Genomic DNA, 71,541 nt, shown 5'->3' with positions numbered 1-71,541 from the left:
CTGATTTGGAAGGCTTCCAAGGAGAAAAAAGTTGTAAAATTACTGTTCCTGAGCGGTACATGTGAATGTAGAGATTTCATATCCTTTTGATAGGTTAAGTGATAACAGAAAATCACACCTCTTTGAAAACCAAGCTTAGGCAAGAACCCAGGCTTGCTTGGGTATCTGGCTTGCAAGAACTGAATGAGTGTGTTATCACTTGCAAATACAGCACAGGGAACGCTTTGCCGAGTGTCAAACCAGAGACTGCATATACAGGTTTATTTTGAGCATGAAAGAACACAGCAGTAAGCCAAGAAAACAAAAATATGCAACCCAATCACCCACATTTTAATCTCCTTTTAAAAGTGTGCCATTTCCTCTATTTATTGCTAAAACCTGGAACGGTGGCTTATGCATAAAACAGTACAGATTATTATTAGAGGAGAAGAGACTATTACATCTTTTAAGAAAAATCTTTGCAGGCAAAATTACAAAATGGAAAGACCTCCTTGTAGTTCCAAGCACTTGTCTCTAACAGCTAGTAAATCATGCTTATGATTTGTCCTGCACTGCTCTGTTAGCCTAAATTCCAAGGAAATCCCAAGAACACTTGCAAATCCCTGACGACCAAGAAGAAAAAGCTATGGAGAGAAACCCCAAATAAGACATGGTTGTTAGCAGTTTGTCAGTAAGAGGTGACTGAAGTATAGGGGAAACGCATTATTTTCTATGGGCGCTATATGGCTACAAATAGCTGTATGTATATGTGTCTCACTCAATGTCAACCATATTTTTTTATGATTTTTCCTAATGTCAGCAAACTAGAGGAGCCTTTGGCCAGGGAAAGGCACCCTGTTGAAAGAAAGGTGAACCAAATGACAAATCATTCTGCTCCCTATCGTAACCGTGTCTGTTATTCACCTCCCTCCCCAACCATATCTCTAAAATGCCCTGCAAATAATTCTAGGCAATATAGGAAAAGATATTTCCCAGAGCCAGTGCCTTATTGTATTTTAGTTTTTTCCAGAAATCATTTGCTGTTCTTGAGCACCAGCCAAGTGAACAAAGTAACCCTCAGCTGTGCAACATGTGAATATTCATTGGCTTAAAATTATGCCTCCACATAGTGCTAAAATCTCAAATAGAGATACACTCCTGAGAACTATTTGTAAGCAGGACAAGGCTTCTTTATACATGAAAAATTTAGACCACTGGCCCACAAAAGAGCTTTTCATAAACAATTTTGTTTTTCTTGGGTTTTTGTTTCCTCAAAAGGCAACAGTCCCTGGTGATAAGCAGATTGAAAACCAGCAGTTTAAGTAAACAAACAAATACACAAACAAATACGGTCAGTTCCTTCTCTACCAGCTTATCAGACTTCCCACCACCTGGAAAACAGATCTTTTTACTACAGTTATCAAAAAGCATAGTGTTACAAATAATAAACCACAAGAAATTTCAGTTTATTCTGGAAACAGAGGCATTTTAACCAGGATGGCATATCATACCTTACGAAAATGTTTAACAGGTCTAACTCAGGCAGTCTGGCCCATGGCCCTGGCCCTAGAGTAAGACCCTACACCCACCAGCCTGGGGGGACATACCTAACCTGGGTGCTTGTGCCCTTACACGGAGAACAAAGATCCTTGCAATGCATCAATCCATGCTGCTGGTTAGTGGGCATAAAAATTACACCCATGTGTGAATTCAGTGGATGAGGAGAGGTGCTGCTTCTTGGCAAGAGGAACCATTCCTTCTGCCCATACAGCCTATGAAAAACACCCGTGTCCCAGTAATATGATTTTGGTGACATTAGTATAGCAGGAGAACCTGAGAGCCAAGGCTTCCCCACCATTGCTCTTCATCTTAACAGTTGTGCTACACTGAATCTACATTCCTAATACCCCTTTTTATGTTCCTTTAACAAGTAAGCTAGATTAAACACAATGAAGTTTAGAGTGGTATTTGAAAATAGATAAAAATCTTACTAAATTTTTTAATGACTACTCAGATCAGATTTTGCCCAGTTACTGTTCCGGTAATAGAAACAGTTTCTAATCCTGGCAATCTCTAGCATGTTAAGCATAGATAATGGAATAATTATTTTTAAACCCCACACATTTATGGATTTGTAAATGACACCATTTATTTGGGGTGACATTTTCTTCAGCATCTGAGTGTATTAAATCCAATGATAATTATCAAACTGTGTTAAAACCCTATCAATAAAAACCATCTATCTTTCCCTTTAGAAATTCAGCCAGGTGAAAGTGTGGTAGGTACATGACACCAATGGGTTACCAAACCCATTTTCTCATGCTGGGCAGAGTAGACCCCAAAACATAGTGCTTGCAGCAGGGTGATGTCTTATAACAGATCCAAGACTTTTAAAAAATTTTGTAATTGTAACCAGCACTGTGAGCACTGTGACTTTCATTTTAATGTGACAGGCAGATAGTTCAAAAAATGTGGACAGGACTGTTGAACACTCTTAATGTCACGTCTCACGTAAGAAATGGACCACCTGGTGCCTTCTGGTTGCTTTTCAAATGTAGTATCAAATCAAATTACATTTGGTAATCTGATTTGGGACTTCACAGGTGTGAACTGTTACAGCAAGAGCCACATGAGAAAACGACTATCACAACTCTGGGGCTAATAATAAATGTGAAACAAAATGGAAAAAAAAGCATTACATCCTGTCTGCATGTTGTCAGTGTCATCCATGATGCTGTTGTGTCTGTCTCCTGTGATCTAAGGCCTGCAACAGAGCTCACCCACCGCACAGGCAGACGGCCATGCTTTCAAAGGTGTGCACCAGCAAGAACTGCAAGAGCATGGCTCTGGCCTGCTCTTCTGAAGATTTTTTCCTAAATTTAAAATCCATTGTATTTAATAAAGAGGTAATGGCATATCTGGATGTTGTTGGCAGTGGTCACATGCAGACAGGGACACCCAGATCTGCGGTCACTGCCAGCCTGCAATTTGTTTTCCTAAAGCCTTCATCAGCTGCAGGCCAACCTGAACCTCACCAGTGGCCACATGCCGTACAGGCAGTGCCACCAGTTGCTCACATGTGCTGGGTTTGCCAGTCTCAGGGTTTGTTTTGCATTGGTCCTGTCTGCATTCAACTGTGCTGATAGTTCAGACTGCCTGGCCATCTGACTCATCAGTGTAAAGTCTCCTGTGCTAGAGTTGAGATACATTGGCAAGCCCAGGCATTCATTTTACTAAACACATTTAATTCTGAACATCTGACTAAGAAGGCTTCAGATCCTAACAACATTACTCTTGTAACTTTTGCCAGCCTTCAGGGAATTGAGAGGAGGTAATGGATTGGGGATGTCACGCTTACACATGGCTGCTGGCTGGACGAGGCTGGAATCTAGCTAGCCTGTGCTCTCTGCACGCTCATGGAAACTGAATCTGGCTCATGTGGCTCAAAATATTTCTCAATCAGGCATTCCTTTCCCATGTCCTAGTGTTCAAAAAGCTTCAAAGTGCATATTCTTTGCAAAACGCTCTGAAATAATTGCTGCACTGCTTTTTGTTTCTGGCTGCTTGGTCTCAAAAAAGACCAAAGGAGACACCTGGTGCTTTTCTCACATCCTTCTGCTGGTGCCAGGAAAAGGATCAATCTCATCTGCCACATCTCCTCACAAATCTTAGGAGGTACCCAGCCTCACCAACTCATACCCACTACTAAAAATACCATATGTTTTTAATCTATATACATTCAACTTATTTCAGTCAGCATATTTTTTTTCCTTACCACAGTTGTATCGCAGGGAGAAACTATGTCAAGTATGAACTTCTACAGCTATAATAAAGATATGGCAAAGCTCTTCTTGTTCCTTTTATAGAACAAGACAATGACTTTAGATGGAGTAGATTCAACTTCTGATGTTTCTGCTGTGTCATATCTAGTGAACCAATTCTCACTCTCCCTTAAAAACATAGCAGGGCACTCCTGTATGGTCAGGCTACATGTTTAAACTGGAAGTGTTGACAAAACAAACTAGAGAAAAAGCTTCTTGAGACATGTGGGGGATATGATTCAGAAAATAAAAAGTCACTTCCATGTAAGCTTTTTAAAAAAGGAGGTTTCCCATCTGGAGGCAAAAAGTTTATGAAAGATCATTCAGCTCTGCAGCATTTAGCTGTAAAAACAGAAAAGTCAGTATAAACAACGGATTGCTTCTCTGAGGACCAAGTAATCAGGTAGAACCGGGCACGACTCTTCTGCTGAAGTGAGACAGACAGCACAAAAAGCCAAGAGCTAGGTAGGCCCCATCCCGGCTCAGCAGACAGCATTCACGTGAGATCAACAAGGTTCATGGCCCTGCTCCAGCATGTTGGTCTTCACCCTAGAGCACTCCCCAAGGATATGGAGGTTGAATGGGATCATTTGGACCCCATGAATTCTCTACCAAACTTTCTTCTTAGGTGTTAAAATTTTCTGTTGGGCTTTAATGTCGCAAGAGAGTCCTACACATATGACTGACGAGGTTTTTTTTGTAGGTGGGTCTTGCCCTCTCTCTATTTCTAAGATCTTTTAGAGGGGTTTTGGTTTTATTCCAGTGTGGAACAGCAACACATTTTTAATATCAAAAAACTTTTGGGACAAGGAAACCATTTCCTGCCCAGCTCTACAATTAATCACAGCACATCCCTCTTATAGTGTGCTACAGATAAATAATTCATTACAGCTGCCTCTTCCCTCTATGCAGGGTAGGCAGTTGTGATAATTTCTACAGGAAGAAGAAGAAAGTTAATTCTTTCTATGCCGGCCTCCAGAGAAGGATTTAGACCCTCTCACAAGGAGCTTTGATGAATTAATAAACCTCCTCAGTATTTACCACACTTGTCCAGAAACTGTGTTCAATTGCAGCTCCTTAATTTTCCAGATAACATCTTTAGAGTTTGAGAAGACTTGCCTAACCAGTGCCTACAGTCAAACTGTGAACAATTATTCTTACTTTCATTAACAAGATGGATCAGGATTTTGCTGCAGTATGAGCTACACAAATACCAGGATGAACCTTTACAGCCATTGCTACTGCAAGCTGGAGTCATGATTGCTGCTTTGACATTCATGCCATTTTGACAATGAAGCCCTGATACATGCTTTAAAAAAAGATTTGTTGGTGTCTGGTCAATTAAGGATTAACAAAAGATAGACAAGTATGGAAGCTGTCTGTTAACACAGGCTGGAGCCAAGGGAGCCAAAGGTAGAGTCAGTTTGGCAGGGAGGGTAGAGGAAGGCAGTGAGGACCTGTGTGATAGCATGAGCAGGGAAAGCAGGGCAAAGTCCCATTGAAGTTGTTGTCTCCCTTCTGGGAGCTCCTGCCTGCAGGCCCCTCTGATATGAGATTTTGTTTAAAAGCCAAATCCTGGTCCCATATAGCATAAGCTATGTGAAACCTATTGCTCTAAATCCACCACTTGCATGGGGAAACGTGCTCCATGTGCAGCTGAGACACTGCCAGGGTCCTGGGGGCATTGATAGGCCTGACCAGCCCCACCTGGGACCCCCATCACACCCTGCCCATTGTGTCAGGGGATCTATTTAAAGCTCAGCCCAGGGCAACTTCCTCTTTGCCTGGCTATGGTTCCTGCTCAGTTGGACTCTGACCAACCAATGAGTTGATGTCCCTGTCCCCATGGAGGTGCTTGAGCAGTGGGATGGGCTGTGGCTGTAGAGGCTCTGCCATGCCAATGTATGAATACTCCATATGAAAGTTTAGGTAAAGCTGAGAAGATCAAGGTCTGACTGCAAGATCTTAGCTATTTCAGAGCATGAGGAAAGCTTCTTCAGCAGCTGCTGTGAATGACAGGGGTATGCAAGAGCCTGGGGCTGGTAATGCCTCCAGTGAGTAAAACAGTGAAGTTGGGATTTCTGCACAACTGCTTTGATGCCTGCTCAGTGCAACTGCAAGGATGACAGATGTGCTAAAATAGACTTGGCCCCCCTGAAAATCTGGCACTGCTGAATAAAAGGCAAGAAAGGAGGTAAGTGAGAAAGGGAAAAGAATATGATTCAACTAATGGCTTTTATATCCAGTTTGAGATCCCCTGTTTGCTTTCAGAAATGTTCTTCTTGTGCCTCTTAAAACTCTACAAAAACTCTTTCTATTCTCATGTGGGTTGTTGGAAATGCATCAGCATTAACTGATTTGTCAATTAAGTATGCAGTATCTTCCATAAGTGCAAAGTGGTTAGTGTTAATACTCTGAGTACTGCATTTTTATAGAAGCATGTTCCTAGAAATCATACCTTGTTTACACAACTATTAGACCAAAATTTGTACCTGCCTGAATATGAAAATAAGATAATACTGTCAGCAACATGCAATTAATATTATCATAGTGTGAAAATCTATTGTAGGATACACCTGAACCTGTAATAAACACCTTAATTTCTTACTCGGTCATGGATGCTACCACAAGACATGCATGCCAGCTTCTCAGGGAAGTGCAGAGGAGCCGTGGAGGTGAAAGCTGGGCCTCAATGTTGAGTTCAGGTTCTCATATAAAATGTTACCTCCTTAGTAAACTCACAGGACTGTGTGTGTGACTGAAAAACTTGCAGCTTGGCTCATACTTGTGCAATTTTGGCAGCTCTCCTCATACTAAAGAACAGTGGATTGCAGGAAATGGTTGATAGGCAAACACTTGCCTTAAAAATATACCCAATGCCCTGTGAGATCCATTTGATCACCTTAGTCCAGATCCATCCGTTTCTCTCGCTCTGTGTACTTTGCGAGACTGTTTAGTGTACAGAGAACCTCTGGCATGAAGTCATGCTAAAAATACCCTCCTGCTACTGCCTGGCACTGGATGTGTTGGCAGGGAAGGACTTATTCAAGTCTTCCTTCATTGCAGAGATTCCCAGCAGCCATAATAGGTCTTTAAAGACACTGAAAGGCACCATAATGCAGAGCAGCCCCCAGGATGCCCTAAGCTACACCAGAGGGGCAGCCTGGCTGCAGGCCAGGTGAGAAGAAGGTGTTTCAGTGCTGGGTTGTTCACTGTCTCTCACTACCGCTTACCCTATTTTCAAATACTAGCCGTACCACACAAGCAATCTTCAGAGGTTTTACTCATCAGTGAAATTTCTGCACAGCTCTTTCAGAGAGAACCATTCCTAATTGAATCTATGACTGTCGGCACTCCTGTGTCTTGGAATGGCCTGACTTGTTAGAGACCTGCTCCATGGAAATGGAGAGCAGCGGTTTGGGCAGAGCTCCCCAGTCGTGTGCAGAGAAAGTTCTCTCTCTGTTGAGCAGCATGTGGCCCCAGCTGGTCGTCTTGGGCTGAAGAAAGGTCATACAGAAACAGAGAACAACCCAGCAGTGTTCTCTACCACCTCTACACTGCTCCGAAGAGGAACGTTTGCTATCAGTGTTTGGCACACAATACCATTTTATCCATCTTAAATTGGGCTTAGCCTACAATGTGCTTCATGAACTTGAGAACTGCATGTGACGCCTAGCAGACTAAAATTTGGAGAAACTCATTCAAATGCCTCTGCTTTCTGCTGATTTGCTTAATCTTATGTCCTGTTGTACACTTGGCCAGCTAGACTGTAATTTGAATGGCTAGCAAGAGTGGATGTGTTAAAAAGCAAACAGCTTAAAAAAAATGCAGGAGATCAAAAGTCTTTCATTGCCATCTCCCAATTCCTCTTGTAAAAATATTCCTAACAATTCTATCTGCAAAGGACTTATACTGCAGGTATAGGTATGCACCAGCGAACGGTTTAACCCTAGCAATTAATACCTTACCTGGTAAAGGCAGCCTATGTGGATACATGGGCTATAAGAAAACTGTACTCTGTCTTTTAGGCATGTCTGTGTAAGGTGAGACCCTTATTAAGGGCTAATGGTTCTGCTAGATCTGCTCTGGTTGGCTTTCTGAAATGCAAAGCCCAAAGGACAGCCTAATTCTGCCTTTTGGTTTCCTTTGAAATCCTATCTGAAAGTGCATCCTTCTCTCTGCACTGAAATCAGAGGGACTAGCACCTTGGGATCTGCTGTTATGCCTTTAAAATCTGTGCAAGCTGGCGACCTTTCCATGGTGTGGAGCAAGAATTACCAGAAAGAAGTTTGTTAATGGTGTGGCCAGCTGAAGAAATGATTCACATGCAGGCCCTGCAGGAAGCCAGGCTCACAAGAGCGATGCCTTTCCTCAAAGAGCTGGAGGAGGACAGAGGCGTATAGAGTAAAGGTGATGGTGATGATGGAGTCAGTTTCATTGCCACTCTCTATCATGACTGGAGATCTCCCTGGAGGATTTCCTACAAGATACTCTGCTAAAACAGCCCTTTTGGTGGGAGCAGGACTGGGAATACAGAAGTAAAAAACACTAGCCATATCTACTGTCCCAGAGAATGGAGCCTGAGCATCTGTCCTGCCATGTATTGGAGGCATGGGCTGTGCTCCACTCAGTTTTCCTCCTGTTTTGGCCAGTTGTTTGGATTTGTTGATATGTATTTGTTGATACCTGGTGGATTATTTCCTGAATTCTGTTCCTGACTTAGTTTGCATCATCCCCTTCCTTTTCTGGAGATGAGCTCTTTGTATCAAACTAAGCTCTACAAAGAAACCTGCCTTTTTAGTTGGGTGCTAACGTGGATTTAGCCTAGCTCATACCTAGTTCATGCTCAGCCTTATCAGGGCAACTTTTGCACTATGTCATATGCTTTTAGCCTTCAGTACTGATGGTGATGAAAGGACTCAAAAATTAGGACACACGAGCTTAATTTAGACTTGTAATCTCTTAATACAAAGCCACTCAACTTCTCAAGACTGCTCAGGGTTTCTGTAGTGTTGGTGCTATTCAACTTAGAATTGTAATTAGAAATATAGCTTTCATCAGCAATTTAAAATAATCAGTTATCCTCCACATTGCTGATTTCAATCCTCACTCCATTGTTCCAATGTATTTACTGGCTCCTCTGCTTTTGCTACTGCTCTAATAGCATGCTTCTACTACCATGCAAAGAATATTTTGGTAATGATGCTTAGCAATTCAATAGTAAGTGTCACCAGAGGACTTCCACATACTTTGCAAACAGTAATACATTTCTATATTTGTTCCACAGATATCTTCTAGTACTTACAAGATTTAAGATCTTACTCTACAAGAGCAAAATATCATTGTGTTATCTGTCCTTCACAGTAGAATAAGTCTATTTGATAAAATGAGATATTCTTAATTCTTACTAAAGTGTGGCTAAAGAAATGGGGATCAAGAAGCACTGTAGAATAATGGAACAAGTCTTTCACATATCCACTATTTTTTCTGCAATCTACGTATTGGATGCATAAGTTAATTTTATGGCATTTTTCCAAACTTTGGATAGTCTTAGAATTAAGACTAAGAAAATTAAAGGTTGTTTAAAGGCAAGGTGTACATCTCAAAATGTAGTTTTTCTTCTGTAATCTTAACTTGGGATGAAGAAAAGGCACCTGTACCCTTTACTGAGTCCCTTTAGTTATTGTCCTTGAGACACTTCAGGAAGCATTTTGATACCAGGATGCTGAAAAGATATTCAGTATGGTGAGTAAAGAAAGCACCTGAGATTCTCAGAACAGCCTCCTGTCAGATTCAGATCATTTTATGCCCACCTTGCCTCTCCTCCACCATTTGTGTATTAAAGGTCAAAAAATTAACTGTCCAACTGGTACACTGTTCTGACCCAATCCAGGGGAGTGATATACTCCAAAGCTGTATAGCCAGAACTAACATTTTTGTTCTTTTTTATATCCGGGAAGAATTCTAACTTGCAATTAGTGTGGCACTTTCAGGCAATTAGAGGTTGACCTTTTTCTGCTTTCAGGCTCTAAACCATATTTAGTAATTTCTGTTATCTTCAGAGAACTGATGGGATTAAACCCTCACATGTATCAGACCTCCACATAGATGAGTGGCAGAGGAACCTAAATATGGCTTGAGTCACCTTTCTTGGGAGACCCTAGAGCTAGTTATAGCACTCCCAATAGCTCTTTCCACACTGAATTTAAAATAAAAACAAGCAAAACCCCCAAAACTCCAAAAACCACTTGTTGGGATTCTTTTTATGAAAAAGAAATGTAAAATAGTCTGAACTTGAATCTTTCATCTCCTTAAGATATTGCCTCTACATGTCATGCAGAGCACGTTAAGCCAACTTTCCATCAACAGTAGAAATTCCCCATTACTGGGGACTTTGTCTGAGCTTTGTCTCTATTTTTAAAGGTGTGTTTTTTGTGGGTTTTTTTTTTTTTTTTATGTTTCTGTACTGACCCAGTGCAGCCTTGTCCCCGGCTCCTCTCTGTAGGGACTGTAGCTGAAGTTGCACACGCATAATATACCACCAAGAAAGAGCTGCAAAATGTCTGCGATTATCCTTCTGTATACGTTTATTTCATTTTTCTACCCGAATAAAGCTGAAGTGCCTGCGGTATTTCCGACGCCAGCCGTGTTTATACCGCTGCAGGGTTCGGGATGCGTTGTGGGTTCGGCACCGAACGCCGCCGTGCCCGGGCACAGGCTGTCCCGCGGCTCGGCCCGGTTGTCGCTACCGTTTCACAGACGGGCGTTTTGTTTTCACTCCCCTCGCGATTTTATTTCCAAGCGAAGAGAGTTGTCGCCCCGGGGCTAAGCAGGCAGTGGTGCCTCGGTAACGCTTCCATGGGACGCGAGTTCAAAGGGGTTTATCCTCAGACTGGAATAACTGAGGAGCGGAAGGGTAACTCCCCAACACCGCTTCGTTCCTAAATGTCTTTCAGAGCCCCCCTCCTCTACCCTTAAGCACTCTTACGTGAGGCAAAGCTCTGCTTGGAGCACGAACGAGCAGCATGTCACCGGCTTTCTGCCTGCCCCCCGGTACGTGGTGGGGCGCTGGCAGCGGGCGCGGGGCCCCGCCCCGGGCGGCGGGGGCGGAGCGGGCCCCGGATGCAGTTGCGGCGCGGCGCCCACTTCCTGTGCGTGCCCTCGGCCTGCCGCCGCCCGCCCGCCCGCTGCGACATGTCGCTTGTGGCGGAGGCCTTCGTGACTCAGCTGGCCGGTGAGGGGCGGGGGCGGGCGGTGACGGCCCAGAGAGCCGCAGGCTGGGCCGAGCCGGGCCTCGCTTCGTTTCAGGCGCTGCGCTCCGGGTCGCGGCCTGAGGGTGGCGGCGGAGCAGGAGCCGCCCCGCTGGGGCGCAGAGCCAAACCCTGGCGGGCTCGGTCCCCTGGGTGACCCCTCCGGACGGGAGCGGGCCGGCCATGCGTGCGTCGGCGGGGGGGCGGCGGTGGGAGGCTGGCGGCGGCCGCGGGAGCCGGGGTGCTGGGCAGGGCTCGGCCCGCGGCGCGTTTCCCTTCACGACGCCCGCCTGGCGCCCCGCGGTGAGGGCAGGTCACCCCGCACAGCTCCCCACAGGGCACCGCGGTGTGGGCTCACCGGGGCCCGTCCTTTGTGGGGTCCCTCACCCCTAGCTATGCTAGGGTGCATCTTTACTTCGGTTTAATAACTTATTTGGCTTTAAAACTATTTACTTTTCCTCAGTGGTCAAAAAAACCGCATCGTATTTATAATTTCAGCAGCTGGAGTTGAGTCCCGCTCTGTGGGAGAGCTCGGTGCGGTGCCATCCTCTCCCTGCTCCCCACGGGTGCGCGCTGTGTCCTGTGTTGCTCTTGTGAAGCTGAGAAATGTAACGGCACCTTTGCTCTTGTGATCTACTGCAGCTGGGCCACGTAAACTGGACCTGAGCTTTGTCATAACACAGAAATATGTATCACTGTGGGGTTATTTAGCAAAAAATTATGTTAATCTGCTAAAAACAACATGCACCTCGGATAATTCCTGGGTAGGATGTTCAAATACATTTAGTATGTTGCACACTGAAAATCAGTGCATTGGCCAGTTTCCCCTCACTTGTTATTCTTTGTTCCTAATTTCTTGCTGCTACATAAGCTCACAAGCAATAAATACTGCAAGGAAACAGCATTTAATTGCTACTGACCTGTTGAGGAGGAAGCCAGTGGTTTGTCCCACGAGCGGAGTCTTTTGCCACTCGGTAGAGGCCCCAGTGTAAGAGTCCGAGTTGGATTCTCTACTATGAATGTACAGTATCCAGAGCAGGCTTGCCCCTGGCTGGTAGGTAAAGTAAAGGTCGTGGATCTTGACTCTGGGTGTGTAGAGGTACCTATAGAGAAGCCTGAAAGTTGCGCTGGGCTCTTGTGTTGTCATTCGTTAATTCATAGACATTAGCACAATCCATGGTTATGTTCTAAGGGCCAGAGCCCTGGATCCTCAGGATGTGGAGAATATGGTTGCAATCAGCGTTGCTTCATGCCATTTACTAGCCTTTATGATCTCTTTAGTATATTTTATTTATATTGTGAAACACAAGGATAATGACATATGTGAGTACGTGTTGATTCTGCTGCGTTCATTTGCTCTGTGACCTTTATGAATATTCTAGAGTGATAGCTTGCTGATATTTACTTTTTTGTGGAATTACAAATACAAACTCGAAACTATACTGTATGTAGGCATCTCATTGCTTTCTTATTGAAAGTGCTGTTTTATTTTCACAACAGCTTCCCGCTAAACAAGCAAATTGTTGTGGAATACAGCAATGACAGATCCAAATTAAGTACAGTGTAAGGGAAATGCATGTTTGGAAACAAGAAGACAACAAAGTTCTGCAACAGCTGTCTCTTTCCCTCCTTGCTGAGGTGTTCTCTGTTCCTGGAGAGATTCTTGCCTCCCCTTTCGGGTATTTGCATGCTGCTTATGTTAGTCTCAGACTTGCATGTTAACAATTGTACTATTAAGGTGGTTCTTTGAGGGCATCAAAGCTGCCCAAGTACTTCTGGACTCTCCTACAATTTAATAAGCTTAAAACAGTAGCACCTCATATTTTAAAAGTAATATGTAGGCATCTAATAGAAAAATACTGGCAATGCTCCTCTATTTTTGCAGAGCAGAAATGGTTGGTGCTTATTTTATTAATCTTGTACTTCTGGTGGATACGCAGCTACTTACTGTGACTCAAGGTACAGTACAAATCCTTGTTGCAGACCTGTCCACTCAATCATTTTTTAAAACAAAATTATGACATTGCCTTTGCTTTCCCAAAAGTGAATCAGTGTCAAAAGCAGTTATCTGCCTTGAAAATAAAAAATACCTTTACTAGTGGGTTGTGGCCTTCCTAGCTCATCTGTATTATGTACCAGTGCCAGACTGAAACTAAATAATGGCAAAAATCACTCAATTTGTTCATATGGAAGATTTTTCTAGGGGAAAAAAAAGTTATCCAAGATCTTGGCCAATACCTACCACACTTCTGTATTTCCCGAGCCACTGCACAGACACAGAGAATATTTCATTCTGGTACCAAGAATATCTAAATGTCCCGCAAATGTAAGAATATTTGTGAGGAAGAAAAATGGTGTATCTGCAAGGAAAAAATACCACTTAACAATGACACTTGCTTTAATAGTGTCTTATCCCTCTGTCTGTGTTTGTGAATACTGCCTTTCTGTTGTGTATGGATGGAAATATAAGAATGATTGAGAATTTTTTCCATGTCCATAAAAATTAAATTTGATTGGCTTGTCATCGAGGGTCTTGTTCATGAAGACGGTCACTTTGTCATGGCAGTTGCAATGAACTACTGCCTCTCTAACATGTAACAGCTGTAAAGCATGGGTCTTTGCATGCAGGTGTTCAAAGACAATCATCCCAGCATAGTTTGTTTTCTAGAAATGTTTTAAAAGATGAGGGGAGGGTTTCAGTAGAGAAGGGGATCATAACTTTCTTTTACACACTGACTTGCTTGTGTATGTATTAGTTTTTTTTTTAAAGTACTACTTGTCTTCACCGTTACTGCACCTTACGCATTCACTTCTGATGTGCCCGTTCACTGTCTCAGCACAAATTGAAACACAGAAAATACCATCTGAACATAAGAAGAACTTTTTTTTTTACTGTGAGGATGGTTTAACATGGGAGCAGGTTGCTCAGAGCAGTTGTGGAGTCTCCATCTTTGGAGACGCTCAGCACTCGACTGGAGATGGCCCTGGGCAACCTGCTGCAGCTGACCCTGGGACCTCCAGAAGTGCCTTCCAACCTCAGCCACTCTGACCATCAGTTGCTCAGCCCGCTTGCACTGCTGCAGTAATTCAGCACCCTCTCTGTGCAACATGCATTCACCTGAACAAGCTGAGCATAGCCTGCTGCTGTAATGCATTGGTGGTTAAATACAAAATGATGACTAAATCACTTACGAGGAGTAAGACACTTGCTTTAGTGCCATTCAACTGTTCGCTTATTCAGAAATATAAAGAGGTTGATGCTGTGTGTCAGGGAATAATAAACAGATATTTCCATAGCTTCATGAATTGCAAGCATGTTATGTCACATTTTAAATCATCTATTTCTGAACTGTAGAAAATATTAATTGGATAATATGGTAAAGAATTTATTTAGAGTAGCTCAGCATCAATCACATATTAACGGGATAGGAAATGAGCATTTATACTGTAAGAAGAATTAGAGTGCCAGCTTTCAAGTGGTCCAGAACATTAATCTTTCTAACTATTAATAGTTTGAGAAGTTGACTGCTCAAATAATCTATAAAAGATTGTTGAAAAGATGTTTAATTGATCACTAAATTACTCAATATGCTTTACTTTTTTTTTTCCCCAAAACATTAGTTTTAGATCAGTGATCAAAAAGAGAGAAAATGATATCCTTCTTTGTCCTTTGATCTCTGGAAAATTACTTCTGTTTATTGCCGTTGAGTTATGTCCAAGAGTCTTAGGCTAGTTTTAATGCTAAGGGAAATGAATGCAGTTTGAAAAACAGATGCCCTTCTGCCTTTAGATATTTTACATTCTTAGTGAGTCTACCTCCAACGTGACAAGCCAGAGCAAAAATAAATCTCTTACGTGCATGTTTTATGTATTGAGACAAGCTGCAGTTTGGCTGAGAAAAAATACACAGGGAATGAAACCTGGCCATCTAAATTGTTCCTGCACATAAAGACATAAAATTTAAACTGAGTATGCATTTTGTGCATCAAAATGTGCATAGGTAAATGATAACATTTCCTGCACGTCTAAGGTGAAAAAAGTAGCTATTCTTGCTTAATAATAGGTTGTCTGCAGCACAGATTGTTTAAGCCTGCTGCAGAGGTGCTTGTAGTCAAAAAGAGGTGATTTGAAAGTACCAAATTTGTCAGGCTGTATGATTTTATCTTACAGTGTTCTTTTACATGTGCTTTTTTTGGAGTAATCGAACTAAAAGAGATGACTTTAACTCTTGTTCAGTTTCAATAAACAAGTCTCTTACGCTGCTCTTACCAGTTTGTGCTCAGACGCATATGTTTTATGACTTGATTTGAACCAATCCTTTGAGTGGATTGCCTATTTAACCTTTTTTTAGGTCAGGGAAAAAATGACTTTCTTTCACAATTAGTATAGTACAGTACATATTTCATTTTGAGATATTGTTATTTCATGTTTTTAAGAAGCAAGATAATTACAGTTTATAATAGAGATGCTTCTATAGTTGTTTCTGGCTCCACTAGGACTAAGCAGTCTTTCTCTAATCAGCTTTTTATTGTTACGTGTTTTTCTGCTTAAGTAATATCTTCTTTTCTCATGCCAGAAATGAGATTACTCTAGAAATAATGGTTACAAAATTAGTAAACGAAAAGTAACACATATTTTAATATTGTCCGGTTTGATTTGCAAGTGAGCTTTCATCAGTTGCAGAATGATTGGGATACGAGTGCTGTTCAGGAGCTGTCACGGTTTAAAGCTGGGCCGGCTATTAAACCTGTGGCAGATGCTCTCTGTTATCCCCGCCCCGTCCTCCCCCCCAAAGGGAAAGGGAAAGGAAAAAGGGAGAGAGACTTCCGGGTTGGAAAGTTAAAACAGTTTTAATAAACTATAATAATAATAATAGAAATAATCAAATATATACAAATATATATACAAAACCAAGACTGAGCTCCCCTGAAGTCAGCCACGTCACCACCGGCACTGCAGGACAGGCTCCGGGAAGGCCCAGGCTGGGCCCAGCGACGGTCGAGAGCTGGATTCAGGGATGCACGGATCGGGATCGGGGGCAGCAGGAAAACAGACGGAGTCGTCCTTGGACACCGGCCATAGCAGAAAGAGAGCGAGACCCTCGTGATCCCCCCACTTTATACCGAGAATGACGTGTATGGGATGGAATACCCTCGTTGGTCAATTTTTGGTCACCTGCCCTGTCTGCTCCCCCCTGCAGCTGCGACCCCCCTTCGGCTCTTCACTCGTAAGCAGTGAGGAATTCAGCAGTGACCTTGGTTTCTCTAAGACTAAGTACAGCAAGAGCCTTTCTGCACAACATCCCTACCAGTGCCTCAGCGATAACTACAAACTTCGAGCGTTATCAGTCCTGGAAGCAGACACTGTCTGCAAAACATGCAGTTAGTTTCAGAAAGTGCAGTTACTTAGAGGAGACTTAGCTGAAAGTAAAAATCACTGAAAGGAGAATCGGCCTGGTTTAGGCCAAACCAGGACAGGAGCCTAACTGTTCAGCTCACAAGAGGTCATACAAGAACGACTTTGGAGAGGAACTGGATTTTTCTTCTCACTCCTTTTTTCTCTCTGCTCCTTGGATGATCTGTTCTCTGACTGTCCCCAGGCACCAACCTGGTCTCTTCCTGTGGGTTTGGACCCTGTGAGCCCCTTCCTTTTCAAAACAAGAGTGAATGAAAGAGCTCGGTTGCTGTCCTTTGCTCTAGTTGAACAGGCGTCACGTGTTGTTGTGTTGCGTGGCATTTTCAGCTGTCTCTTTTGAAAGTGAGTGAGAAACTGCAGGTGCATGCAAGCCATGGGAGGACAGTGAGAAAGTCCACAGCAGGTTCTAAAGTTTTTGTAAGTATTACTTTTAAATTCTGGTCTTTAGTTATTAAGAAGATGACATAGATGTCACGTGAACGTGGATGTTTTAATACAACCTGGAAGAAGCTACACGTGGTAGTAAAACCTATGAAATGTGAAGGAAGGATTGGAAACATCAAAGGAAAAAATTACAATGGTGCTGCAAAGAACGCAGGAAAAATTTATGAGAGTCTCATTTGGGGGGAAAAAGCCCAACCAAAAACCTGGAATGTACACACTGAATTGGAGAGTAAAAATGCTGAGATGGGAATTTTTACCAGTTCTGCCTTCTAGCTGTTGTATAATGCAATTGAAGCCAATGTAATGCTTGCCTCCCTAGCAAGAACTTTCAAAGTCCAACTGCATGTATATTTTTTTTGCATTTGAATGCCATATTGGAGAAACGATGCATTGGAGTGTGTTCACTGAAAGCCTTGGAAAAGAAGAGGAAGACTGTGAGGATATGATTAAGAGAACAGGATAAACGTTTTCAGGTTTTGAAGCAGGGGGACTGCAGTGTTTCCCAGAGGTGAGGAAAAGCCCAAGAGGTGATATTGCACATACCATTGTTTTGGGCTGACTTAAAGACTGTGAGCCCTAAAGCAGCATCTTCCCTCTTGCTAGTGGCCGTGCTTAGCTGGCTGACTGCATCACTGCCAGCTGTTTGCATTTCTAGCCTGCAGAGCTCTCCTGCGTAGAGATCTCAGCTCTTCTTGCCCCTTTGCAACAGACTCTCTGGGAGAGTCTGTGGTCATTGCTTTGTATCTCCTGGTACTGCTGCGCTCAGGGCTGTGGGCAAGGTAGGAAAGTGAAAATGAAGGGGAGCCTTACTGAAAGGCCGGAGGGGCCAGGGCTGGGTGAGCAGGAATGTGGTGTGGGGAGCAGCTTTTGGAGCAGGTGTGGGATATTGAGGTCCTGTGTGGTGGGCAAATGTGCAGGATCTCAATCGTGGATCAGAGTAAGGGTGCTGTGGATGAGGAAACGGAGCTTCTTGGGCACTTTGCAGAAGTGGTGTTCAGACTGCCTGCCAGACATCCTTAGAGGAGGAGGAGGAGTTCAGACTACCACAGAGAAGAGGGGATATCTATCTAAGAGAGCTTTCAAAGGACTGATTTAAAGTATACAAATGTAGATAACATGGCTAAGAAATGTCCCAGTCCAGTAAGGCACTTAAGGCATTAGTGAGTATCATACCTCCACTGTCCTACTCTTCACAGCTCGAAGTGCTTGAAGTTTCACTTCTTGAGTCAGGGCCAAAGAGGGACAAGGGACTTACGTAGCACAAAGGGAAGAGATCGATTTAGAGATCTATTAAAAGCTATAATTAAGAATTACAGAGCTTCTTCGAGATGAAGCACTTATGCTGAATATCAGGAATAAGTAAAATAGCTCCAGCTTGTCAGGACTTTATAAATAAATCTTTTGAGATCATTTAGCTGGCGCACTGTCTGCTTTTTCTGAAGAAATCCAGATGTTGATTTAGGAACAACTTTTATTTATGGATTTGATTTTATTGAGATTTTTTGGCCTCCTCTCCTGACAGAGGCCTGATTCTGCAAGCACAGAGATGCTGAGCGATCTCCCTCCTGTGGCCTCCCCTAGCAGTGAGAGCGCTGAGTACCCTGGAGAACTGAACTGCAGATGTACGCGCTCGGGAAAGTCAACTCAAAGACAGTAACAGAATTGGACTAATGCTTAAATGCATGCAATTAATAGCTTGCTTGGAGGGTGAAGCAGCAGATTGTGTGATGCTAAATGGCTGCTGCAGTAATGTCACACGCGGACTCTTAGTGGTGCAGCCACAGGAAACTCAAGTTTGAGAATTGCTGCTGAGATTGAGTCTTCATGTTGATGTCTGCTTGATCAATAATTACTGAACAGTCATGATTTATCTGAATGGTAATATCTCTGCGAAGGAGGCCTGGGATGGATTTAAGCAAATGATGTAATTATTTGATACATGATTTAGTGCATACTGTTTAACTTGTGTGAAAGTCAGTTTTCATTTGGCAAGGCACTATGAAACACTTTTTGGTCATTTGTCAGCAGAGCCAGGGAGTTGCTGATGCTTTCATTTTTTCTTGGCCCTTGTTAGTTTACAGGATCAGGCCAATTACATGAAATTGATCTGTACTCAGCGTGGGTGGGTTGAACTGGTGGGTCTTAAGGCAGCTAATTCACAACTTTCTCGTACTTCCTTTATTGATCAGCGTTAATGTACGAGATGTATATTTTTAACTGCTTTGGTTCCAAAGTGGCTGCAGCTTCACTATAGTAATCAAAGTATATCCCTTCACTTATTTCCTGTAATAAGGATATAGAAACACGTCAATTCCTGGCATTTTATTTTTAAACAATGTATTGCTACTTGAAAATATCACCAATTTGTATTACGAAAAGAGAATGAAGTGATCACCTGCTTCTTTTTGATGCATCTTAACATCAAGTGGCAAATAATCCTGTTTCCTTCTGGAGTCTGTGGGATAGATTTCCGTGTGGTTTTCTTTGGGTTAGTACATCTAGAACATAGTGAGCAGCAGGTCCCCCCATAGCACCAGTTGTGGGAAACCAAAAAGGGTAACTGTTTTCCTGCTGATTGTTATGATGTTTGCTGCATGATGTTTGGAGACTTATAAGTAATGCTGTTGGATGTGGATGTTGCCCAGATGTAAGACTAAATTTCTTTTTAGTGTTTACTCTTGTGAGAAAACAGTTTTGAGGTATCTCATTATAATTTAATCAAATTTGTACCTAGGGAGAGGCTGAAGGAAACTATGTGGAAATAATGTGTAAATTAATCTCTCCAACTGTAATATTGCAATACAGTGATTTGACTTAATGCCAACTTTTTTTTTTGTTTTTAATAGAGGATATCTTGCCTCTTGGCTGTTTTAACAGGCCTTTAATGCCATGTGAACCAAACTGGTAAATACAGATGTTTTAGCTTTCCTCTTTTTTATGCAAGTTTAGTATCAAAGTGTTTAAGAAGAATGTAACAGAAAGGAAACTGATCCATGCAAACGTGGTGACTTTAGAGAAGGAGTAGTCTTTATTTCTATGCAATCCATAAACTACTTCTTAACATTTCAGGAAATTGCTCTGAGAAGATTAAATGTTCCCTGGCCAGGTCCTAGCCTCACCTACACAGCAGCACACAGTGAACTGCATGGAAGAGATTGTTAGTCAACTGAGTACTTCATTTACAGAAGCAGAAAGAAGATATCAAAGGATAAACTGCTGGCATACTGAGAATTCGGTAAATTTTAGTTTATAGGAGATTTGGGGCAGAGATTGTCTTGACTTACTTCTCACTGTATAGTTTCAGTACTTGAGAAATAATCAACAGGGTAGTAACATTCAGTGTTAGTTCTTTAGCCTTGATTCTTATTAGGCATAGGCTAGTTTTATAACAAAATTATTTCTATCTGCATCGCCTTCCAAAAATGTTCTTGCCCCACTGAAATTCTATGGTATTGCTAAGACCTGGGAACAACCTAATTTCAAGTTCAGTGTTTTCCTACAAAAACTTTTAACCTGTTGATAAATTCATTTCCCGTGCAGGAGGGAACATCTTGATGCTTGGATCCAGAGGTCTCTGGCATTTGTCTGTGGCTGATACTCAAGAATGCTGCAGCTTGACACCAAGTGTGCTAAAAGAGTGACAGACTAGCAGGGCAAACCACACCACATACCCTACGGCTTGAAACTGGCTATTCATACTAGACTGCTGAAATGGCTAAATTGTTGTTTAGCATATTCCACAATTTAACATGCAAAGTATTTCATCTCTTCTCATTTTCACAGTCAGAGTCTCTTATTTTTTTAAGTATCAGAATTAAAGGTATAACTGTAAACCATTTATTTCATGACATCTCTTTCATCATCATGAAGCACTTGGGGAAGGTGGATGAAAATGTCTGTTTCCCCCATCCATCCAGGCAGCACTGACACAGGATGAATAGTTTCCCAGTAATTCAGAGTGTGGGAGTTGAAACCGAGTTTTGTACAGTCATAAAGAGACTCTCAACAGCCTGGACAAGGAATTGGTGGGGCTGAGGCACCACGGAGTGCCTTGGGAATGTGGTGCTTCCTCTTGCATAGACTTCACTCAGGGAATGTTATTGCAGCCTCTCATTCTTTGAATTAAAATTCACCTCTGTGCAAGTATAGTGGGTCCTGTTTTGGGAGCATTAGTTGGAGCTGAGATGTGCATATGCCTCAGGTGAGCTGCTGATCCCCTGCTGATAGCGGGGTCCAGTGCTCTTAAGTATCTCTTCTTATAGCATATGTGCATTCTTCTCTCTTGCTGTCCCAAAAGTATTTGGGTGGATAAAGTTGTCTTATTGAAATGACAGTCTGGAACATCTGGAAACGTTGAAATCAAAACGCTATTTGCGTATCTGTCTCTGGCCTTAATGTTGCTCAAGTAAAACATTTCACCACAAAATCTGAAAAATGCACCTAATGCAATACAGTTTTAGCAGCAAAGAATTTGATGTGACTGTCACGACTCATCTGTGTTTTGGAAGATTTTTTGCAAGAGCAGAAATGATATATTTTCTAAGTCATTCTCTGACATGACAGGTGAGGAGTCTAGGAATCTGTTTTAATAGTTACAAACCTGAGTAATTAAATCTCCGCTGGGAACATGCAACACACCAGTTCACAGAATTTTCTTCTAAAAGTCTAATTTGGCACCTAAGAATCCTGTTAACACATTTAAATCTGCATTTTCTATGGTAAACTGTTAATAAGTGAAACACTTTGACTAACAAACATGTTGAGCTTAGTGAAATTTTCATTAATTTTTAGTCATCCACAAAACCAAAGAAGGTTTTATGTAGGTGGTCTACTTACTGCTTGACTTCTCTGGTTGTTGTGATGCTGCATCTGCTGAATTCTCAGCTCCTAGGGTAACAAGACTTATGCAGTGATGCTTTCTGTGTCCATCTCCCTTTAATTCTCACTTCCCGGTAACTTTTGAACTCAAAGCTCATTTCAGACAAATTTAAGAGGGAGGACTGATCCTGCAGATGGTTGTTTCCTATAACTGGCATTAAAAGAAGCAGTGTGGTAGAGGAAAAGTAGGGAAAGACAACAGTAGGAGGTTTGCTTGTCCTGAACAAACAGCAGACAATCCACACAAAAGAGTAAATATTTGAATTTGTTAAGCATGGGAAAAGTTTCAGTGGGGTGGGAAAACAACTTTTACTAAAGACTGCAAGTCTGAGAGACAGACCCATTGAAAACCAGGCAATAGTAATTCCTCTGATTATGGAGGCAGAAGGAAGAACCAAATAGTTCCTTATTCTTAAGATATGTAGAGAAGCTGTTCCTGTAAGGCATACTTCCAGGCAGTTATTTCATCCTGTGAGCAGCTAATGATAAAAGTGTCTCTTGCGTAGGATCTAACACATAAATGTGATTCTGTGTTGAAATCTTCTGAAACTGAATTGACATCACATTTGTTAATTTTCTTTTTATATACCTAGTGCCACAGTAGCCGTGGTAGCAGGGAAATGAACATCTACAGACCAGAAGATTATAGCTGCAGAAGGATAAACTGGATTTGACTTCATTAGTGCACAAATGATAAGTTTGTGAGGAGTTATTATAGCATTAATCAACTTGATGGATTGGAAATATGACAGAACTGAAGCAGCGTGTAATATTAGTGCCTATTATTCTACAAATTATGTCTTCACCTACATTCATAAGGCAAGAGTCATTGCCGTACATTAAAGATGTTACACACTTTCTCCTCTTGTGGAGGCATATGACAGCCCTTCAGCAATTTCTCCTCCTCTCTTCCCTCAGTGGGGTTCTGGTCTCCCTTAGCTGCATGTTTTCACCTTACAACTAATGGAAGGCGACTTGGGAGCTGATATTCGAATTTAGCTTGCACCTTATGAACCTGGACATCTCATGTAACGGCGTGTATTTAAACTTCTTGCTCCATCAGAAAAAAATACTTCATACTCTATAAACATCTTGGAAGAAAGAGAGTGAGTAGAAATTGGGAGATATGGGACAGATAGTGAGTGGGTATTTAATTCTCTGATTTCCAGAGGATTGCACAGGGTTTGTTTATGTACCTCGGGTATCATTGAACATGATCTGCTGCAGGCACTTCTGAATGCGTGCTGCAGAATATTTTTTCTAGGATATGACTAGTAATACATGAACCTTAATGTGAAGTTGATTGTTTTAAAATCCAGTCTGTACAGAGATAGCAAAATCAATTACCTTTTATCTGGTCTGTGTACAAAGAACTGAAGGCCTCTGTTCAGGGCTCATGAGCCTGTGTCCACTTCATCCAAACACTGTCAGAATTGTGGCATCCTTCTGGAGACCATCAGGTGCCAAGTGCAGGGGGTATTATTTATCAGTGTTCTTAGAACCGCTGAAATTTGGAGTTTAAGGTGTACTAATAATGAAGGCTGAGATTTTCATGTGGCTGTTTGTCTTCGTTTCATTTACTTGTCAAAAGACATATATTAGTACACAACTAAACTGTGAATGAGCGAATGCAAAGATTTTAAACAACCATTGTCCTTTCCTTCCCTCAAGTTGGGCGTGTGCTCCAGTGTACTAAGACTGTGGGATAAAGACCTCATATCATGACTAACAAAATTAGGGTCAGCAGATATGGATCATGAAAATCTGTATGTGATCAGTAGAACGTGGAAGGAAAATTTAAGCCAATAAGGGTAAACAAGTTATAAAAAATACTCGTGTTTTAGTTTATAGCATGAATATGACATGCCCTAGCAGCAGTGTAGTTTTGAATTCTCTGTGCCAAGAAGCTGTCATATATATGTATATATACCTATATATCTCTCTCCATAGCTCCATATAGCTTAGTGCTAAGATCAGACTGGAATTAGTGTTTGAATTTCTTGAAATATACCTAGCTCTTTTGTTGGAAAATGAAAAGTTCACTTGATTTTTGTGGGCCTGAAATATTTCAGCCACGTGCTTGTGTGAAAATAGGCCACTTCCAGTTTGGGCCAGAATCCAGGTATTAAGATATAAGTCTGACATTTCAGTCTAAAGAAGGCTGGGCAAAAATTTTCAGTAGAAATGGGCCCGTGCAATTTGAAGTTCTCTGTACCGTTTTGGACATGTAAAAAGGATGTTTTCACTGGTTGGCTGGAGTATTTACAAGATCAGTGTACCTTCATGACTTAGTTACTTCTGTAAGTTATCTCAGAATCCAGCACTGATAAGTTGCTAAGGTATAGTAATAACATTCTTAATTTCCTCATTCCATTTGCTCTTGCAAGACTTCAGTGGACCTGAAGAAATGGATGTTAGATAAATTATTTTAAACAGTTAAGGCTGTAGTACCGCAGACACTATCTTAGTCTTTTTATTTAAAGAAGTAAACGTACTTGCACCTCAAGAATTTTTACTCCAGGGCAAAACTTTAATGGAGGGATGTAAAACCAATAACTGCTACAGTAAAACACAAACATTTTTTCATGACACTTAAATGTGATTAGTTGCTTTCTCGTGCCCATACTAGTATAGCTTTGATAGGCTCTACACCTTAATGTTAGAGGCAGTGACCTTTGCAAAACTGTGTACAGTGTCATAAGCTTTACAGTTCTGTATGACTTCCATAAAGTTAATACTACATGAGTATCCAAAAAGAATGACACTTAGAAAGTGGTGCATTTTTTTTTTCTTTGAGTTCTGAGGTCAAAGACATAAAGAATGACCTTACTGAAGCCAGTGGCATATTTCTGTTTGAACCCCACATAGTTATTTATAGACATTATTGCTTTAAAAAAATAATTTATGTGATTAGAGCATTAATTTTGTTTACAAATAGCTAGTTTGGGCAGGACGCAAGGTTTAAATTGGTATTTTAAAATAGATTTTTGATCAGACATTAACAAGGAATGTAATGGAGACAAAACAATGTGATGACCTGTTATTTTAATGCTACCTTTAACAGCAAATCAATACTGATTATTATTTTTGCCTTCCCATAAATTCAAGTGGTGTATGATTGATTAAATGCAATGGTTCTCAACTGGAAGATTTGATTGTCTTTTATTTCCTTGCTTTTTTTTTTAATAACAACTGTTCAACTGTTTTGAACAACTGATGATGCAGTTTTTTTAATGCGTATTGACATCCCCATTTTAGGGTTGACCAAAACATCATTTAAAGCAATAGGAAGTCCCAGTCATCCCGGTGGGTAGGGTTCTGACACGCCTGAGCACCTGGCTTTGTGGGTATTATATAGGACCAGTGAGGACACAACGTTAAAAGGCAGAAAGCTTTTCCATTTCCCCAAAGCATTCTTCACACTTGGTTTGGAGGTTTGTGCCTCTCTCCTCTGTGTCTTGTTCTGTTCTTTCCAGAATTCTTTGTTTAGTACCTTAGTAAATAGTTGCTCTTGACAGTGGCCAGAATTGTGATGGGAATGTGCACAAGGATGTCTTTATGGTAGAGGGAAAATAGCTGCTTTAGCTGCTTGAGAATTACAAGGCCATTCTGTAATGTAGCTTGAATTTTAGCTTTTCTTGCAACATTAAGTTTTGGGACTTAGTTTTCTGCTCTGTGTTGTCCCTCTGTGAGCAGGAGGGAAGTACAGGAGAAGAGAGTGACGGTGGGACATTTTTAGAGCAGGTTAAATATTGCATCAGCATCTTTACAGTTTTGAGTTCCTGCTCTAGGTAACTTTGTGTTCAGTTAGCATCTGCAGGCACATTGTTGTTTGGCTTGCTTAATTAATTCCTCTTCTTTCCACAGCCGCAGAGCCTTGGCCTGAAAATGCTGTGTTGTATCAGCAACTGAAGGGTGGGTACACTGGTTTTTGCAATTAATAATTACTTTATTTTTAGGAAACACATTAAATATGCACTCAGATAATTAACTGTAAGGAAGCACAGAAACTGTTAAAAGAGTCCTTTGTGGTGTTTGTCTGGTCAGAGGTTTTAGCTACGCTTGCATCTGCCAATATGAACCAGCTATTCATGGCCTATAAGGTCCTTGGTTTATTATTGACTCATTATATTGGCTGCTGTAGGCAGTGTAAAATGATGTGGTTGCAGGCACAGTTGGCAGATTTACTGCACCAATAGCTGAGGCAGCAGATTTTTGAAGTCTTGTGGTAAAGTGGGCTCTCAGTAAAGAGGAACTGTTAAAATGTATAGGCTAGGATGGTTCAGGCTCCCTTTAGCAGCTCTTCATATATCATCAGATCACATTATGGCCCCCATTTGGGGCTCAGCAGCCTGCTACAGTTGTCAGAAGACTGCAAAGTAATGAAGACTAATAGGTAGCAGCCCTAGTCTTCTAAGCATGGAATTTTTATTGCAGTGAACTTGTCATCTTTCTTTTGTGTGACAGACCTAGACACAGTGTGCAATATTAACTGCAAGCTGCTTTTATAGGTTTCTGAATGCTTTTACTTTTTAGCCAGAGGAGTTACGGAGATGTGGTTTTATTTAACTTTGATTAGAGGAAGAGTAATTGGCATAAAACTCACGCATTTGGGGTTTAGTTGTGAGCATTTTTTATTGTACGTTGTTGGTAATGTATGATAAATGCAATTGTATTTGCAGGATAAATATTCCTGGTACTCTCTTTTTTTTTTTTCCTTTCTTTTTTTAATATTCATGGCACAGGTTTTCTAGTCCAGCTGCATAATAATTATATATATGCTCCTTGTTTTATGCGTAAGAAATGCAACCCAGAATGGCTTACAGTTACAGGTCAGTAGCTAAATGGGCACTATTTTTTGTAATTGTGGTTTTTGTGTTTTTTTTTTTTTTCTTTCAACAGAGGAACAAATTTTGCTTTCTGATAATGCATCTTCCCTTGCTGTTCAGGTAAAATGTCATCTTTTCTAAACTAAAGATGTTAATTCAATTTTATTTTTTGAATGATTATCTAGCTAAAGTAACTGTATTTAGCTAAATTAATAATTTAAGAATTATTTCTGTCAAAATCAATGATATATTTTCTGCATCTGATGTGCTTTACATTGTCATTGAAGTGCCAGAGCCTAAAGGACATGAGAATTTTGAGAGTCCTATATAGAGTGCTGCTGCTTGTGTTCATATTTATATTGGTCTATGTTTGTACAGTATCTGCTTGTCTACCTACTCTGGGAACTGTGCGTGGTTTCCATCTTCTGTCACTTGGTATGCTAGCTCATCTTTTAACATCTTGCCTGATGCTTGCTGGTTATTTATTTCTCAAAGCTAATACTGCCCCAGACTCGAGGCATACTTGCTTCATGCTCTGGGCATCAAATCTCTGTATGTCTCTGATAGGTTTTCTCAATTTCGTTATGTATACAGAGTTGAGATCCAATGTGGTTTTTAAAAATAGTCCATATAATTGACAAACTTGCGTCTCTTACTGACTTAAAAGCACCTCTGCCTGTGAAGTCCATGTAAACTCCACTAACCTGTTAGGTTAAGTATCCCTAAATCCCGGGGGGATGCTTTCCCTGTTAGTAGAGAGGGCCTAGCTGTCAGAAGTGGTGGTGAGCAGGATGTCTGTAAGGTTCCTGTTCTTCAAAGCAACTTTGCTGCTGCTTTGCATACTAGGGAGTTGTACTGTTCCCCTGCTTCTTGCTTTTTGTGTGTGTCTAGCTCAGAGCAGCTACAGCAAGCAGTCTTTGAGGGCTATCCAAAAAGGTCACATCTCGTTTAGCCAAAGTGGGACACTTGGAGACTGTAACTGATATTACCAGTAAAAAGGTTAGGATCACTTGGTAATGGTAGCTACTTCCAAGATCTCTAACTTTTTTCCTTCCAGTCTGGTAATCTAGGAAATACCTCTAAGAGTAAATTTTATCCCAGCAAGAAGGTACCTTTATCCTTTGCTGGCAAGAGGAGTCATGGTGTAAATACCAAATAAATGGGGCAGTATTTATTTGTTTGGGCAGTGTCCTCTATATTGTGCCTCACAGTAATGCAAATAAGTGTTTTTGTTGCTCACTTGATCTCGGTGTTCCTTTTTACTCAAGCAACTGTATTTTTTGTGGTTCTCATGAATTTTCTTACCATCTAACAATGTTGTATAGGTGTGGCTTGTATTTGAAACACAAAGAAAAGAAACAACATAACCCTAAAATTTCCTTTTCTAATGCATCATTTTGCTTTACTGTTTCCAGTCCATTGTTATCCTACATATGTCACTTAGATGATAAATTAACTATAATATATTAAAAATGCTTGGTTTTCTTCAATATTCTCTAGCTGGGCAGCTGATAGTAGCCATGACTATAAATATGGCTCTGGTAGATATCTGATCTTAAACTTTATAGAACAATTTTGTATTGGGGAATCATATCTATTTTAAAGAATCTGTGTAACATGGCTGTGACTGCAAAAGAATAGCTATCCTTGGTGTCTTTGATCCGTTTTGAAATGATACCAGGATCTGTAGTTATGCATTACTAGCTTAGTGATCAGAAAGCTTTAAATATACCGATGTGTTTTGCGTAAGGAAATTGCTGAGTTCCTCTGGTTTAGAATTTACTCTTTATTCTGATGAGACCCTGTTTATCTTTTTACTGGATATCTTTTTGCTGGTGGTGGTTTTCTTTTCTTTTGCGGGTGTGTGTGGTTCTTTTCCTGAGGAAGAATTGGGAATGGGGGATAGGAGGAGAAGCCGGAGCTGGTACCTGGGACTTTTTTCCCACTATTGCCATTCCTTTTCCCCCTGTTACTGATTTGGGGCACATGAATATCACCAGAGCAGATACATAGCTTGTTCATGGCTTGTTGAATTTCCATGTGGTGAGAACGCATCAGAATTTTGAGTCCCTCTGATCAAAAAAGCATGTGGAGTCAGCCGCCATCAAATATTTAAGGAACATGGTTCACAAGACGACTCTTAAATGTGCTGCAACTGGTTTTTCAGATCTTTCTCAAAATCTTCTTACAGCACCTCTTCATAATGCTGCTCTGGGTTAGCTCTCAGAGGACATATATGCAGGTAGCTACAAATAAGGAATAAAATCCAATGCCATAGCAAGTAATTAGAGTAAAAGTTGACTGTTTTAAAATTGATGACCCTGCAATACAGATGACATTTCATGTAGCTCTTGTCAACAGAGCAGATCAAGCAGACAGCAGAGCAAGTTACTCTCAGTGCAGGTGTAACAGACTACTGCAGGCATTTTGTTTCAATTAATGAGTAGTGAGGGCTGTGGACTGAACATCCGAAGTAGGTTGAGTCTTGCTGTTTTAATAAGGATTGGACTTATGACTTCTCATTGTGCAATGAAATCTGGACTCCTGACTATAGCTACATGTCAGATAAGAGAGGGGAGGACAGAGTCTTCTGGGAACTGCTAAGTAACTGTGGTGGTGCCTTCAATAGATAAAACCCAACAAAATCAACAAAAAACCACCCCCCTCATCTTGTGGAACCTCTCTGCTGATTCTGGTAGGGTTTTGTTGTTGTTGTTGTTGTTTGTTTTTTAATTCCTCTTCTGCCCATTGTTGCTCTTGGAAATAGACTAAATTAACAATTCCTTTGTCTTTATCTGGGTTCAGATTCCTTGTATATGCTGAAAATGCAATGCAATTTCAAATGAGCTAGTGCATTATCTATGGTACATCTTGGTGTTCGCACTCCTTGTTTGTTAACTTCAAGTAGTATACTGTACAGTCCTGTTGAAAGTGAAGCCCATTTGCTCTTTGGCTGCAAAATCTTGATATTGAATGAAGTTTTATTTTCACTACAAAGGAATTAAAATCAAGGGAAAATACTAATCACTAATGATTATCCAGCTACAGGAAAGAAAACGTACGTAGAGTGAAGGCTGTGTTCTTCTTGTGAGATGTTCAGCCCTGTTCCTATTAAAGTTAATAAAAACACATACACCTTCTGGGTAACATGACTCATGGTTAAAACCATTCTCTGCTTCTTTATTGTACAGCTTCCATTATAGAGCATTCCTGCTTATCAGTCTCATCATAGTAATAAAAAGCCACCAAAATCCAGAAGTGAATACACAACTATATTTCAATAACAAAATGACTCCACAACTTCAAGGAGGGGAAAAAATGAGTTTTAAATAGATTAAAACTGAATTACCATAGGAGAGTATATTTCAGTCTGAAGCAGAGAGCCTGTCCAGGCCCCGTCTCCCTGCTGACACCCGGTAAAGCCTTTTTGTTTAGTGCCTGCGTGGAAGTGGTGTGGCTGAGTAGGAGGGAGGGGGTTAATACAGCTGTGCTGTGCCAGGCCTCTTGCCTCAAATGGCAGCGTGGAGCATCTCTGTGCACTGTTCCAGCTTGTCGGCAGGAGGAATGTGGATGTTGAGACTGCCTCTGTTATTACAGGTTCTTCTGAAACCTTTATGCAGGTAGTCTCAGAGTCTTACTTAAAAGGCTGTCTAAAATGTTCAGAATTGAGGGAATTCTCATAGCTATCCTGAGGTTATAGAGCCTGCAGCTCATTATGTTAAGATATGTATTAATTGCTTGTGCAATTGATGTCCTTGTAAATGGTCTTAATATATTCCAGGAAAGTGCATTTAGAATTGTCTGTTCTTAGTCCTGCATGACAGAAGGATGTTTGGGCAATTTAAAATTGTGTTACATAGACCGACTGCTTATTTACTTCAACAAGTAATCAAATAAATGTGTAAATGATGCATGATTAATTGCCCTTGACAGGTTTATGATTTTTTTTGTGTGCGTGTATGAATTGTGGTTTGTTTTTTCTCTAGACAAAACATTAGCAGAAATTTAAACTTGTTGCTGAGGCTTGAACAAAGGCTTAGTACTGAAATGAAGATCTGACAATTTATTTTTTTTAAAAGCGAATAAAAGCTGGAATTCTTCATGATGAGAAATGCAGTATCAGCACAATCAATCTAGCAGCATTGCGTTGTAGCTGAAAACATGCTTAAATCCCAAGCCATACAGGTACTGCTTGTGAGTGAAACATCTTTCATATAGTTCTAAGATGAAATTACCCCTGAATGAATAGCATCTTCATTTATCTTCAAAACCTCTGTGCTACCAGTGAATCTACGCTCTCCGCATTCTACAACTAGAATTACATTATACCATTAGAGCGGTGTTGTGCTGCAGTGTAAAATAGATTGTTTTGGAGAATGAACGTGGCTTTGCTATAAATTACATTCACAGGTACAAAGGAATTTGTTATTTTGTTTAAAATAGTCACAAATATAATTAAGCTCTTAATTTATGTTAAACTACAAATGTGGCCATTACCATAACTGGATTAGGAATTTAATCTGTCATTCAAAGAATGATACTGAACAGTTTTCATTTATAACCTTAGACACACTATTTCAGTTACAGGGTCTGCAGCTGTTTGATATGAAAACTGAATTATTCCATAGATTTGTTCATGGTTTTTAATTTTAAAATGTGTTCCTGCAATAAAGTGGAGAATAGCTCTTTAGTTGTCATCACATATTGTCCTTTGTATGCTCATGAAATAATGTAAAAATGAAAACAGAAAACGCCTTTCACTCTTTCTTCACAACAGTATTGTGTGAGTGCTTTTAGAAGTGCTGCTGAATAAGAGATGGCTTGGAATGGCTTGTTTTTTATTAAAAACTAATCATGAATATATCTTCTTTGAATGAAGCCTGGAGTGTGCCATCTGAAAATAGTGTTCCTCGTGTGGGGATGTAAGTTGTGAACTATTTGAGTCTTGGCATAAGTAATTTCATTCTTGCCTCTGATCTCAGAAACTGCAATCTGGATATGATTTACATCAAGTTGTAACTCATTTTTAATGAGTATATGTGTTTGCTCATACTCTGAGAGGGGACTGGAGGGGAAGAGGAGAGCATTGTGATGGAGCTCTGGCAGGGTGATTTGCTGCCCAGTGTGTGTTATGTTTCCAACTGATGGTGTCCAAACAGCCATTCCGTAGCTGGGGAGGGCAAAGGGGAGGGGAGACCAAGAGTAAAAATGGCACCTGAAACAATTAACTGTAGGAAAAAATACAAACCTACCCCCTCCCTTCTCTTATTCCTTCCCATTGTATTTCATGCACAGTGATTTTCCATCCTTGTCATCATAGGAATACACAATGGCATCACTTCTTGCATTGTTTTGAGGGCGGCAGCGGAGATGAGAATGTCAGTTGTGTGAGAAGAGGAGGAAAGGGAGGGTGGGGTGAGTTGACCCGTGGCTGGCTGAGGTTTCTGGGCTCCGGGCTTTTGAACTATACTAAAGCAGCACAGAGGTGATTGCTCTGATTATTTTTCTTAGATAACTGAAATCCAACGTATTACCTACATTTTGAATTTGAAATTGGGTAAGCTATAAGAAAACAAAACAAACCTTAAGTTGATTGTGTCCTTTAAGCAACGCTGTTGTTGTAAATGTACTCTGTAATTCTGGCAGGAGGTGTCACCTGCCACGATTGAAATGAATGATAGGCATAAGACTGTTGATTAATTTTGTAGTAAGTGTCGCCTCAAAGCTTCCTGTCAGCCATTTCACATAGCTGCTGATACTTTGTTCTCTCATAGCAAAAATATGTACTGACTTGTTCTGTGCTGACTTTGAAAACAGAGCAGTTCATGCTACCACTCTCTGGGAGGAGAAGGCAGTGCGATGCAGACTGTAGTCCTGTGTGGATCAACATGCGGTAGAGCAGGAAAGGCACCGTGAGGCTTCTCCACGCTTTTTCTTCAGTTTGTTGTCCTCACTCCCACACTCCTTCTTCCCTAGCCTATAACAGTAAATATTGGGAGGGCAAGGAAGGACAGACATAATTCATCTGGTGGCACCTTTTTTCCTCCCTCTCCTCTGTTTCTCCTTGGGAACTTGCAGCAACTCTCCACCTCTGTGTCTACAGCAAGGTCTCCCATTAAACACAAGGTGCACAGAGGTGGTAGCAACTTTGTAGACTCGGTGCTTTCATTCTGGAAGAGGAAAGGTAGCATTGCTAAAAATATATTGTTCACATCTCTCCCTTCCCTTCCCAGGTGCCGGAAGAGTAGGTGATGCTACAGGTAGAGAGGCTGGAAGAGTGTGAGAGGGGAGACTGTTAGCCTGCAGGGAAGAGAGGCAGGGAACATGTGTGGGAGAGAAGCTGACAGACCCTATTAAGCCAAATCTTTATTTTTTAATACCTTTATCTGTTTCTCACATTAATCTCATCCAAAGAAAGGACAGACTTTGTTCCAGAAATAACTTAGAGAAAAGTATTTGTAGCAGACATTATACTGAACCTAAGTTACTAAACTGAACAGTTGTCCAGGAGTCTGCTTCAGTCATTGACCAATGCCAATGCTACACAAGAAATCGGGCCCGTTTTTAAAATTACAGAAATGCAAATAATCAGTGGAACATACGGATAAAGGGGGCACTCCTGCTGATGCCAGGGGAATAAACTCAATTCTTCCCAATCTGAGATTTCATTACCCTTGTTTTATGCTGCATTAACTAGTATGAGCCATGAAATTACTCATTCCTTTTAAAAGCCTCAGCGTTTTGGTTTGATGTCCTTCAGTTGTCGTGAATTCTGTATATTTATGCTTGAATGAAGTTTCCTTTATTTGTGTACAGTCCATTGGGCAGTCATCTCTTGATCTTCTGTAACGTGGGCAAAGGGAAATAGGAATGTTAATCCCTTCTCTTTATGAATTGATCCAAATAGTTAACTCTTTGGATAGGTGTTAAGCATAAAAAAAAAAGTGTATCCTCTCCAGCAGGAATTCAGTTCTCCTTTCCCTGCTTAGAATTTGTTTGGAAGAGTTGTTTTCAAAGTATCAATAAATATTTTCAGTGAACATCTTTACAATTACTTTGGACCGGAAACCTTTAGATGAAGTATAGTGTACCAGTTTTACTACAGACAAGAGAGCTATTTTTATTTTTTTCTGAAGAACTGCAACTGCTGTAGTCTTATTGCTTGAGAATCTTAGGTGCTGGAGGAGATACAGGTTGTGGCCTACGACAGTCACCCTGTTAATTCTGTGCTAGTACGTTTTTTTTCCAGAGGAGAAGAGAGCAGCAAATTTAATGCTGTTCTTTGGAATTACAAGCATGTTTGCAAGATATGACAGGCTGTGCTCAGTTAATTGTCTTGTTTCCAGTTTCGCTGTTACTGTCTTGCTTACCATTTTTAGGTGAATTTTCACAAGGGCTTGATTAACTAGCTTATGTGTCACTTGGAATTCAGTTGGCCCTTTTCAGTCCCTTTTTAAGTTGATCAGCCAAATTTATGATGTTAACAATAATCTCTGATGTACTAGAATAAGCCTAAGCCCTTGATCTTTCAGATTGCTCAGCTTTTGATGCTGTGTCTTTGAAGGGGTGTTGATATCTTCATAAATCTCAGCAGAACTGCACTGGGGTGGTTTCAGCCTTCAATCTCTCATCCTTCACTCCAAAAGCACTCAGAGGAGCTGAGCTCACGCCCATTTGCCGATGGTTTCTCTCACAACAAAAGCAAGGGTTTACCTGCCTGCTCAAATGGTATTATGTGAGGTACCCAAAGGGAAGTGAGATGCTGTGAGCTGGAATAATCAGTGTTCCACTGTATCTTTTATCAGAGTTGGAAGGCATGGCGGTCTGATACCATCTGCACGCCAAATGTGCTGTGTCTTGACATTCTTCATGAGTGGTCAAAAAGGGAACAAATCCTCCCTTGATCACTGGGCTAAAGCGTTAAATGAGATAAAGACTCACAAAAATTACTGCTTTGTCCTATGTTCTCTCTGTAGGAGTTCTTTGATTTATGCCAATTTCAACTATTTTGGTAATAGTTCATGCCACTTACTGTCTAACATAAGTTATTGTCTAAAATGTAATTTATCTAGTTGAATGCATCAGAAAAAAAATTGAGGTTTTCTGGCAGTGGATATTTATAAGAATGCATTGGTCACAATCCTTGTCCATCTCTTTTTCTAAAAGAAAACATAATTTCCATAAATATGAAATGCATTCACTGTGCTCGAAAAGTCAAACACACCTGTGTTGTTAATGCTAATAATTTCCAAAGCCTGTCAGTTACATCAGTGAAAGAATGTGAGTACTCTCATAGCAATGCAAATTGTAAGGCTTATTTCTTAGGCTGAGCCCTCATAGTTTGGGGTAGTACTGTCTCCTTTTATCAGTTGACATGTATTTTTTATTAAACTTGAAGGGTATCCACTGGACCATTAGTTTAACCTGAATCAAGAAATAGATACTGGCCTGCTTCTCTAGGTGATGATTAGTTCAGGTGTGTCGATCCAATAAGGATTAAACTTCTCTCATATTGTGGAGCTTTCCTTCATTTTCCTGCAGAACAATATTTAAGCAGAACTTAAAATTGAATAGGTCATGCTTTGGATACAAATTACAGCTCAACATATTGGTCTTTTAATTCCCTGGGCTTCTATCTTTTTAAAGATGTAGTAGCAGGTTTTGTGTGGTTTTTTTTTTTTGTTTTGTTTTTGGGTTTTTTTTTTTGTTTTTGTTTTTTTTTTTTTAATTTTTAGGTTTATTGTATGGCAATAAATGATTTTGTCATTGCTATTTCACCACTCACCTTAAAGCCAATCCTAAATATAAACAAAGACTGAAGTGGAATAGGTGTTGGCACATGGATGCTGAAGGGGGTTGCTGGAACAGGCCTTGTAAGGCTGCTGGAGAGGCAGCTCCAGTGGTCAGTGTTTCTGGACCTCACAGGAGGACTACTGGGGTGAATGCAGAACCAGATGGATTTGCCCAGTTTTAATCTTGAATCACTCTTCAGTTTCTCTAGCTCAGTCCTGGTCCTCCCATCTATGAAATGTTCATCAGAACTGAAGATGACTATTCCAAGGAAGTTTTCTGAGGTTTTTGGTTTGGTGTTTACTTTAGGGTCTTTTTAAAAGAATTTTTTAACCTCACTGAGAGTAGACTAACTTATTTCTAAGCTTACTAGAATCTGTGCTTTATTTTGCAGAGTAGTGAACATTTTTATGTAGTTAATATTTGTTCCCACATTAGAACTCAATTCTAATTCAACCTTCACTCTCATCTTTTCTTTACGAAGTGCAAAAAAGGCACGTGGACCCAGCATGTTTGCATTTCTGAGATGCCAAAATGGCGACGTATTCTCAATCCCCTCTGCACTAGGCCAGAGACTGAGGTAGAATTTCCCTGCTAAATGTAATAAAGGTCAATATTCCTTGGTCTCTGGATGTTTATTGAGCAGAAGGAGAGAGAGAAAGGTCAGATTCAGATTTTTGATGGAAACTTGGCTGAACCCTTTACACTGAAAAGGTTTTATTTATAGTTTAGCCTCTGTGCTGAGGACTCTTTTTCATAGTCATAAACTATGTTTTTGGTAGAAACCTTGTGCTGTGTAGGAGCCAATGTACGATATGAAGTAAAGTAGGCAATAATTTGCTGAAGCAACTCATGTAACCTGTGTTCTGTGCCAGTGTGTCTCATTTTTGACATGCTTATATGAAAAAGTAAGAATAGTTCCCCGATTCACCTCCTTTTGCTTAAATGTGTCTCTGCACTTATAAGCTTTTCAGTTATTCATGACTTGCCCTAACTCCAGTGCAGTTCAGACTTTTTTCTTATGAACTTACAGTGAGAATAGTACATGGCAGTTACAAAATTAATCTCTAGCTTAATGCAGAATTGCAGAGTTAATTTAGTGCCTTACTGCAAAGAAATTCATTTGGTAAGCCTAGACCAAATGAAACTTCACATATATTTGAGATGGAATTCAACAGCTAAGGATTAAGTAGTATGGTAGAAGTTCATTCCACTCCTCTCACCCAAAGAGGAAATTCTTTGGAGCTGTTGTTTGATGCCATCAGTTTCACTGCAGCACAGTACTGTTGAGATGATGTTGTTAGCTACTGGTAGAGCTTTCAGAAGAACGGAATCTGTGTACTAGTTGGTTAGAGTGTATGTTTTTGGTGGGTTAGAGCGTGTCTAGCAATGACATAGGAGCATGTATTTAAACCAAAGTCTCTGCATTCTTGTCTCTTAACTATTTCCAAAGAAGTTGCATATGAAGCCCCAGTTTGGGCAGAAGTCATGATGCATATAACAGTAGTTGGACCAGCCTGGACATTGACAGGTCCTGCAGAGCCAGCAGGCAAAGGAAGAGATCTAGGACCGAGACAGACCAATGCCTTAAATTCCTGTTTAAGAATTAGTCTTTTGGGTATTCTTACTGTTTGCATGGAGTTTGGGATGCTAAGACAGCAAGACCCTCAATTTTTGGTGGACTCTGATGGGCACACATACTTAGAAAGTGGGGTGGTGTCAAATGTGGCCAGTGCTTTGTATTTTCTTTGGGCGATAGTTGCACCGTTAAGCAGTAATAGAGGTTCTAGTTGGGATGAAGCACTCTAGAGACCAGTTTATTGCTAAATAGTGCAGGACCTGCAGTATTTGCTTATGTTGACTGTGACTAGTGCCCTCTCTGTCTGCCTGTGTATGTAGGAGTTAGGCTGAGGAAATCAAAACATGTAGAAACCCAGGGTTCTGGTGGGTTTTGCAGAGCCTCCACAGTTCTGAGGTGGGCTCTTGTCAGCCATTTGGCAAGAGCCAAATGTTGTAATGGACTGTGCAGTTCTTTGATTTGGTTGGAAAAGGACCAAAGCTTTTGGCTTTTTTTCCCTGGATTGGGTTAGGGTTTGGGAATAAAGGACCTGAAGGGCACAGGAGAGAGGAGAGGGGCTGTTTGGGTTATTTTTGCTTGCATGATGGATACTACAGAAGCCACAAAGTTAGGAACAGGGCTGATACCAGTATTAGTTCATGCCTTATGTTCTCATTTAGTGCAGTGGTGAGCAATCTCAAGGTTAAGGATTTAGGTTACTTTGACGTCTATGATTAGGGTCTGAGCATCTAAAGCTGTGACAGTGCAGTTTACTGCCAGATCCTACAATCTGAAGAGCTGGGAGGAGGCTCATGTAGAAAAGTGCCATGTTACAGCACCATTTTTCTTCATGGTGGTAGCCTTCTTGGTGTAGGATTTTTTCACCTCAAGCCACTGTGGATAAATAGGTATAATTTTGGAAACTAGAATTGTGACCTGTCTAATTGCAAAGACAAAATAAATGATAGGACTTGGCAGAGTTGTGAGAGACTCTAGCAATTAAGAGGTTCCTTATTTGCCGTGTTCTGTCCAAATTGGAAGTATTTTACCTGATATTTTTGGTATTTCAACGGAAACACACTAAGGATTTTGTGGTGATGGCAGGTGCTGACAAAAATCGATACTCTACTGAGAATGCTTTGAATCTAAGGTTACAGAGAGAAACAAACAGTAAATTGATCACTTACGCTCTCCATGATTCACATAAATTAAAGATACTAAGTAATTCCTCCCAAAGCAGACTTGTGCTCCGACAGTATCATAGAGCAAAGCTTCTGGCAGCTATTGTAAATATAATGTGGGAAGGTGCTATATCTGTTTGCCTTGTTACACAACATGAACTTGGTTAGCCAACTTTAGCCAGAAGTAAGTACTATGATGTTCAGGAGGGGCAAAATGTCACTTAATTTTGTACAGCCACAGCACTAATTGGGTCTGTCAGATACTGCTTCTTTACTAGTCTTGAAAATACAGTAAAAATAGATGCAACTTCATTAGAAGAATTCTAGTCAATGACTGGATGATAAACAGTTGTCTAAGGAAGTTAAAAACCCCTTGTTTTTCTTTTACCTACCCTTCTTTCTTCCTAAAAGCAGTATGCAAGGAGCTGTACTTCATAAGGCTGTGCTAGGAACTAGCTAAATCATAGTCAAATGTATTGAGAAGAACACATTTGTTTGTCACTGGTGTATTAATGCTTTTTAAATGCGACTCTTTGTTTCCAGGCCTTTTTGCAAATGTGCAATCTGCCAATCCGGGTGGTTTGCAGGGCAAATGCTGAGTACATGTCCCCATCTGGTAAGTGTGGCCTTCATTTAGATTACTACGTTATACCTCCATTTTGATACCATGGCAACTACGCCTTGTCTTGCTGATAACAGTCGGTCAGTGCTACTGTGTGTGGGTTGCCTTCCCCCCTCCTCTCCAGTGCAGTTTCTCCTCTGCAAACAATTAAAATAGTCAAACGCAAAGTAACGTTGGCACAATGTGTAACTGTGCCTGTGAATGCAGTACCTATAGAAAACGTTCAGACAGTTCAAATGCCTGGTGGAAACCTTCTCTCAAACGCCTGAGAGTAGTGGCCTGAAGCAGAAAGACATACGTTTCCAAAAGCGGCTTTATTCTGCGGCCAGGGGGTATTCCAGTGAATGCTGTTATGTTTTCCCATTGCTGGGGTGAGACAATACAAGTGGCAGATTATCTGTTGATACAGTGTCTGGGAGATGACTGCCGGATGGTGATACAGGAGAAGACTGAAGGGTACATTGTCACTGTTAAGGGTGACAGGCAATTTTAAGTCTTTTCTCTGATGCATAAGTCTGGGAAAAAAAATCCAAACCCACCAACAATAAACTAAGTATTAGAAGTGTACAGAGCCTACCTTTTGCTGGAGATGACTGGTTGCCTGAAAACGTCTAGAGGCCAGCTTCAGAAGGATGCCTAAAAATCAGAGAGAATTGCTGAATGCAGGGTGCAAGAGTCTGACAATCCTTGCAGTCTGTCTTGGATTTTTGTTGTGTGAGGAGGTACTTATTTACCGAGTACTGGGCTCTGGCTGATGACTGCCACATGGAAGTGCCTGTCAGGATATGTCCGCCACCCGTATGGGTTCTGCTGCTGCTACTGATATTTTGGTGAGAGCAGTGGAATTTTGCTATTTTTAAAAAAACAGTTGCTTGACAGCAGTGAAAAAACAGCAAAATATGGAGGTATATAAATTATTTGTTAGTAAATAAAGGTAGCTTTGAAATGCTGAATCCATGCACCAAGGAGCATCTTGCATGCACAGGAGCTGGACTGGTGACAGTTGCATGCTCTTGCTTCTCTGCCACTTGCAGCCCATGTCCACACTTGCTGGCATCTGATGTAATTTGGGTCTGAACACTTCCTTCTTCTGCTGAAAACAAGGAGCACAAGAAGGGAAATAATATTGCTTCAATTTTAAATGTAGGTAGAAATACATGTATTCTTTTTGCCCTTGCTCCTTGAGTCCTTATTTTCATTCACTTGCCACATTTCCTTTCTTTGTATTGGTTCTTTAGTGATAATTCAGACAAGGTTTTCATTTGTTCCCTTCTCCCTCCCCACCGCCCTCTGTCTCACAGCAGCAGCAGCCAAAGATCTGCATCTCATCGTTTTGGGGGAAAGGTTATTTATCTCATAGTTGCTGTAATGTTGAAACCCATTCTGAAGCAGTCAAAAGTATGATACCAAAGGATTGTCTTGGCGTGTGAAGTACAGTCTGTCTGAAACCACTGAACTCTGCAGCAAAGGGAGCTCTGCGTTTCCTTCCGCAACATGCAGCGTGTGGATGCAGATGAAGCCTTTGTTGGTGTGATGCAGTTCATTTATTGCCCTTAGGCTGATCGAGCCAGTGAGAAGTGAATCTCATGATAAAAACCATGACTGACTCTGCTGTTAGCATGAACTGTGTATGAGCTAGGGCGAACAGTAGGTTTTTTCTGTTTCAGTGCAAAGAGTGAATGTATTGCTATTAGCAATAACATATTTGGAGTTAGGCAGGTACTGATCTTGCTCTTCGGGCTGTCTGTCAAGAGTAGAGTTTGCCCACAGCAAGAGGCAGGAAGGTAAAAGGGTGCTGTGCCCCACTGCACTGGGCAGGCTTGTTTACTGCCTTTGGGCTTGGGACATTTTCAGTAATACAAAAACATCCAGCATTTATCTCCATTTTATGGATTATTTCAATCATGTAAATAATCCTAAAAGATTAGTCTTAATATAAGGTCGATGTTTGTCAGTTGCATGTGGATGAAGATTTGCAGGACGAGCAACCTGGTTAGGGTGGATTGAGCAGGAGCCCCTCAGCATCACGTGTTGAGAGCTGGGAAAAAGGGCCGTAAGGCAACTTCTGTACATCCTTCATGGCTTGCTGTGTGTGACAGGCTTCCGCTTGTATCTCTGCCTGCCTTAAAGCTGTGGCTTCAGTTCTGCGGTAAGAAGAGTTACCTTACAGAGAAGGTGGTGCATACAGACTCAGGAGCCCTTCACACCCCACCAGTTTCCACCAGTGACACAGTAATTTCCCAGTCTCCTTTTGAGGACTGGCTGTTTTCAGCCCTGCTCCATGCTGACCCTCAGGCTCAAGCTTCATAGACTGAATGTTGAACCTTAACTGGTATTAAGCTTTAACCCCATTTTACTTCCATGATGATGAAGCAGCTCCTTCCCCCTTCCAGCCCCCCAGATCGTGAAGCTGTGGGTCTCATACCAAGAGCCTCTTCCTGACCCAGGACGCATGTGGGCTCGAAAATGCCAGCTCACAAGTAGAGGGTGAAGACTGGGGGCAGCCAATAGGAGCCGGCTGGCCAGTTGTTGGAAATCTGAAGGACAGGAGGAGGGAGAGTCAAGACCTTGCCTTGCCGAGTGTGCTTTGCACTTCCCCCTGCTCGCTTTCCTGGGCACAGTGCCACATCTCCTGTCATCCTTTCAGCAGCGCTTTCCCTGCCAGTGAGTTAGAAGGGAGGGTGGGAACACATTGTGGTCCGTAAAAACTAGCCAAGGGCTCTGTCTGCTTTCCTGGATTTCCCAGCTGTACTTCAGAGAAACATTGAATTAAGGTCTGTCCCAGCAAAGCAAAACCCATTATTAAAATACAAGTTGATAGATGTCACTCAATAGCTTTGAAATACACAATTGCAAGTATTGTGTGTGGAAGAGGTTCAGGAGGAGGAAGATCAGGAGGAAGGTGTTTGTTATTACAAATGTTTGCTGGGTGAGCTATGTATATTAGAGCTTTACCTGTGCTCATTTGAAAAAAACCCGCTGATGTTCAGGTGTACTTGCAATATTTAATTGCTTTGAAAATTGTAAATGATGTTTTACAGATACAAAAAGCTCTTACTAAAATACATCTCTCATTTTACAGGCAAAGTACCCTTTATTCACGTGGGAAATCAAGTAGTATCTGAACTTGGGCCCATAGTGCAGTTTGTAAAAGCCAAGGTAACAGTCCATTGTTTTCACCAATTAGTGAATAGCATGTTAATCCTGCGTAGCATTGTGCTGATTTGGTGTGCTCTTCTGGAATGTTACTGAATTTGTTAAAACAGTGTAGAAATCTGGTGCCATTTTAAAATAAAGTGATCCTGGAATAAGAGTCTGTTGAGCGGGAGTTGTTTTTCTTTGTCATTTACTCAAATTCTGGAAGTAAATTCTATGCGGGATAGCTGCATACCGGTGCCAGTTTCTGAGACTGTTTTTCTACGTGCCCTGTCTCTGGGTCTCAGAGCTCTTAAACCCAGAACTGGCTGGTTTAAGTCCTGAAGTGTCAGATACTGTTCAAATTTGCCTTTGCTCCCAGCCCCCGCAACACTCCCCTGTATTTTAAAAAACTGTCTTTTCACTGAGCAGTTGATAAAGCTGTGTCACAGATGTAAATTTGTGTTTACTTCTTGCCACAGAGGTACACTAACCAGGAGGCTGCGTGCTCAAACTGTGTTCATCTATAACTGATAATAGTCTACATTTCTTGTGGATTAGCTGTGTTATGTTGCAATGATTTCTTTTTAATTCTAAAGGACACTGTAGGTAAAAATTGCATATGGAATTTGTTCTTGAACTATGTAAGAGATCAGGATCTGAGCCAGAGCTCGATGACTTCAGAGGTCCTTGGGTCAGGCATTGCTGAATATTCCAATATCCTTTCTTACATGTGTGTCTGTGTTTTTTTTTTTTCTTTTCCCCATTAGGGACATTCTCTCAGTGATGGGTTGGATGAAGTCCAAAAAGCTGAGATGAAAGCCTACATGGAATTAGTCAATAATATGCTCCTGACAGCAGAGGTACAGCAAACCGTAGTAACTCCACACACTTACATAAGTGACTATAGGCAAGAAAGCTTTAGGATTTTTCCCTGTATTGGAAATCTGCTTGTTCTTACATGAGCTTGTCCAACTTTCGAGGTAAAAGGAGGCAGGAATAAATTCTCTGTACCCTATGGATTGCTTGCTGAAATGTTCTTGTAGACAAAAGCCACATGTATGATTCCCCTCACCTAACTGAAGTGTGTCACGTAGCTGTAGAAGTAACTGACTGGAAAATGCCAGTGGTTCCTGGGATCCTACCCCACCCACAGCTGGCCAGGCACCCCGCTGTCAGCTTCCACAGTGTGCATGCTCAGATGCCCAGTGGGAGGCTGGGATCCCCTGTGGTTTGCGTCCAGACAGTTAACGTGACGCAATCCCAGTGTGGGAACAGTGTTGGAAATGCTGGCACGCTGCAGGTGGCTGGGGAGCTGGGGACTGGTAACCTCTGCACCGAGTTGTGTGCAGCGTGGGCAATGGGAGCAGGCCTTTGGTCTCTGGAAGGGCTAGCAGCTGGGCTTTTTGCCTTTCAGTTTTAATTTCTTTTCTACATTCAGAAGTTTAATGGAAGGAATGAAATGGAAATTTAATCTAATATAGAAAATTCTACTAGTGAGAAATGATTGTCTCTGTATTCTCCTTTATTAGGAAGTTTTAGTAAGTGTTCTTTCTGTTCCTAGCTCTATCTCCAGTGGTGTGATGATGTTACAGTAGAGGAGGTGAGTGGTTCTGCAGCATTTATCTTAATTAAAATTTAATGAGAAAACACTTTTGCTCACAATTGCAAGTCCCTACTCATAAATGAAACATTGAGTTTTATACCACTAATGATATAGTCATTTCACTGTAATTTTGCTTGCATATGCATTTTAGCAAAGCTGTGTCATTACTGGAGGCAGCTGACTGCAGAATAGATATATGTTTTGTGTGTGTTTCTGAAGTAACAGTTCTAAGTGGTTATGCTGCAACCTGTAAATTCTGCGCAAATAATTACAACATATCACACAACTCCCTTTCTCTTTTACAGCTCCCTTTCTGATAGAAATATTTGAATGTTAGCTATTTTGTCCATAGAGGTGTTGGCATTTTCTCATATGATAACACAGTACCCTTCTGTTCCTCAACAAAGATAACTCACCCAAGGTATGGCTCCCCTTACCCGTGGCCTCTTAACCACATTTTGTCCTATCAGAAGCAATGGGAGGTAAGGCGAAAGATGAAAGCCATTGGATGGGCTGGAAAGACACTTGAACAGGTCAGTATGAAAAGTGAAGCTTATTTCTTTACCCTGTTTTATTTTTTCTTTCTTTTCTTTTTTTTTTTTTTTTTTTTTTAAGGCTTTGGAGAGTAACACTTTCTTGAAACAGATGTAGTAAAAAATACATTCTGTACTTAAAACATTATCTGGAGTCAGGTATTTGCCTTCAGCAGCAATAAATCTTAAATTATGTGCAACCCGATGGGGTGGGAGGAAGGATGTGTTACCATGAGTGTACATCTCTGGTGATGTTAGTTTAGGCTGTAGTCCTGAAAACAGGCTGCAAGTTACATCCCCCGCTTCCTGCACGGCGTTAATGGGCACGCTTTGTGGGATTGCGGCTTCCCTTGTCAGAGATCTAAAAAAAAAAAAAGGCAGTTTTGAGGTACAAGTTAGTACCTTTCATTAAACTGAGTTATAAATGTTATGGAAGCACTTAATCGGAATTGCCTTACATCAAATGTTAGATTAAGTAACACTTAGCTACCTGCCTACTGTGTATGTTTGACTGACTTTAACAGCTTCTGATGTTACAACATCGTACGTTCCTTGTTCCCACCATCAGTGCAAATAGATTAAGGAGGTTATTTTTTGCAATGTTGGTTTTTCCTGACAATATGGATCTTTTATCTCTTGTGTGTTTTGATAGGTGCTTGAAGATGTAGATCAGTGTTGTCAGGCTCTCTCCCAGAGATTAGGAACACAACTGTATTTCTTCAATAAGCAGTAAGTTACTCTTTCCTGAAACATTACATCCAGGAATGTAAGATACATATATATATATCCACATATACATATATATATGTATATATATATGGAAAACTCCCTGTTTTGTTTTAATGCTACATGATTAGTTGTGGAAATACAAATGTGTGACTGGAATATAAACATGAAATTTCAGAAATAAGTAATTAAATGTTTTAAAAGGAAAGTTTCTGTAAGTTTCTGTTGTTTTTTTTTTTTTTTTTTTCTATTTATGATTTAATTTTACTCCTGCTTGTCTTCTCCACAGAGTCTACTACAACTTATGTACGGTACAAATGTACACCTTTATACAGTTAGATTCTTATTAAAAATTATACATTTAAAGCTTTACTTGTATTTTCTTGCGTAACATTCTTTACTAGATACAGGGGAGTGAATGTACGTCATGCTGTCCTGACCAGGGCAGCTTGTCTTGCCCTTCTTAACACCAGGGGCGATTCTGAATGAACTGAATTAGTGTGAGGGCGCCTGTGAGTTTTAAGAACTGGAGGAGAAGCTAGCCTTGTATCGACAAAGGATCAGTTGTGAAGTGGAAACTAACATTCACATTCCCAGGGGAGAAAAAAGGAACAACATGGCCTTCATGGGATGTCTTCTGCTTTCACCAGTTTCTTCCAATTGCAAAATGCCTTTTTTTTTTCTCTTTTTTTTTTTCTCTCCAATAATTCAGTATTTTTGAAATGTTATAGATTTAAATAACATCACATTAGCTCCCTCGTCTCCTATGCATAGACCAAACTAGAAATGCGCAGGTCTGGACTTTAGTTAACTACATTTGGACAGGGAGATGTCTTCAAAAGGCAGCATGTGGTCTTGGTTACTTTTCTGCATGTGTTTTTGCCCCTTAATCTTTTCCAAGTTGAAACTACGTGGGTAGTGTAAATTGAGTGGATACAGAAATATGCATTATAGAAGACAAGTTTGAATTGCATCTTCTCAAATCATTCTTAAACATAGTATCTCCTACATTTTCTTTCTGTATTTGTAAAGAATTGTAGCTTGGGGATTTTGTTTTTGTTGTTTGTTAACCAGGCTTTCTTGGTACAGTTCCAACCGTTAAGCTTTTTAGCTGTCTGAAATATTACTAAGAAAGTGTGTGTTCTTAGTCCAGTATTTTTTAGTCTGTGACTTCTACGAGTCTGTAGGAGGTAAGTAAGAAAAGCAGCCTGTTGCTCACAGATTTAAATTTGTTATACAAGGGTCCACATCTCCACTGGAGAGTTCTTAGTGATCCACAAATAGGCAGAAAATGTATCGTTAGTAACCCCTCATGCTGCTTCCCTTGAACACTTGTAAAGAAGGACTCTTAAGTTATTAATATATTTGAAAAAAAAAATTATTTGCACACGGGCTACTTACATACAAAGGTCCAAGATGACAATTCAGAAGGCTTGTACCTAAAATAAGGTAGGACCGAAAACATACAGTACACCACTGTTTCCCAGAGTACTGTTTTCTTCTGTGTGGTCCCCTTTCAAAAAAGTTTCCAGCTGCTGTCACCCTGGAGCTCCTTTTCTTATTGGTTGAATAGTTCCTGACTGCTGAAAAGCACAAGAAGGGAATAGGGGTTTTATGCTTTTTGTTGCCCCTTCCTCTTTTTTTTTTTTTTGCTTTGTGAGATAATAGCTGGATATTTTTTTTAATATACCTCTGCAGAGGAAAAAGAAAAACCCCCAAAAGACCTGATAAGCATTTGCCCTTGTTACAGAACTAAAAGTTGGAGCATGGTTTGATATTGGATCAGTAACTTTGCTCCTACTAAGAAGTGTTATTTCCACATTTCCAAGCTACCAAAATCAAAGACAGATGCCATTCTGAGAACTAGCAGTTTGCTTACATACTGTATACACCGTTCTCATGCATTTGGTAAGTTCAGCGTTGCCTGATATCTTCCCAGTTCTTGGGTTGTGTGGCTATCTAGAAGTTACTGAGAACAGCAGGGTTTTTCTTGGTCAGGACTTGCCTTCAAAAATACCTGTTCTTTTTTCTGTTTGTTTTTACAGACCAACTGAATTAGATGCTCTGGTATTTGGACATCTGTTCACGATCCTTACTACTCAACTAACCACTGATGAACTCTCTGAAAAAGTGAAAAACTACAGTAATCTCACAGCCTTTTGTCGGCGAATAGAGCAGCAGTACTTCGAGGGTCATGATAGAGACAGCTCTGCAACTGTAGCAGCCCGATCTGCTAAGAGGTCCTTACTGAGATGAGCGTGTTGTTTGGTAGTGGGGTGGGTTGCATTTCAGTTTTGGGTTTTGTTGTTCAATGGATTGATTTTCAGAATGGAAATGTGTGTTAGCTTTTTGAAGCTGCCAAATCATTCTGGAGCAAGAAAAACAACTCTAAATGCAGTTTTTGTGTTGTAGAATATACCATACACATTTAGCCTGAAACGACTGTATGGGCACTTCCATTTTAATAGTCAGTACACCACTTACTCTAAAGTGATCTTGGGAAAATATTGTATCTGTATTAAAAAAAATAAAATACTTGAAAAAGTTTCTCTCTGATCTTTCTAAATGCCTTTCTTACTAAGTTTTATGTCTATGTAATTAATGTCTGCATAGTTAATGAGTGGGATCCTGTTGGCAGGAGACCTGGAAGACAGTTGTATAGTAAACTAGTTAGAATTATTAAGCTGGGAATGAAAGGACTCATTAGAGGTCTGAAGTTTGCCTGCCTCAGCCAAAATTCATCCAGGAATTGCATGACAAAAATATCTTGGAGCTCTGCAGCACACAAGGGATGTGATTTTATTCAGTTCTTACTTTGCGTCAAAGTAGCTCCTGGCTGTCATTACTTCTTATGTGTGTCCTGCCTCTGCTTTTATTTCTTGTTTACTTTTGGTTTTTGGATTTACATTTTTTTTTTCTTCCTGTGATTTCCCAGTTTTAATCCTCAGCTTGTCTTGCTCTTTGTTTAAGAAATGAATTTGCTAGGTAAGCGTCTGTCTCACCACTTCCACTTCCAGTATGTTAACGTTTCTGAATGTTGATGTACTTGCTGGAGTGGTTCTCGTAGCAAAAGGACTTGGTATGAGCCTGTGGCTGGCATGCCATGGTCCTTCTGCCTCTAAATTATCCTGTGGTACATGTAGGCACAATAATACAGCAGTGAACAAAGAAATACCGCTGTGGTGCTCCAAAAACCCCGGTAATGTGGGACTTTCCAAGGGAGAGTTCCTGTGTGTAGGCAAGGACTCGATCTGACTAGTATTTCTTCGAACACATTAAATGGCACCACTCTGTTCTGCTTTATCAGTTCTACTTGACATTTTTCCAAAAGCACCAGCAACCCCAGGAACATGCTGGTGGCAAAACCAGTCCTGGTGCACTTGGGAAGTCCTGGGCACAACTGGGAACCAGCTCAGGCTGTTTGGCTACTTGGAACCATTGTGTTTTCTTACTATGAAATACATTCTTTTGACTATACTCCTTAGTGTCAAAATACTGGAGAAGAGAGGGCTCCGGGGAGACCCTATAGCAACCTTTCAGTACTTAAAGGGGGCCTATAAGAATGAATGGGACAAACTTTTTAGCAGGGCCTTTTGCGACAGGACAAGGGTTAATGGTTTTAGACTAAAAGAGCATCTATTCAAACTAGATATATGGAAGAAATTTTTTACGATGAGAGTGGTGAAACACCGGAACAGGTTGCCCAGAGACGTGGTAGATGCCCCATCCCTGGAAACATTCAAGGTCAGGCTGGACAGGCCTCTGAGCAACCTGATGTAGTTGAAGATGTCCCTGCTCATTGCAGGGGGGCTGGACTAGATGACCTTTAAAGGTCCCTTCCAACCCAAACCATTCTATGACCACTCTTGTCAGCTCGACTGGAAAATGGAGCTGAATTCTTACTGCCTGTTTGGTTCAGGAGCCCTACTGCAGTCAAACTGACACCAGTATCAATGTGTAAACGGGGTCTTGGCCTGTTATCAAATCACTCTTGCCAGGAGAGGAAGATTGCCCTTGTCCTGCATTTCAGTGTTAAAATTTCACACGTGTATGTTGAATACCTTTTCAAACTAAAAACCCATCAACTCTTGACTGCTTAGTGACAATTTCCACTATCAAAGCAGGCGGTAGCTGAGAACCCAGATGTGCCTTTCAAACCTCCTTTTCTGCATTAATGCGACTTCTGCAAAAACTGGAAAAGAATTTGTTGTAGGATTTTTCTTAGTTTGGAGAGAGTATTATGATACTGCTGTGAGAGAAAAACACTAATAGTCTAAAGCTAGCAATGCCACGGTGATGGGGAAATCCTGTGTGAAAACTGAAGCGTCTTAATCCAGAGCAGTTAAACTTGCCTTTTACCTCCTGCTATTTACAGAGCACCGTTCATGAGTGAAGATATTTTAACGTAGCTTCTGTGGTTTTGGCAGTTCTTCTGCTACCAGTAGACTCAACTACAGGAGTGAGTAATTCACTTAATGGATTTCCAAACCCAGCTATGCATAGGCATTAACATATACGCAGTCTGAAAAAGTGCAAGTGAGCATGTATTTCTCCTCTTTCAAGGCTGCAGTGGCCATTAGCCAACTTGTAACCAAATTTTAGCAAATGCTTTGAAACAGCATTGAATTAAACTGTGTTTTTATATTTTGGCAAGGTTTCTGTGAGGCAGAGCAAGCACCGGTAATACAACACTTTGACTGCTGAACAGATAGTTATTGCAAATTTTGTGTGGTAACATTAGCAAGCTTTATAACTTAAGAGGATTAAAAAAAACCCCACTGAGGTAGCCACATGCATTAACCCACTTTGAATGTCTCACCTAGAAGATATGCTCAAATGCTGTGGAAGTGGTTCAGCAAAAGATACTGATCTGTTACAAACAAAGTGTGTGTAAATCCACCTGAGCTACTCAGACTGCACTTAAGGATACAGAGACAGGCAAATTACACGGTTCTCAATATTGAAGTGAGAGGACAAGCAGAGACGGAGCTCTGGAACCTAAACTGAATAGTTTCTGAAAGTTTAACCACCCTGCATTCCTTGTGTGTGACTTTGATAACTTCATTAGTAAAACAAAATTTAAATGGGAAGAAGCATTCTTCACTTCCTTGACTAGAGAGCGTGCTTTCTATACAGCACGTTTGCCACAGGGCTGGTTTGTAGTTCAGGCTGTACCTCATTCTAGGCAGTATTCTAAACTTAAAATCACAAGGAAAATCTTGGCTTTGCTACCAGTGTTGAAAATAGCTATTAAAATCCTAGACAAAGGACGTACTTTGTGCTTCATAAATACAAGACACCACTATGCTTTTTTTAAACGACATTGCTAGCATGACTAGTGCTACAGGGCAGATGGAGCTGAGCACTGAGGACCCAAGCCTGCAAGCCATGCTTTAGCTCTGGGAAGCTGCAATCCCATGAAGGAGACTGATGCCAATTGCTCCTGAAATGCTGTGCGCAGTTCAAGAAAAAGAATGAAAAGTTGAAACAAGACCAGCAATAAAACCAGCTAAGGGTGGAAAAAAACAAAACCAACCCAAACCCACTAACCTTTCTAGCAAGGGTGTTGAGCAAGTCAACCAACCTGCTCTACCCATGGCCAAGGAAAGGCGGCTTTCTGCTAGTCTGAGTGGCCCTCTAGTAGAGAAGGCTGCGCAAGTGCAGTCTGGGAGAGTTTTACTCTTGGGGTGTGTGTTTTTCTATCTCTCCCGTAACTGATGCGCAACTGCTGCACCGGAGGCAGGAACCAGGCCACGAAGGCCTATGGTCTGTCTCATGTAGCAGGACAGAGTGGATGATGATTTTTTCTTTCCTAGCTTTTCAAGCTCAAAAATCCCAAGCTCCCAGAGGCTATTTTGGGTGAAGAAAGCAGACAGCTGGAACTTCTTAAGTTACCCAAAATTAAGATGAAAAATTAGATTTCTAACATAAAGAATGTCAGGAGCAGCTGCACCATGGCATAACATGCATCCTCTGAATGTGCCCCACCAGGAACTGCAGGAATCACTCATCCAAAACAGTACACAAAGTCATAAAAGCACTCATAACTACAAGTGAATAGACATTACTGAGTCTGAACAAAGTATAAATCACTTACCCATGGTGGTTTGCTTCTTGCAGTCTTTTTGTTCCACAAATTAATAGCTTCATATGGCGATGCTCAAGTTGAGCTAAATGCTAGTTGGAAAGTAGCAGATGCTTTCCTTGCCTGGTGGAGCTAAAAGAATTGGGAAAGTCCTGGAAAAGAGGACTGCTCCTCCATTCCCGAGATGCTTCTTTGGGGTTGTGGAAGGGACTAATCTTACTCAGCACACTTACCTGCTTGTGTCCTTGCTGCATTCTGGTGTCTGCTCCTGTCAGAAGCGTGCGGTGCCAATTCCAGATGTTGCGACGGTCTCCTTTGCCTGAGCAGCCCAGCACTCTATGCCTAGCTAAACTGTGGAGCCCGTGTACCCTGCGCCACTGCAGGTACAGCACGGAAAATGGAGCAACCATCCTGCTGCACCACAGGCTGTGGCAAACCAGCTTGTGATTTGAAAGTTGCCAGGATTTCAGCCACGGGCTAATTTGTAGTATTGGATCATTGTTTCCAGCTGACAGCCCTTCCTGAGCCCCTGGTTTTCCTGTCCCTCTCTGAAGAAAGCTCTCCTGGGGAGTCTCTGGTGCTACATTTTATGATGTTGTGATGAGATTTCAAGATAGACATTACACGAAGGAACTTCAGTGGTAGCAGCTCTTGCTAGGATCTATCACTCTTCACATATCAGTTAGTAAAAATTATAGTATTGAGTGGTGTTAATGAGATATTAATCTGCTATTTTATCTGCCTTTTATTTTATTTCCCCTCCTCCCCAAGGAAAGAAAAAATAACCTGGCAATCTCCTGCTTCTCAAATGTACTTAAAGCTCAGAGTTGTGGAAAAAAAAGAGCCTAGCACAGCCCTGCACATGGAGAATGCTGCTGAGATGCACTTAATGATGCCTCTTAGGATCAGCTGTTCTGCTAGAGAACGCTTCATTTCCTGTGGCTTGCTTTCTTTACAAGCAGAGTGCAGCTCCAATGGCTCTCACAACAATTAGCACCCACTTGTTCTGCAGGTTTGAAGTTTTTTGCATTAGTCAGGTTGAGAAATTCATGGTATTAATCATTACTGAAGTTGTTATTTATCACCTGCTGGGTGAGAAATAATAATTTTGGCACTACTGGGGCAGCAGGCCAGAAGTACCAAATTAAGGAAAACATCTAAACACTAGCAAGGATCATTTCTCTGATTAATGAATTGGTACAAAGAAAAAGTGCTACTCGTTATCTGATCTTAGGATAAAAGTAGGAGTTGGAAGTAGAAAGCATTAGGGAAGTCAGGCTATACCCTGATGTAGTTTGAAACTTCCCTGGCTGATCTCTCTTCTGTCATTCACTAACTGCTAACATGCACTCCTTTGAATCAGAGCTGTGCAGTAATGGGCTCACAACCCCAGTGCCAACTTTCTAAAAAAGCAGGATTTGGCAGGAAGCTCGGGGTCCCTTGTGTAATCGCCTCGAAAGAAACGTTGAAATGACTTTAACCTCCAGGGGCTTGTCTAGGCTGGAAGGTTTTGCCATAGGAACAGTTACCAGCCTGGCAAAACACCATTGTGAGAAGGCAATAATAGGGATGCAGGAAACAAAATCAGCGACATCAGCAGAATTAAGTTTACACCCAGGTAAACGTTGGGTGCAATTTTGTTTGCTTGTTAGGCTTACAAGAAAAAAGAAAAATAGTGAGAGCTTTAGAGACCCTTTTTGGCTCCAACTAATTCATTTGCTGGAAAGAAGGCACAGGCTTTGTCCATAGAGAGCATCAACCATTCCCATCTGTTGCTGCAGACTTCGATTTGGTACTAGTTGGGGTGGAGAACATCCCACTGTTGACACAGATGGACTGCCTCTGCTGACATCTGTGGCAGCCAAAGTAACTCCTGTCTACCAAGCCAGCGTGCCCAGAGGCTGACTTGAAATAGTGAGCTGACATGAGAGGTCAACATGAACTCATCCCTCTCCTATTTGGCTTAAAGTTACAGTAACCCAGTTGGTCAATAAAGACATTTTTGTAAGCAAGCTTTATGTCACATAAATGCTCTCCCATCTAGATTTTTTTTTGCTGCAAACAAAGACCATCTTCCTCAGCTAAGCAGGCAGCCATCAGAGGGTACCTGAATGGACCTTGTTGCAGGGGCTGTGGGGAGGAAGCAGTGCAGCTTAGCTGTGACAAATTCTGTGGAGCTGGAAAGAAGACTAGCCATCACCCAGCTGATCTGGTCAAACTATGGCATGACCCAGTCCCCAGAGCGTCTTTCTCTTCAAAGTTTGTCTTCTCTCAGAATGAATTTACACTTTCTACCACTTCTTCCTGCCAAAGGTTTGTCAGCAGCCAGTCCGCCTCCCTAGTTACACATCTCGGGTCGTCTCTGTCATCCTTTTACAGCTGGTGACATTGCTTCTCTCTCTACTTTTAGCTACAAAATACAACTTTGGCCAAGTTTTCTTAACTTTGAAGCTATCTGTTGCTTGTCACACCACACTCTGCTGAGCTCAACGGTTTCATCACTGATGCACAGGATTATTGCCTGGGACTATCTTGTGAAATGATCCTTCATCTCTCAGGTGTTATCACCTGGACGGTTAGATTAAGAGCTGCCCACTTTCTTTTCTTGTCAAGACAATAAAAACTTCCCTTTAGGTCCACTGCTGTTTCTATCTTGATTCCTGTAAATTCCCCTCTAAAATTCCTTTGCAGTTTTTGTCGGCTCCTTCCCTCAGAAGTGTGCAGCATCTTGATCTACGATGCCTCCTAGCCAAGAAGTATGTAGCTGAGATTGCTCACTATCTCTGTGATCTTTCATTTGCAGCTTTAAGTCTGTGTTGTGGCATGTTTAAGCAACCAGTTGATGAAGATCAGTAGGTTGGGGGCATTATGGGAAGGATATGTTTTTATCTACTTAAATAAACTTATCTCCAGAATATTTTGTTGTAGGTTATAATGTTTTGAAAAGGCAGGTAGGTTTCTGCATGCGTGTATAAAGATCACTGACCTGACTGTGACTTGTGTATTACATGCAAGTGTGACTACAGAAGTCTTGCTGTTCTGCCAAAGCACACTTGTAGTAAAGCCCAAAAGCACTGCCATGGAAAATGCTGCCCATCATCTGATGGAAATGCTTTTGACACACACAGGACAGCTCCTGTAGACCTGTCTCTATGGAGGCGCTTTCATTTGGTTCAGTGCATCTTCCTGGGGCCCATCCTGCTGCCCCTTCTCCCTGACATCCTTTCGTGATCCTCCTGCCTTTGCTGCCACTTCAGGGTCTTCCTGCACTGGGAAAAGGAAGGGGCTGACCCTTAGGAAAGGTTTTCACGCCAGTGGGCTGCATTCTTCCCTTTGCTTCGAAAGAGATTCCTTGTGCCAGTAAAATCACCTTCGCGTGAATACAGAAACCAGCATTCTTTCTAGGATTTGTTTAGGCAAAGAGAAGCATCCTGCAAGCCTACCACCTTCTGCTCCGTGTATCTATAGTGAGTCCAAATGCTATTGCCACAGGAAACACATTGTGTTTCCATAAACTATGATGCCTCAGATCTGCTTTTCTAACTCACTAATCACAAACAATTCCAATAACAAGGTAATTGGTGTCAGGTTTTTTTTTTTAAGTTTGACAAAATTCAACATTGGAAAAATGGAAAGTAAGATTAAAACTCATTTGGATAATACAGTTCTCTCAAATTTCTCTGGCATTTTTGTATTATAATAATAAATCATCAATGTAGTTATAAACTGTGATTTACTGAAAAGTAGGCTGAGAAAATCTTGGAAGGGCAAGGAGCAGATTCCTCACTCCTGAGGGGGTTAAAAGTGCAAAATGCTTAAATGAGGCTTCCAAAAGAGGAAAAACTGGTAGCAATAACAGAATGGAGTTCCCTTTCAGTCCTTAAATCAGCCCAGTGAGTTTCTCAGTATATTGTCCTCCTCACTGCAGTGAATTGGAGCCATCTCTTGCACTGAAGCCAACACAAGTTGTTTGATGCATCCCATCTGAAAGGTCACCAATCTGCAATCAAACGAGTGATTTCTAGCCAAAGATTACAAAACACTTGGCAAACATAGCCAAGTAGATGAGTCAGACAGAAAAACCTGCCTGACAGAAGAGTAAGTCAAGCCACAGCAGTTGCAAGTAATTTGTCCCAAATGTGAGCAGGGCAAAATCTAGAGCAGGAGGCTGGAGGCTGGTTTCCCAGCTCCCTGCTCCAACCACCGCACTGTATTCTTTGCTGCTTTTTTAACCACAACGGCCTCTGAAAATCACCCTTCAAAGGCATTTCTTGGTAGTAATAAATGAACCATCCAAACCTAAACAAAGAACCCAGCAGCTGAGATGATGCAACTCAACAAATAGAAATAACTAAGATTGCCTTGTCCTCTGCTCATTTCCAAAAGAATAAAGCCCAGGTCATTTATAAAGCCTTTCCTCTTCCCCTCTCCCTTACAGCCCCTTGGGAGTCACCCAGGAGACAGCACCACTTTCCTCTGCTTCCCCATCTTTAAAATATATTCATTCCAGTTTTCAAATTGCTATTTTGTAGTGCTAAATCTCTACCCACACTAATTTCTCCAGGTCAGAATCTGACCCTGATTTGAACAAAATCTGGAGTCAAATATTCACACCAGAATGCTTTTGCCTTGCTGCATGTCAGATGCCATCTCCCTGCAAATGTTTCACACACCTTGGAGTGCAGCTTGTGGAACTGATGAGGTGAAGAGCACCACAGAGCAGCTCTGTGCTGGTAATCACAGGACTGAAGAAACACATACATCATCTGCCACATAGGTTGGCATTTCAAGTAAAAAACCTTCACAACGTGTAAGATATTGGACAAATGATGGCCATATGCATGTTTGTCTCTGCACAGATGTCTCTGCATTCTCAGCTAGGAAAAAGCTGAGGTAGGCTTTTTTTGCCGACAGTTTAATATTAGTGACACAGTTTATGTCCTCTGCAAAAACAATAATGGAGGATAAGGTGACATAAATTATTTGCAAATCGTTTGACATATGCAGGGCATTGTCCTTGCAATAATCACCATCAGTCTGTCAGTTTAAGATATGAACCGTGCCACTGCCATTTTATATCATTGTGTTAAGCTTTCACATGTTGTAATTTTACAGATTTGTTCTTCGGAGAACACTGCAACACAAATCAAATTGTATTATGTTTAGTCATATGCTGTGCGGAGCACCTCCCTGCAATTAGGGGCGGGGGGAGATGAGGAGCAGACAAACAGTCCCAGATAAGAGGCAGCTCCTCAGAAGTTAAGGTATTTCCTAGATACCATTACTCAACTTTCATGGCCATTATTCAAGGCAAGAGGAATTATTTAAATTCATGCTAACATCAGTTGCTGGCTGCATGAACAAAGTGAGCACTGGAAAGCACCATACTGACAGATCAATTTAAAACACCCTTGTCTGTTTTGTTTCTCCAGAACAGTCAGGCACAACATTGGATTCTTATGAATAATGTGGGTTTTTCTAAAGTAAATATACTGATTTCTTTTCAACTCACAAAAGATCCCTTCAAGTCCCGGTAGGTGCTTGTAGGATTAACTCCGCTTTTCATAGACACGCAGAATGGTTCCGGAATAGCAATGAACTCAGCATTGCCTCTTTTATTCCAGGCAAATTAATTCCTGTAGTATAGTTTAAAAAAGAGCAGAAGTCGACTGCTTATTTTTAGTCTTTTTTTTTTTCAAATTTGAACTGCAGATTACTGTGGGAGTCATTCACAAGTGTATTCTAAGTGTATTCAGTGCCAGATACCTCATATTAACGGTATGAGAAACGTATTAGTACCTAAGTGTGTCTTAATTAGTAAAGGAGTCAGTAGGAAATACATTCTGGAGTACCACATTTCAGTGACTTTTTACTATATTTTGAATAGAGAAACACGATTTGTTTTCCCCTGGGAAAGTTCCCCACATTCAGTTGTCAGCAGAACAGAATCTTTCTGCCTGCAGTGAGCCCTTAAACTAGAAAGATTTATTGCACTTACACCCTTGAAAGAACATATCTTTTTCTTTGAAGGCAGCCATTATCACCATCCCATTTTATATCTTTTCTGATAAGTGTAGGCAGTAAAGCAGATAAACTCCTTGCATACCAATTAAAGACACATGCACACTAAGACACTGTATACTATCAGAGATGCTCAGAGTAATATTCTTCCTAGCACAGTAGATATATCTAAGGAGTTTGACTTTTATTATTCTCAGCTTTACACCTCTGACATTTCTAAAAACATGGAGGAAATTAATGAATTCTCACCCAAGACTCCATTGTCTAATCTTGCCCCAGTGCTCATGAATTATGGAAAATGACAGATCAGCTGACGACGTACAACGGGCTATTTTAGAACTACCCTTTTTTAACAAAACTCGGGCCATGAAAGGCTCACCACAGAATTTCATGCAGTCACCTGACAAAATATTGATCTCATGTTAATTGATACCTTAAATAACTGCCTTGCTTCCTCACATCCAAGATGATGTGATCATTTTTATGCACAAAATGTATGAAAGCCAGATCCCGGAACCTCAGGAGGCCTCTTCTTCTCAGATAGGATGGTGAAGTGCAGTCCTAACTCTCAGCAACCTGCCTTGGATTTTTCTGTTTTGAGATCTCCACAGGCTAAACGAGGGCTCAGTAACATTTTAAGGTTCTTAAGCACAACCTCCTCCACCTACCTATGTAACTGCTGCTTCTTCTAGTGCCTTTACCCAGGCAGAGGAAAGGCCTTTGCTCATCCTGAATGGTGAGACCAAGGGGGTTTGTACGAGAAGGCCCTCCCCACTGAGATCGTCACAATGACCAGGCTGTAATGACTAAGAGCCATATTAGCAGCGGCAAGCCCCAGGGTTGCTGTCTGACCTGCAATGTTTGACCAGGCAGTAAGAGGCCAAACTGCCTGTGAAGCCTTTGGCCAGGACATCTCCCGCACCCTCTCTGTCCCAGGTAGCATGCAAATTCACTGGGGTAGGAGCCACTCTGTTGTGTTTCTTTCCAAACAAATAAAAGCCCCCAAGGATTACCACAGGCAAACGATGTCAGCAATGCCAGCGCGCTTGGAGGAGCTTTTCGGGTGGCCCTGCCCCAGCCAGACAGCTGTCCAGCGAGGGGCTGCCCGGCTCCCCTCCTGCAGCCAGGACCGATGCAAGCTCTGGGCTGCTCCCCAATCACCACATGCCCAACGAGCACCACACATTCAGCTCGTTTTTCCTTCTGCACTCCAATTTAAAGTTCGTTACCATATTTACTCATGACATTATTGTCGGGTGGAAAATTAGCTGTCTGCAGTATTATCTGTGATCTTATTTTTACTTCTCCAAGAATCTCACCCCAGGTTTTCCCTGAAGTACAGCATCTGAGCACATCAATGACTTCCTTGTGCACGGTGGCTGAGATACCAGTTTTCTGTCAGGGTTCCCTTTAGATAAGAAGCTATAGAAAGCAATACATCTCATTCAAAATGTTTGAAAGAGCTAAAGATACAGAAAGCACTAATCAGTAATTAATACAAATAAAAGAAACAATCTTTCATGTAGGTGGCAATAATAACACTCTGGAGTTTGTTCTAATCCATCTTTTTGTCAAATGAAGCACCAGGGAATTTGTCTGCAACAATCAGAGTATTTTCAGAGTCTCTGCTTTGATTTGCAATATGGGGTTTAGTCCTGTGTTTGAACAGGACTCAGAATAAATAAACAAGGGGAATGGTTCTAAAACTGATAAGCTAGGCTTTAATATGCAGAGGAATTCTGCTATGCTTTTATACCCAGTTTACAAGCCAATTTTCCAAATTAAGAAGACCCCTTTTTACTTTATATAGGAATTGCAAAAGCATGACAATATCCCGTTGCACAAATCCTGATAGCTCCCTTTCTTCTGTATTAAACCACTGAGAGCAGCTGGAATAAGGGGGTTCTACCCTTCCTCTCCAGAGAAACAGCATCTTCCAGAACATCAGACAATCCTGAAACCCTTTAAATAGCCCTGTACTCGTTATATTTAGTGACAATTACACAAGTGACTTCCTGACTGCAAATATGATTCATTACTCTGCAGCAGAAGTAATACCTCTAATAGACTATGCATTGAGTTGACCCAAAATAGCTGCTGAAGAATCGTTGTTCCTGAACTACTCCATGGATAGATTTTTTTAACTGATTATAACCATATATAAGAAGAACAGACTATCCTGCCATGTAATTATTTAGCACTACCCCATAATCTTTGTGCAAACTAAATTTCAAACGTGGGCAACAATAAGCAATGTTTAATAAGGAGTTTTTAGGAACAATTTGTTTGGAACTTGCCGCGAGGTTATAAGTCCTATTTTAAATTAAACAATTTAGATTCAATCTTTAGTCACCTTTTAGCTCCACTATTACCATCCCTCTTCAAGTTAAAAAAAAAAAAAGAAGAGAAAAAGGGAAATAGAAAAGTAGTTTTTTCTACTGAGTAAAGGGAGTAGAAATTAAGTATTTCCAAGCCTGCTAGACCTGAGGAGGCAGCTCCAGCTCTGTCTCCACTCTTGAATAATGCAGACAACCCCACTGAGGACAGCACTACCCCAGGGCTTGCAAGCCCACCTTTAACAGGCTGGTGCTGCCCTGCTATTGATTTTGATGCCTACACAGTGCTGAGCATCAGGGTTTCACTGCATACACAAATTAGGAAGCCTGGAAATGATCTCAAAAGATTGTCATGTGTCCATTCCCCTACTGCAGAGCCTTGCACCATGAAGACAGCCCTATTTCGCTTGTGCACCGTCCTCCTAGGAAAGGGTTGCTTACAGACCTGCACTGAACATCTTCAGGCCATCCTCGGTGTTCAAAGCAAATCTCAGCACTGCCATGTGCCATGTCGGCTCTGTCTCGCTGACACAGGGCTCCTCGGCACAGCCCTTTCCTAAATTCATGGTGGCAGAGCGAGGCAGGCAGCAGGGCTGCAGCTGCCCAGCTCCTGCGGGTGGGCCCTGCCAAGGGGATTTTTGACACAGCCAGATCCCTGCCCTTGCTCCCAGGGCAGGCACAAAGTGAAGACTAGTGGAAAATCGGAGTCTCACCCCCTCCCTCTCACTGATGCCAACTGCAGTTTATCTGTGAACTTCAGAGAGGCCAAAATTTCATCTGTATTGTTCAGGATTTCTGCAGGTGAGGCAGCCAGGTACACTCAAGGGGAAACGCAACCCTATCAGCTTTCAAAAGAAGCCACAGAAATACTCCATTGCCTTTACATAGATGATACTAAACACATGTGCTGTAACCTTCTTTCAGCTCCTTTTTTTATTCCTTTTCATAGCAGTCGCTCGGCGTAACCTTCCAGACAACAGCTGCTGCCAGAGAGGAAGGCTGGGAGGCCTGAGCTGTGCTTGATACGAAATTATCCAGGTGGGTGCTCTCAGCTCAGCTTTAAAATTTTTATTATTTTTTCAGCTTCCTGTCCAAGTGTTGTGCCTGCTCCCTTGATTAGAGCAACGGCAATTTAAACCAAACCTCACACCACACAATGGCTGATGCTACCGCTGAAAAACCTCACTGATGAGGTCTCAGGGTAATCCCAGTGTCCCAGCTTACTGTGCATCTCTCTGTTCTAGCTTGTAAAACGGCATTCTACAATGCTGGTATGTAATCTAAAAAGCATCATAAGTAATAATTAAGCATTAAATCAGATTAATTCCAGGCTTGTTTGCCCTTGACAATAATACTATTAATTCTCTAGAGACAAAAGAAAGACAATTGTGTGAAAACAAAGCACAAATAAAGTCCATAAAATGCAGGGGAAATATTTCCAATATTAATTTTGTAATATGGAGTATTCATTTTGTCATATGGTGGTGACATAAAATATGCAGCAGCAACAAACAGAGGAAAGTTGATGGACGGCCAAAGCTGTTTCTCCTTAAAATGCAGATTGCTCTGGAGCAGTTAAGCTTGGTGCTGAAATGAAACTGCCTACACAGGCATTTTCAAAGGGCTCTTTCAAGGCCGACATGCCACTTTCAGCTCTGACATGGGATCAAAATTAAAGCTTGGGAATCACATGAAAACCCATCCGTGCTGCGTGGGACAGCCTCAGAGAGGAAGGCTACAAGAGCTGTATTTGTGGTCTCACAGGGTGTTCCCAAGCTTGCTGTCTTCATATCAAAGGTGCTCTGTTTATAGACAGCAATCTGTTGGTGCCAGGCAGCGACGGCCCTCTGATATATGGCCCTTGGCAAAATGAGCCGGTCCGTGGGTTATCACTGTCTCTAATTAAAGGAAGACACAGGCTGCCGAGTCGGGGTCCCTTTCGTTGGAGCTGCGAGGACAGCAATCTCCACAAGAGCCGCAAAGGAGGACAGATTCATTTGACTGATTGCATGTCTGAATTAATGGTCAGGAAAAGAGCTATTATCGTGCCCTCGCTGGTAGGCTGCTTCAGAGAGCTTTTGCTGTGCTACCTGCTTGAGTGTGGAAGCAAAAGCAATGCACTCCTCAACACGCAATCAGCAAGGCAGGAGCCTGGCTGACGCAGTGAGCCTTTCCTGGATCAATTTTACAAGGCTGAGTGTCTGATACATAATGAATGTTCAATAAGCTCAAATACAAATACTTTGCAAGGAGCAGGCTGTTAGTCAAACCAACACTGCTCTAACTTTTAAAAGTCTTTTTTTGTTTTATTGACAATGTGGGCAGCGGAGACAAAGCAAAGCAGGGTACAGTATAAACCACAGCACCAAGCAACTTGGGCTCCTGGTCTTCCTTGTGTTTCCTGGTTTCTGGGGCTGGGAAAAACTCACTAATTAAATCCTTGTAGCTAAGCTGGAGCTGCTGGGAGGAAAGGGGTGGGGCGTAATTGCTATCAAATATACAATGGTCCAGCATGTGTTTGACAGGTGGGAAAACGTGGTTCAAGCCCTTGGTGTTAGGGGGCACTTTTTTCGGGGGGCGGATTAATTATTAAGAAAACACTGTTGTGCTATTCTTGGTGCACGTAAGAAATCTGTCCTCTCTCAGGATTTGAGTAACCTTACAAAACTGGAACGAGTTCCAGAGCTAAAATTAAATCCACAAGCTGTAGCAAGCTTGCAGGCTGGAACAAACTTGCAAGCAACAACCTGCTTCCAACATCACATTTGAATGTAATGCTTACATTTCTAAGCTCTTCAGGATAGCAACAGACTTCTAGCTAAATGGAACTAACACCAAATTAGAATCTGCTCTACGTGGCTCACTTCATCTCTTGTCAGGCGATGCTGGATCAAGCCGTAGAGGTACTTCAGTGTGACTAATACATGTGAGACTCACCAGTGGCACCCCACTCCAAGAGCAGTGTCTAGGTTTGCTTCTGCGGCAAACTTCTTTGCTTTTGGGATACCTCCACTAGTAAGTGAAAGCCTCAGAAAAGACAAAACTAAGGCAACAAAAATGACAAGCCAGCCTGGTGCCTGGTTTCTGATTTGCCACTTCTCTTTGGGAGCCAGTAGACAATTTGAATATAGATAAATTACAAACCTCCATTAAGCCACCTGGCAGCGACTTCCTTGGGCCTTCAGTTCTAGCTGAGCACATTGCTGAACACCAGCACTGCCATGTTGCCCCTGGAGGTGTGATGGCACCAGAGCAGGTCACCCAGGGAGACTGCCAAATCTTCATCCTTGGAGGTCTTGAGACTTGACTATACAAAGCCATGGCTGGCCTGATCTGGAGATGGCAATAATCCTGATCTGAGCAGGAGGCTGGACCAGAGACCCCACTGGTCGCCTCCTGCCAGCAGCTCTGAGGCTGTGACTCTGTTGGTCCTTCTTTGCTTCAGCTATCTGGAAATTCAGAAGGCAAACTTCTTGGTCATGCATCTCTTAAGAAATTCTCCCTAGGGTATACATGCACTTCCACATGTCCCCAGGAAGAAACATGGCTACTTAGCCAACAAAAGAAGCCCCTCATTGGGATCTTGTTTTCAGGAGTTCAGACAATAGCCTTTGCAAGTGGATATGAAAGAGCTGACACAGACAAGTGCATGGAGGAACTTCGTCATATCATGTTTGCGTGTGATCAAGGTAACCTATATGAAACTGTTAGCAATCATTTAAATATTTAAACCAGTAGATCATAAAAAGAAAAAGGAAAGACGAAGTTTAATCATGTGGCTCAGTTCTATTGAATATATCTGTGAAGTGGTATTTCTGGTTATTTGTGAGTGGAAGAGCATTTACGTACTAAATTGTTTCTCACTTATAGTCATCATAGGCTTAGGACTCAGTGATTTGTATGGCCAAAAACATTAGATAATCTGTCCAACCGTATAATGTGCAGAGAACCTCAACTGCCAAACATTTTCTCAAGCCCATAGGATACATCTTGCTGTTATGGATCATTGCAATTGCAGAAACGGTAACACTGTACATAACTTTAAAGTAATTGCTTTGCTTATATTTAAGGGAATGCAAGTAAACTTGACTGAGGTACTCCTTAGATGTCTATTCATATTCGGCGAAACATTCAAAGTACACTTTTTAAAATTCCCTTTAACTTCCATGGAAGTTACTTACACACTTAAAATTAAGCACACACTATAGTGCTCTGCTAGTTGAAGATGATACATATACACAATTTTGAGTACTATTTATACAGGATTAAACCCTAAACAGTATGATATCATGTTCCTCAGTTTTGAGTATAAAAATTTTAAATCCCCAAATTATTGTAACAAATAAATTTCTTTGTTAAAAGATATAATTTTCTAAAGATTTTATAGCTTGTATAGAATGCAGCTGCACACAGGGTCTGGGGTCCATGGCCACTGTGCAGGAGATAGATACTCGCTTGCATCCTGGAGATGATGCTTTTGCCAAGACACAAGCGCCGTGAGTGACTAGTGGAGTGGCATCTGCAGAGATGGCATTACTGAATCTCTAAGCTCATACAAACTGAATTTCTTTACTGCTTTACTGTAGAGGGTTTTTTTGCCCTGCTTTTGTTGAAGGCTTTGCTAAGCGTGGTAGATTTTTTCACAAGAATAGGAACAGAGAGAGTAGCAAAACAGCAGAACAAGTATCCTGACAACTTCCCTGTGACAATGCACGGAAAAGCTTTTCAACATCTGTTTAATTTTTTTTAACAGGAACAAACCAACCTATTTTTCTTTCAACTTGTCATCAGAAATGATGAAACTTTTTTATTTGATTATGAAAATAATTTTGAGCCACAGCAAATCCCAGCTGTTCTGATAAAGATTTTAGAGAACAATAAACAGTTCAAACCACAGTCTCACAATTACAAATGTGAGGTAACTTTAACCATGCCAACACCTATAGGAGAGAAGCAGAAGAAAGATGATGTGTCTTTCTGTGTATTAGAAACAGTATCAAAACGCTCTAATTTCACTACGCTCATTCCTGAAATGACCCTTCTTATGAACTTCCTAGGAGAACCCAGAATTATTTAACATATTAGGAAATGTTTAATAAGAAACTTCCTCTGTTTTTATAGCGTGCCTTTACTGAGACTTAGTGAGCACTCCTGAGATACTTATTCATGAGCCAAAGTTATTCAAATCAGCTTAAGGACAGTGTGTGTGTACATGCATGTTTGTACACAGACTGAGTCAACATATGAGGAGTTCATACTGCTGTAATAAACTGGAATAGCAAGAAGAAAACAGAATGAACAATACTTCAGAAGAAAGAGGTAAATACGGAGGAATTACATAAATGTAATGTGCTACAAAAGGTATTTTCCCATTATTCATTTAGTGCTGATTCATTCTCATTTTAAATGGTAAAATCAGCTTTCACATCACTACTCAACACCAGTGTGGTATTACAGCTAAATGCTACTTCACCAGTCATCTGTTATTATAAAACGAACTTTTATATTGGCATGTTTGAATATTTATATTGGAATAAGTGCATATTGACTTGGCTCTTCCATGAACACAAATGCCTTCCTAGCAAGCAGGGACACCACATTACAGTGAAGAAATACTTAGAACTATTTATTTACAACATTTATTTTAGTGGCTTCTGGAAAAAAAAATTACATATTTAAACTGTTAGTATTAGGACATGGAATTTATTTTCTCTGTGCCAATTTAAAAGTCTTTTTTTCCTTTTTTTGTATGTCATGGCTCCAGGGCTCTTCACAGCAGGGCTCTGCAGAGTCAGAAACAAATCATCATTTGCAGTCAGCGTATTCAGAGGTCTTATTCCTATTAACTCTGGCTTAAGAACAAGGTTCAATTCCAGAGCTGCATTTTGATCATCTTCCTCTTTCAGCTGGTGCTTCAACACCGTCTGAGACTCCCTACAATCACTGTATACTCCCTGATTTAGACTCTTAATTATTGTAATGATACAGAGCTGGTGCTGACCTTCCTTTCATTCCCAGACACCCTTACTACATGCTCCCCTGGCTACAAAAAAATTCGTGCATACTTTAAAGCAATCTGGGGCTGATTTATTCAGTGCACCTGCAGGAGGCTTGAGGGAACATACTGCACCGCCCATCGCCTCCCAGGCGCACGCATTCCCTCTCAGACTTCTTGGTCACGACCCAGTCTCCTTCCCCCTCAGCCCCGCACTGCATATCTGAAACGTTTCGCAGAGAAACACATCCAAAGGGTGTTGGTTAAGCAGTGGGGAGATGGGTGGGGAGATGGGGCCAGGACACATGTGCTGGGTCTGGTGAAATCTGCTGCCATTTGTGTTGGCTGTCCCCTTGGTGTGCTTTCCTGGCCTGGGCACTATGCAGAGAGGGGCTGAAAGTGCCTTATGACTTTCACAGCACATCAGAAGATAGATATTGTGATATGTCTTTGGGGAGGAGGTATGAAAGTGGCAGCTTTGAGGAGAAGCAGGAATATGGCAGTCGTTATAGTTCCCTGAAATGAAAGATTCTCTTTCCATGATACCGTCAAAAAGGTAGAAGAGAGGCCCTGGAAATCTACAGGTCCAGCATCTGGCTCTTAGTGCAATCTTTCTTTCCTTCATTAGGACTTTTGTCTGTTTGGATGAGTCAGAGAGGAGGTGCCCTTGAGTTACCCAGCAAGCCAGATAAAATGAGAGACCGATGGTCCCCCATATGGATAGCACTACAGCTAATGTACACATGCACAAGGTCAGTGCTCCAACAAAGGAAGCTAGCAGATCTGTTAAGCCTTCTTCGGACAACCTGTTTGAGGATTAATCACATTAATCTTTGCTCCACAAGGTTGTGTACACTTCAGGCACTGTTCTCTCCTCCAACTCTTCAAACAAGGAAACACTTCTTTCCTAGAATTCAGGGGTCAAGTTTGGTCCTCTTTTGACACCTCAAATCCTTTCAATTTGCCTGCTGCTACGCTAAATGGTGGTGTGAGGTAATTTATTTGGGATCAGGGTTAAAGTGTTAATGAGAACACCACATTTCTCTGAAGCTCAGCAGAACCGAGAGCAGCATGCTCAGCTGAGAGAAAGAAAAAAAAGAAATCCTCAGCACATACTGGAGCCAAGAAGCATATGGAGCCATTTTAGTCCACGGTTGCATAGCTTCTTCTCAAGTTTCAATGAAGTAAATCTGAAGGGCAGTTTGAATCCTAATATACGTGCAGGAAGTCCATGCATTCAGGATTACTATAAAAGTGGGCTAATTGGAGCCCTTCTCCAGTGAGGTGCTGAGAACCTTCAGCTCCACTTGGAGTTAAGAGGACCAGTATGTTTAGCACCTTGAAGGATTAGGCTTCTAAATGTTCCTGCTGCTGATAGCACATTTGCTAGGAGAATTGATTTGACAAGGGTAGCGATGTATGGCCATTAAATTGTTTGCAGATTTGACCTATCTGTCCATAATAAGAAATAATACCTGAAGTGCCATAACTCTGTCAAACATTTCAAAGGAATACTTGTTTAAAGATCGAATGCATTATGTAATCTTATAATGTCAGATTAGGACATAAAACTATGGAACATGACACAGAGCAGCATTACAAGACACACTGTGTCAGAAATTTTATAAACAATTTCTTCTGGACCGCTCACATGTTATCAGTTTGAGTAGTGACTACGATGCATTTCAAATTTCTTCTGGCAGCTGGAGACAAAATAACGTGGCAAAAAAGTGACTGGAAATATCATCCAGGGGCTCTTGAAAAAGAATTTTTCCAGAGCAAAACAGTACAGACCTGCAGATTTTTGTCCTGGTGTGAGGGAATTTATGGGGAGAATGTGAAAAGAGAAAGGAGAGCTGAAAAATGAAAATCCAGGAAAGTAACAGAGCCTAGTCCTGTGTGTCATTAAACTGAACCACAATTCTCAGTTAACAGCACCAAAATAATTAATAACAAAGTAAATGTAAAAATCTGTTACCTATAGCCAGCACAAGGCCTTAGTGTTACCCAATGCTTATGCCTGCGATTTCATAAGCATAATTTTTCTCCATACGGATTTATTTTTATTACATGTTATTTGCCTGAGTATAAGACTACCTAGGCAAGATAAATATCTGTTACCTTGGAAGGATCTATCTGATTTCTTTTAAGTATAAGGCATTTTGGAATTCGAGGAAATAGAAAAGCAAAACAAATTCCCACAAACTAAATCTAAAATCAAGACAGGTATAAAAAAACAGAGCTGAGGAGAGAAAAGAAATAAACTAGCAATGAAATAAACAGTGATCATTTTTTATGAGACTCATAATAAAGAAAAATTATTTTAACTTTCCTTAAGTGGCAACTAGTGGAAAAATAGGAAGCAGCTAAAAAAGTAGCATTGAGCATGCCAGGCTGGTGAACATCAGCTGGAGTTGCCTTTTCTGTGATTTTCCTTTTATGTTTAATCTTATTCATTTTTATGACCTTATTCAATTCAAAGTATGTATAAATGTATATAAAATTTAGATAAATGTCATATGCAGCATTTTTGTGAATTGAAATTTAATCAAGCAGAAGCATATGGTAGGCCCCTTCAGCAACATCTGCCTTGGCCAGTGCAGAATAACAGAGCCCACAGAATCAGTGCTGTGATTGCAAAGGTCATGATTTTCACTCCCATGTCCCACCTCCACCAACCTGCACCACTGGCAACAGGAGAGGGGTTAAAATGAAGCTTAGCAGGGTGGGGACCACCTCCCACTCATCCTCTGTTTTCCCTCTGCAAAGCAGTGTGTGGTGAAGGGATGGCAGCCTGGCAAAAGATCTCAGGAATTGAGAGTTCAGGCCTCTCAAAGCAGCACTAATGCTCTCTGGGATGTGCCACCCCTTCCTGGGGGAGCCTGGAGCGCAGCAGGGACGTGGTGCCCCAGATACTGCCTCTCTGGCCTTTCAGCGATGCTGTGCCTTGGGGAAAGGGTGACAGAAGAAGGATGCCAAGATATGGCTCTGACGGGGACCAGCTGAGCAGACTCTGGGTTTTTGTCTTGCTTGCCTTGGCACAGCGAGTGCCAAGCTGGTCCTGCACCCCAGGAGCCAGAGTTTTAGGGAGAAACACACAAGTGCTGCTCCACTTGGCACAGCAGATTTCGAATGAGTTTGTCTCCCTCTGTGAGCCGTGTGGACTTGCGCAGCACGGGTACACGTCACGCATGGTGAGTGGAAGAGCTGGGAGCTCTTTGTGCTTCTCTACTCTCAGCACGAGTTTTGCCCCTTGGCTGCCCTTGCCCCAGCGGGCTGTCGAGCCCACACCCTTGCCCTTTGCACAGGTAGCATCTTGCAGGCTGAACTTTGCTTCTGCCCCAGGACAAAGTGCAGACAGCTTCTCCTGAGACAGCAAGCAGGCCACAAGCCTGGGACCTGCACTGCTCTCAAGGGACAGGTGATCCCCTCTACCTTTCCCTGTCCATGTCTCTCCGTGCAGGAATCGTGCAGGGCAGGGCTGTCAGGAAGCCGGGACCGAACTATGTTGAGCAGCATTACCCTTGGTAGCAACTCCTGCAGGAACTCATCAGAAATGTTGGTGCTCGGTGACGACTTCCTATGGATGGCTGCTCTCTGAAACCTGTCACTTAGCTGGCACCTCCGCGTTAGTGGATGCTAACTGGGTCAGTATGACTTTGTGTTAGATGTAATAATGCTTTGTTCCCTCCTTTTCCTTGCTAATAAGTAGCTGCTTCCTTGCATTCCTTCTGGTCAGCCCTGCCTGTCAAGTGACATATCTGTCAAAACATACATTATTCAAAAACGGACCTGTTGCCAGGTCTGTGGGGCTGGGGGATGGGTTCGTGTATCATACCACTCTTCCCTTCCATACATCTCAATTTCCTGCTTTCTGCATGATTAATACACATTTGCTTCCCTCTACATAATGTAGACAGCAAAGAATGAATTATGCTGCTTCATTACATTAACTGGTAACATTTCTTTCCATACCTATATAAGCTAATCACTGCTTTCTTGTGCCTTATGTTTGTAAATGAACTAGATAGAGTAAATACAGAATAATGTCATGTTATGCTCCTCTAATGTAACAGAAATCAAAGAGGGGGACAAGAAAGTGTTTCTTCTACTACAGAGTTAGTTTAGTAGGTTTTCATAATTTTAAAGTCATCACTGTCCTCGTAACACCTACATTTGACCTTTGATGTTAGGCTTCAGTAGTTTTTACTAAATTCAAGGAATAGAAGATAGACCTTTTCTGCAGTTGATAGAAAATGGGTACAAGTGACTGAAAATAACATATACATTAGAAACGTAGACTACAAGATATTGTTCACATATATTGAGTGGTTAATCTCTGCCTAAACTTAATACTAAATAAAACAAGCCAATATTGGCACTCTCAAACAAACTCCAGTATTGCATATGGAAATAACAATATTATGCAGACTTGAACATATTAGTAGCTTGAAAACAGAGAGCAATAGCAGATGCTATAAAATACACAGAATCAATCCTGCTTGGACATTTATTGCATTAATACTACTTTCAATTTATTTAGCAGCAAAGTGCTTTTATTACTGACTATTGACTATGTATGAGTGGGAATGTGTGTGGGTGCTGTAGACACAAACATGTGCCTGTTAGCCACTCTGCCTGGCATAAACAATCCCTAAGAGGACAAAAATAAAATGTTTTAACACCACATAGCAGCATCATACAATACGCCGTAAAGACACAACACAAGCAAATAGTGATGCCACAGATCCAGTCATAGTTTAGATACAGGGGACTAAAAAATTATTAACCAAACAGATTTTGATTAGAGAATTAGCACTATCAGCTTATCCTTTAGAAACGCCATGGGATCTTTAACCAGAAGTAAGAAAGCAGCTGTTAGTTGTTGTTTGCGTCTTCTCCCCCTTTTACTTCACAGAGCCTCCAGAAGCTTACGTAGAAAGAAAATCAATTAAATAAAAATGGACAATGACGAAGAAGTCAAGAGAGCAATTTTAAAATCAATACATTGCTTAAAAAGAAGCTCACAAGGTGGTTGCAGAATATGGAACAGAAACCTGATGTACCAAGCAGACACAATGTTGAGAAGCAAAGGAAGATCCCACAATACTTTCATATTTATCAGAAAGGATGGCATGGAAAGATTTGCAGTAACCCAAGGTTGTGCTACTATAAGCACATCAAACCAATCCTCTATTGCCTATCCTGACTCCTAGAGGACAGCTAGTGAAGTTTCAGACACTAGGCCCTGTCTTTAAATGGACAATGTTTGGGTTTGAAGAGCCCAAAACTTCAACAGTCAGCCAAGAATGAGCTCTTGTAGTAGCTAAGGATCAGCGCAAATATCACCAACTTCTTCTCTAAGTACGACATAATTCTTCAATTTTCAAATAAACACATGCCATAGACTTTTTCTAAAAAAAAAGCAACAATTAAACAATAAAACTCTGCCAAAGCAAAATGTTCCATTATGCATGCAATTTTCTCCCCAAGGAGAGGACTGAAGAAAGAACAAACCACATGTGAAATGTTAGTCATGTTGTTTGACGCACTTGTGGGTGGTTCTCAGACAGCGTGGTAAGGACAGTACAAGAGTTTATATGGACTAGCGGAGAAGAAATCAAGGAAAAAAATGCCAACAAACAAAAGAACTTCATCTTAATGCTTGCTTACAAGCTGATGTGGGCAACTTTATGAAACCATCAGAGATTAAAGTCTCTTAAATCATCATAAATATGGTGACCTCAAACTATTTCAAGGGAAATATGACTGGCAGAAAAGTGTCTTAAAATGGTGAATAACTTGCTACAGCTAGCTGTGTTTCAGTGCTGCTTCTAAAATTATAAACTGTAAAACTCAGCCCAGAAAATTTCTTGACCTCTTTTGCTGTATCAAAATTAAAGCAGAATTAAATATGACTCAAGTAGTCAGGCAGAGTATTGAGAAATTCTTAGCCATGTTCACTTTTCACTTCAAAACCATTTCTGTTTTATTGCAAGTCTGTGATTCTGAAAACATAGTTCAAAAAGATGACTTTAAAGAAATTCCATGTTTTTGCATGCAAAACATCTGTGTAGTGCTATACCATGATGAGCATGAGGCGTGCAAATACAACTCAGAGCAACTGGCACTTCTGTCAACACAGCACTGAAAACATTGATGTCATTTGGTATTTGTGGTAAGCCCCAAATATTCCTCTTGCAGCAGAACATTTGTTGTCTTCTTCCTATGGAATTTCTGAGCTGGAGTCAGGACCAGCTATATCATATTCTATTTCTTCCCTTACACAAGGCTTTCTTTTTCGAATTCTTCAGTATCAAATGCACACAGATCCACA

At 41.3% G+C, this 71,541-nt stretch overlaps 1 protein-coding gene across 4 annotated transcripts; it reads left to right on the top strand.

Annotated features, from left to right (window-relative positions):
- Positions 1-10,935: 10,935 nt before the first annotated feature.
- On the top strand, positions 10,936-47,316 carry MTX2 (metaxin 2). 4 transcript variants are annotated; one of them, XM_068407543.1, is made up of 11 exons: positions 10,945-11,034; positions 19,979-20,144; positions 25,655-25,702; positions 26,690-26,736; positions 38,689-38,761; positions 41,850-41,926; positions 42,673-42,765; positions 43,467-43,505; positions 43,916-44,041; positions 44,694-44,770; positions 46,813-47,316. In XM_068407543.1, exons 5-11 carry the CDS (start codon positions 38,701-38,703, stop codon positions 47,021-47,023), a joined length of 684 nt encoding a protein of 227 aa, XP_068263644.1. In that variant the 5' UTR covers positions 10,945-11,034; positions 19,979-20,144; positions 25,655-25,702; positions 26,690-26,736; positions 38,689-38,700; the 3' UTR covers positions 47,024-47,316. The 4 variants fall into 4 exon arrangements, with proteins under 4 accessions (XP_068263643.1, XP_068263644.1, XP_068263646.1 ...); XM_068407544.1 differs by lacking the exon at positions 10,945-11,034 and adding an exon at positions 16,477-17,417; XM_068407542.1 differs by lacking the exon at positions 19,979-20,144 and having other exon boundaries at positions 10,936-11,034.
- Positions 47,317-71,541: the final 24,225 nt, after the last annotated feature.

This window comes from Nyctibius grandis, chromosome 9 (assembly GCF_013368605.1).
Source record: "Nyctibius grandis isolate bNycGra1 chromosome 9, bNycGra1.pri, whole genome shotgun sequence".
NCBI lineage: Eukaryota > Metazoa > Chordata > Aves > Nyctibiiformes > Nyctibiidae > Nyctibius > Nyctibius grandis.
The sequence above is the reverse complement of the archived record's forward strand: the minus strand, read 5'-3'. Positions and strand labels throughout refer to the sequence as shown.

Bases quoted from the DNA above. Each gene is read 5' to 3' on its own strand.
- MTX2 (XM_068407542.1), top strand. From the start codon at position 10,995: ATGTCGCTTGTGGCGGAGGCCTTCGTGACTCAGCTGGCCG. The intron at 25,703-26,689 runs GTGGGTACACTG...TTCTTTCAACAG, and splicing joins GTTGTATCAGCAACTGAAGG to AGGAACAAATTTTGCTTTCT. The intron at 38,762-41,849 runs GTAAGTGTGGCC...CTCATTTTACAG, and splicing joins TGAGTACATGTCCCCATCTG to GCAAAGTACCCTTTATTCAC.